The 70,932-nt window shown below is 36.5% G+C and overlaps 6 protein-coding genes and 1 long non-coding RNA gene across 7 annotated transcripts; 5 read left to right on the top strand and 2 right to left on the bottom strand.

Moving 5' to 3' along the window:
- Nucleotides 1-21,724: 21,724 nt before the first annotated feature.
- On the top strand, nt 21,725-37,756 carry LOC132599085 (kinesin-like protein KIN-12D). Its single transcript, XM_060312310.1, has 38 exons — nt 21,725-21,957; nt 22,341-23,022; nt 23,124-23,279; nt 23,372-23,455; nt 23,972-24,091; nt 24,179-24,292; nt 24,381-24,473; nt 24,600-24,760; nt 24,867-24,941; nt 25,030-25,117; nt 25,199-25,257; nt 25,346-25,409; nt 25,502-25,567; nt 25,661-25,846; nt 27,700-27,804; nt 27,924-28,159; nt 28,250-28,319; nt 28,402-28,467; nt 28,573-28,617; nt 28,692-28,771; nt 28,924-29,005; nt 29,458-31,098; nt 31,226-31,621; nt 31,877-34,381; nt 34,490-34,597; nt 34,672-34,793; nt 34,880-34,967; nt 35,082-35,156; nt 35,238-35,480; nt 35,559-35,657; nt 35,791-35,865; nt 35,946-36,004; nt 36,079-36,190; nt 36,273-36,383; nt 36,508-36,678; nt 36,822-36,887; nt 37,005-37,124; nt 37,225-37,756. The coding sequence occupies exons 2-38, from the start codon at nt 22,342-22,344 to the stop codon at nt 37,348-37,350; spliced, it is 8,748 nt and encodes a 2,915-aa protein (XP_060168293.1). The 5' UTR covers nt 21,725-21,957; nt 22,341; the 3' UTR covers nt 37,351-37,756.
- A 2,214-nt stretch (nt 37,757-39,970) lies between these two features.
- On the top strand, nt 39,971-40,357 carry LOC132644698 (protein MAIN-LIKE 2-like). The gene has a single exon (XM_060361301.1). It carries the CDS (start codon nt 39,971-39,973, stop codon nt 40,355-40,357), a length of 387 nt encoding a protein of 128 aa, XP_060217284.1.
- Nucleotides 40,358-41,213: 856 nt separating this feature from the next.
- On the bottom strand, nt 41,214-43,999 carry LOC132600239 (uncharacterized). Its single transcript, XR_009567164.1, has 3 exons — nt 43,276-43,999; nt 42,280-42,330; nt 41,214-41,501 (listed from the first exon to the last, which is right to left on the bottom strand). It is a non-coding gene; the product is annotated as an uncharacterized LOC132600239 (long non-coding RNA).
- A 328-nt stretch (nt 44,000-44,327) lies between these two features.
- Nucleotides 44,328-45,144, top strand: LOC132644697 (uncharacterized). Its single transcript, XM_060361300.1, has 3 exons — nt 44,328-44,537; nt 44,643-44,765; nt 44,884-45,144. Exons 1-3 carry the CDS (start codon nt 44,328-44,330, stop codon nt 45,142-45,144), a joined length of 594 nt encoding a protein of 197 aa, XP_060217283.1.
- A 3,706-nt stretch (nt 45,145-48,850) lies between these two features.
- On the top strand, nt 48,851-57,976 carry LOC132599084 (probable N-acetyl-gamma-glutamyl-phosphate reductase, chloroplastic). The gene is made up of 14 exons (XM_060312309.1): nt 48,851-49,051; nt 49,193-49,354; nt 50,562-50,669; nt 51,013-51,099; nt 51,259-51,309; nt 51,409-51,480; nt 51,742-51,861; nt 52,085-52,145; nt 52,237-52,317; nt 52,970-53,049; nt 53,155-53,244; nt 54,160-54,288; nt 54,384-54,527; nt 57,692-57,976. The coding sequence occupies exons 1-13, from the start codon at nt 48,989-48,991 to the stop codon at nt 54,489-54,491; spliced, it is 1,212 nt and encodes a 403-aa protein (XP_060168292.1). The 5' UTR covers nt 48,851-48,988; the 3' UTR covers nt 54,492-54,527; nt 57,692-57,976.
- Nucleotides 57,977-59,160: 1,184 nt separating this feature from the next.
- LOC132599083 (uncharacterized) lies at nt 59,161-63,373 on the top strand. Its single transcript, XM_060312308.1, has 4 exons — nt 59,161-59,320; nt 60,225-60,656; nt 61,376-61,633; nt 63,045-63,373. The coding sequence occupies exons 1-3, from the start codon at nt 59,276-59,278 to the stop codon at nt 61,604-61,606; spliced, it is 708 nt and encodes a 235-aa protein (XP_060168291.1). The 5' UTR covers nt 59,161-59,275; the 3' UTR covers nt 61,607-61,633; nt 63,045-63,373.
- A 5,071-nt stretch (nt 63,374-68,444) lies between these two features.
- Nucleotides 68,445-69,569, bottom strand: LOC132644694 (GDSL esterase/lipase At1g28650-like). Its single transcript, XM_060361299.1, has one exon. The coding sequence runs from the start codon at nt 69,567-69,569 to the stop codon at nt 68,445-68,447; it is 1,125 nt and encodes a 374-aa protein (XP_060217282.1).
- Between the last annotated feature and the right edge of the window lie 1,363 nt (nt 69,570-70,932).

Raw genomic sequence — 70,932 nt, 5'->3', positions numbered from 1 at the left:
AGGCAGTGTTGTCCGTATTTCAAAATCGGCCCGTATTTTGAAATACGGCCAGTATTTAACTAGGCCGAAAAATTAATTTTTCCAGAACAGTATATATTCGTCAATATCAGTTCAAATCATTATTTTTCATTCCTTCAAGCCCTATAACGACTTCCTACCCTCTTCCATCATCAAGAACACCAAGGTAAGCCTACTCTAATTATGCCAACTCAATTCTAACACCTATCCTTGTAATCTAAACAAGAAATTATCATTCTAAAACTAGGGTTTTCAAGAAAACCCATCTCAAGGTTCAAGAATTCAAGATTTTGGAAATCTTCTTCAAAGCTCGAGTCTTTAATTCAAGTTTTGGAGCGACTAAGGTATGTAGAGTTACTATCTACGTGTGGGAACATCATTGTTCTTCCCCACGCCTTCTAATCCATAAAGTATGAAACTTTACAAAACTAGGGTTTCTATTATATACTATGCTCATGATAACCCTAGGTCCATGTCCATGATTATATTATGTATGAATTGCTATGATTCTATCATTGTGTTCTTAATAACTCCATATGATTATTGAGAATCAGTCCGTAATCCATGAAAACCCATATCTCGTATTTCATGGGTTCTTGCATGCATGTTTTTAAATAAAAATGATTATTTTATGAATATCCTACATGTCTAAAAGTTTTCATGCAACTATATTATATAATTACTTTCATGCTATGATACAAAATACATACATACTAAATACAAGTTATTTCATGAAACCATATTTACAAGTTATTCATGAAACCATGTTTACAAGTTATTTCGTGAAATCATGATTATAAGACAAGTACAAGTTAATTCACGAAAATCATGGGCTTCTTAGCCAACTATATTATGTTCATGTTTTTGGGATTTGCACGAATTACCGAGAAGGCTCAGATAGCCTGAAACTATGTAGCCACCATAGGACAAGGATCGCTCTGCCCAGTTAGGACGATACCTTAATTTTACACTGAATGGATCCATCAGGCACGTTACCACCTTATACCCTGGCAAGGTATGAGGGCTCTGCTGGTCCGGCGAGGTACCAGACTCCACGTACCCACGTGGTGATATCACATGTCGGTTTATGAAATGCTCTCCCTACTTATTGTTGACACCCAATTTTGTCCCGCCTTCCTTAAATATTTATTTACGTTTCTAGTATTTTTGGCAATTTAAGAAATAATTATTTATAATTTACTATAATTATTAGCTTTATTAAAATCGGCGTTTCATTATTCCATTGCATTCACCAGCTATTTTAATTTCTATTATTATCATTATTATTATTATTATTATTATTATTATTATTTATCATCATCATTATTATTATTATTATTATTATTATTATTATTATTATTATTATTATTATTATTACCGGTATCATTGCAATTCACATTATAATCATTTTACCATCTTACGCACATGCATAGCATTTATTTTCGCAATTAAATAGTAGCGTTTATTTATTGTTGAATTTTCAAGATGTTATTGCACGACTATCATATGATCTTATTTTATCCGAGCACTAACAAATACGTACTAAATTAGATTTAGTATACATTAATTGAAAAAGGGGATTTTATTTAATTTAGAATCCAAATCTGAGCCCAATTAGCCAACATTTCGGACCAGCCCATTTTTTTTAATTTGCCCAGCCCATTACCCATTAAACCCGACCCGGCCTAACTTATTAAACAAATGAAACCCTTAGGTTTCTTTTCTCCTTCAGCCGCATACCCCTTCATCTCTCTCTCCTCTCTCTTTCCCTTTCCCTCTCTTCCTCGCCATTTTATTTAGCAAAACCTATCTTCTCTTTAGCCATGGACAGTTTGTCCACTCCCTTTCCGCGCAAAACTTGTTCGTTTCGAACCTTATCAGACGCTCCCCCTTTTTTTCTTTTCTCTCTCTGCTTGGACGATTTGAGCAAATTCCCAGAGTTCTTTTGTGATAATAGGCCATGCATGGCCATTTGAGGGAAGAAATTAATACCCTCGTCAGTGTTTCAACCGTTGACGAGTTCAATTTTTTTTGTCTGCTTCCTTCCCTTCTGCTTCGATCTGAAACTCTTTTAATGGGTTTCGTCCCTTTGTGAAGGTAAAGCTTGTTCTTTTGATTTTTTCAGGTACGGGTTTTAAATGGATTTTTGTCCATTCCTCTTTTCTGATTTTGTGTATGAAATGCCCATAAAGATCCGAATATTCGATTTACAATCCGGCCAAGAATTTGAACCTAGCAAACCCTAGATTTTCCCCCTATAAATAATCATTTTCTGGATCCGTTTGAGGGGAGTTTTTCATCCGCCTCAACCCCCCCCCCCCCCCTCTTGAAAACTCTTCTTTAGCCGCCTGAAAAATTCCATAGAAATTGGAAGTCTTTTTTTTAGCCGCAGAAATCCCCTAGAAATTAAAGTTTGAAACCCCTTAAAACCAGAGTTCTCTAGCTGCTCAAATTTCCCTTTAAAAATTCGTTGTTAATTTTCTGGATATCGTCTTAAAACACTAAATCCCTTTCTGTTTTTTGTTCTTGGTATTTGTTCGAATCCGAGCACACGCGAACTCGAATTTGGTGGTGTTCGAGTGTAGATCAAAGACTTAAAATCCAGTTCGCTGCACTCGAAAAAAGTGAACAGCTCTTCTTTATTTAGTTGATTTCAGTTTTAGCAGTTTAAGAGGTGTTTATGTGTTTATATGCTAGATTCGGCTTATGTTTAGTTAGATATGCTTCTGTGTTAGTTTAATATGAGTTTCGTGTTTATTTGCAGTTGTTTGTCCGGTATTTGTTAGTTGAATTTGATGTTTTGTCCTTGCTGTGTTAGTTAGTTTAGGATTGATAGTTTGTTTTTTTCATGTATCTGTTAGTTTAGGTGATTATTTAGTTAGTATTAATCAATATATGTTGTTCTAGGATTAATGATAGTTAACATGCGCCTAGCTAGATGTGGTTTAGCTATAATTACTAATGTTGGTCCTGCCCTGGCTTGAATTACGAATTAAGTGTTTAAAATTTGAATGTTCATTCTCAAAAAGGGATTGGAAATGGACATATGGTTGAAGTGGCAATCTAAAACTACCTAATTAAATGAACTGTTACAATAGGCATGCCCAACATTCATTGTGAAACTCCCTCCCTAAAACTAAACTTATTTGGCATGCGTTTTTTTTTCTTTGTTTGTAATTCGGAGTCTCATCACCTTATGTTTGACTTAGCATAACAATGAATAGATTATTAGCCATCTTGTTAAGTAATTCTCCCTTCCCTTTCTTATTTCTGTTTTATCTATATTTCGTAATCGATGTGTAGGCTGTAAAACATGCCGATTGTAATCAGACAAACAAAGCTCTCCTACTTTATTTAATAGATTAAATCTGTTTGGTGTGCCTAGATTAGTTTAATCCAGTAGGTCATATATGATTATTTCATTCGGTTAAGCATGACCATGCGTTAGTTAGTCCATTCTTCCTCGTTTAGCAGGTTTACGTGTGGGTTTGTTTAGCGCGATTACCTGATAACTTGGATGAATTATGCTCCAATCAAACATGCTCATATTGGTTTTAGTTGCTTTATACAATAGAGATGATGTGGCTATTCTGAAATGTTTTTTTCTGGATCTGGTGAAAATCTAATTTTCCTTTAATGATTGAGAGTGTATCCTGTTAAAGGAACTGTATATCCTACAATTGGATGTTGATATGTTGCAGATTTTGTTTGTTGGAGGATAGTATAAGCTGTCCAAAACCAGTTTTCATATTCCAACATGCTTAAAAGAGTCAAACTCAGTTTGGTCTTATCTTGTATTAAGTCATTGTTAAGCAGTTTGTTTCAGCTATAACAATAAGTTGACTTTTACATTAGGCAAGAGCAAGTTCACATCTCTATTCTAGTTATCAGCAGTTTATGTAGTATAGTAATTGGAATTTAGTTACTGGGATGCTATGTTTTGGTGCAATTATCTGGGTAATCTCTTTATCATGCAATATGTCTGGCCTCGTGGTTTGGCTGTTAAATATTGTCAAATTAATGTTAATTCTGTTCTAGCAATCAGTAGTTACATGATATAATAATCGGATTTTTAGCTACTGTTCATATAGAGTCTTTCCCCTTTGCTGTAACATGTTGGGGCAGAGAGATAAGGTCGGGAGAAGGGAGGTTATTCGTTAGATTTGGGTTGCTAGTTGTTGAATTGAATTAATTGGAGAAAAGGATCAATTTGGGTTTTTCTTTCTGATTCCTAATATGTTGTCCTTTACGCATTTATGACCCTAGCTCGGTAATTAATCTTTGAAAATGCTTCTTCGTGTAAAGTGGTAAGTCACTGGCAGTGAGGACATTTTGCTACAAATATTAGTGTTTTGCTTTGTTAATGTAAAGAGTATGAGCTGGAAAATGTGCCCGAATACCATAAAATCCCTCCTGAATTCAGTATATATTTGTATATCATGTTTGGGCTTGGCATGTATCATGAATTGGCAGCACACCCTTTTAACTATGCACGTGCATATATGCAAAAATGCTTGATTTAAATTCTTGAAATGGTTGAATATTGTGTATATGCTTAGTCTATATCATGTGCAGTTTCGTGTGAGTAAATATATATTAGCAAGTCCCGGGGATAGTTTGTTATCAGTTTGGCTTTCTTTTTATCTTGTGCGTTGTTGCAAGCATATTTCAGTCAAGATATACATTGAATATACACAATCTGCTGATTTGTTTTTGAGTTTATATTTCGTATGTTTAGCATTATTCATTGATCGTATACTAATCCTCTTCTTTCGTTTTATGCATGACTATCGCACACGAGTCCGAGGGACTCGTTGATACGCTCAAATTACACCTATTAATGGCATAATGCGGACGTTGTCAAATATAGTAACCCAACAAGGTTGGGGTCGAATCCCACAGAGAACAATATGTAGGCGATTTAAGCAGATTAGGAATTATCACTGACAATAGCTAGACCGAACGCATCAATGGTGGTTTTTTGATAGGGTTTTGATAAAATACGGAAATATAAATTCTAATCTAGAAAGCAAGTAAATTGATCAATGGCAACAAGAATGGAATAAAGGAAACTACTTCTCAAGTAACGATCCAATATATTTCACGAATTATAAATAATAGCAAGTTTATGTTATTTAGCCTCGGATAATGACTCTAAATTAACTTCTCCCGAAGATTAACTAGACTACCCAATTGAAGATCCCTCAAGCAATTAGGAGCATTAAGAACACCTGAATATGGCTACAAGTGGTATCGGCTATTCCTAGGTCAATTTCCATTAGATGAGGGTTAACGCCCCAAATTCATGTTAATTATTCTATCCCAATCCCGTTTTTCCTCTTCTGAGTTTCAAACAAAATAAATGGGTGAGTCCTAGGGTTAGCTACTCCCTTGAGAAACGTTAAAGAAAAAGAATAATTAAAATAACAAGAATAATTAAAATAACAAGAACTTACTTGAATATAAATAATGTCGATGAATAAATAAGCACAACAAGAGTATCAATCTTAATTGTCACCAAGAAATTCCCATAAACAAGGATTAAATCAAAGAAAGAATATTTACGTAGGAACCCTAGCCTCCAAACTTGTGTTTTATGCCAAAGATAATTTTACAATGCTCGCAGTTGGCTTTTTAAAAGAACTGGAATAGCAAAAATCGTCAAAATCCAAGTTCTGTTCGGACTGGTCCTGAAAACCTTCAATGCGAACGCGCCACGTGTCTGCGCGAACGCGTTGATGACGTCAGCACCACTTCTCTTTACTTCAGCGCGAACGTGTGGGATACCTGCGCGAACGCGTAGAGTCACTTCCGCGCGTAGGTGCGAACGCGTGTACTACCTGCGCGAACGCGCAGAGTTATTTTCCACCAAAATTTTCAGAATCTCCATTCGTTTCCAGTGATCAACTTTTTTTCATCTTTTTTGCTTGTTTTCCACACTTAGGCTCTAGGGACCTCGTATTACCTGAAACATAACAAAAATCACGTAAAATCACATAGACTTGCTTAAAAACAAGTAAAACTTATAGCCAAAAAGCATCGATTGTGGCGTAAAATCACGCCACATCACTCGTTTTCTTCCACATTCGGCGTTGGGCTAAAAGCCCAACATAATCTCGCTCCAGTCGTCTCTGTCCAGTCCAGTCTGCAGTACCCCAAAAAAATAAAAATAAAATTGTTGGGCCGAAGCCCAACAGCAGCAGCCAATCCGCAGCGGTTCTAGAAAATGGGTTGAACCCATTTGATTATGCTTCCACTTTTATTTTTGCGTAGTTAATTTGTATTATACGACTAACCCTTTGTTTTATTTTTGTTTTTGATAATCTAGATGAACCTTAGTGAAACTAAGAGGTTTAGTTTTAGTAATGGGTAGTTAATTTGAGGAAAACCAACAATTAATTCCATAAGTTTCGTTTTCTTCTTTTTACATTAAAGTTATTTATAGCATCCATAATATTTACTTCTAGAATAATTGATAGTATAAATTCAAATTTTCGAATTAAAGGAGTCATATTCTTATTATCTTAATTTCAAAACATCACTAATACACAAGTATAAACTCAAGTACATTCTATAAATAATTTTTTTTAAGGTTAGTCCAGTAGTACACATCTTTTAGCCAAAGAAAGAAAACTCATAATCTTTCCATCACATCTTAAAGAAAATAAGTCTATGTATTTTTTACATCACCATATTAATATAAATTTTACATAAAATCCACATTTGCTAAAAAACCTATTATTTATAAGCAAGTTATTATATTTTGCAAGCCTTGTTTTCAATAGCATTATTATACTCTTTTCAAAATCCTAGCAACATTTATAAGATTTATCTAAAACCTTCTTTCATACAAATTATTATATTTTCTATAAGTCTTTATCTTAGATAGCGTTATTATATTTAAAAGCCTTAACGATATTTGCAAATCTTATTTTAAAATATCATCTAAAGTATTCTTTTATGCAAATTATTATATTTTCTATAAGTCTTATTTTAGAATAATATTACTATTTTCATTCAAAGTTTTAACAGCATTTATAAATCTCATTTTTAAAAGCATTTCCTTTATGCAAATTACTATATTTTCTCTACAAGTTAGTTTAAATGGCATCATTATATTTCCTTTAAAACCTTAGTAATATGTACAAGATATTTTCTTAAAATTTAAGCACTATATCTAGCCTTAATTAATTAACCTAAGTTTGGACGGTAATCATATTTAATGGATTCTAAAGGATGCCTAACCCCTTCCCTTTAGGATAATCTAGAAACCTTACCTAGAATCACACCGATTAGGCAGACTATTAACGGAGGTTAGTTAGCTTTACCTTAGTTAATAATTAGGTGCCCTAATTCACCTTAAAATCAATTAGGTGGCGACTCCTTAAAATAAAACAAATAGGAATCACCAATATGTTGTACTCAATTTGGACCCGGTTTAAATAAGGTATAACACTTATCATGTTTTACTTATGTTATATATATATATATATATATATATATATATATATATATATATATATATATATATATATGCTCATGCTCATGCTCATGTTCATGTCCAGGTTTTCAGTTTCAGTTCTTATCATGTTATTCCATGTCCCATGTTATTTCTTTCAGTTGCTTTACATACCAGTACATTCAATGTGCTGACGTCCCCTTTTATTGCACGGGGGCCTGCATTTCACGATGCAGGTACTGATATACAGGACGACACATCTGCTCAGTAGGACAGCATTCGTATCAGCTTATTGGTGAGCCCCATCTCATTCGGGGTTTAGTCAACTTTTATTTTATGATTAGTTATGCATCTAAGGTATGCTGGGGGCCTTGTCCCAGTAAGTATGTTTTCCAGTCAGACTCGTGATAGAGGTTTCATAGACTAGACAAGTCAGTTATGTTATGTCAGACATTAGGAGTAGTATATCCATTTTGGCTCATTCATGTTATTTCCGCACTCATGTTTAAACAAGTATTTTTATTAAGTATTATGACTTACTGTGTTTTATAAAGGCTCATCATGCATTCACGTTATATTCCGCTCATGTTATGCCTCATGATGATTCAGAAAGCCACGTGGTTTGCTCGGTCACATGCAGTAAGGCACCGAGTGCCGTGTTTCGCCCAGGCCATGGTTCGGGGCGTAACACTAAGCTTTGACCATGATCCTAGACTTAGAAAACCAGATAAAGAATGTGGGAATTTGAAATTTCCTCTTCAGTTGTAAGATGGTGGTTTACGCCCATGAACAGTGACCGTATTTCAGTATACGGCCCATATTTCAAGTAGTAAACTGGTACCAAAGATCTGAGCATTCTGGAATTTGACACTTAGAGGCTACATCGTTAAATACGGACTGTATTTCAAAATACGGCCCGTATTTAAAAACGTATTTGGAATTTAGGAAAACTTTCTTGATGAAAGTTGTAGAGCTTTGAAATACCTTTCCAACGGTATATTATGGGGGTCAAACGGACATCTGTGCAAAGAGTTATGACCATTTTACTGAAGAGACGCAGTGCAATCCGTATTTCAAAATACGGCCAATATTTAACTGGGCGGAAATTTTAATTTTCCAGAACAGTATATATTCGTCTGTATCAGTTCACATCATTATTTTTCATTCCTTCAAGCCCTAGAACGACCTCCTACCCTCTTCCATCATCAAGAACACCAAGGTAAGCCTACTCTAATTATTTCAACTCAATTTTAACATATACTCTAATAATCTAAGCAAGAAATTATCATTCCTAATCTAGGGTTTTCAAGAAAACCCATCTCAAGATTCAAGAATTCAAGATTTTGGAAATCTTCTTCAAAGCTCAAGTCTTTAATTCAAGTTTTGGAGCGACTAAGGTATGTAGAGTTGCTATATACGTGTGGGAACATCATTGTTCTTCCCCCACGCCTCTTAATCCATAAAGTATGAATCCTTATGAAAACTAGGGTTTCTATACCATGCTCATGATAACCCTAGGTCCATGTCCATGATTATATTATGTATGAATTGCTATTATTCTATCATTGTGTTCTTAATAACTCCATATGATTATTGAGAATCAGTCCGTAATCCATGAAAACCCATATCTCGTATTCCATGGGTTTTTGCATGCATGTTTTTAAATAAAAATGATTATTTCATGAATATCCTACATGTCTACAAGTTTTCATGCAACTATATTACATAATTACTTTCTTGCTATGATACAAGATACATACGTACTAAATACAAGTTATTTCATGAAACCATATTTACAAGTTATTTCATGAAACCATGTTTACAAGTTATTTCATGAAACCATGTTTACAAGTTATTTCGTGAAATCATGATTACAAGACAAGTACAAAATAATTCACGAAAATCATGGCTTCTTAGCCAACTATATTATGTTCATGTTTTTGGGAGTTGCACGAATTACCGAGAAGACTCAAATAGCCTGAAACTACGTATCCACCGTAGGACAAGGATTGCTCCGCCCAGATAGGACGATACCTTAATTTTACACTGAATGGATCCATCAGGCACGTTACCACCTTATACCCTGGCAAGGTATGAGGCCTCTGCTGGTCTGGCGAGGTACCAGACTCCACGTACCCACGTGGTGATATCACATGTCGGTTTATGAAATGCTCTCCCTACTTATCATGTTTTACTTATGTTATATATATATATATATATATATACTTATGCTCATGCTCATGTTCAGGTCCAGGTTTCCAGTTTCAGTTCTTATCATGTTATTCCATGTCTCATGTTATTTCTTTCAATTGCTTTACATACCAGTACATTCAATGTGCTGACGTCCCCTGTTATTGCCCGGGGTCCTGCATTTCACGATGCAGGTACTGATATACAGGACGACACATTTGCTCAGTAGGACAGCATTCGTATCAGCTTATTGGTGAGCCCCATCTCATTCGGGGTTTAGTCAACTTTTGTTTTATGATTAGTTATGCATCTAAGGTATGCTGGGGGGCCTTGTCCCAGTAAGTATGTTTTCCAGTCAGACTCGTGATAGAGGTTTCATAGACTAGACAAGTCAGTTATGTTATGTCAGACATTCGGAGTCGTATAGCCATTTTGGCTCATTCATGTTATTTCCGCACTCATGTTTAAACAAGTATTTTTATTAAGTATTATGACTTACTACGTTTTATAAAGGTTCATCATGCATTCACGTTATATTCCGCTCATGTTATGCCTCATGATGATTCAGCAAGCCATGTGGTTCGCTCGGTCACATGCAGTAAGGCACCGAGTGCCGTGTTTCGCCCAGGCCATGGTTCGGGGCGTGACAATCCTGAGCCATTCTTGCAAGTACCAGATAATTAGCCTTGTATTTCTTCCACCATACTAAGATGTCCACTTCGTCGTTCATTTCCACCACCAGCTGCGTCAAATAAAAGTGAAGTTCATCAAAGTTTGCACTACTACTAGAAGGAGAAGTAGAAATGTTTCTCCAAGTTCCAAAACTAGACATGCCACGTATTTTAGTTTGAGAAGTAGAAGTAGTAAGGCGCGGAGCAACGGATGTAGCATTTTCTTCCAACTTAGAATAATGTGCAAAAAAAAAAAAAAGTTTAAGCTCAACATCTACCGCTTTCTTGGCCTCAAATAAAGATGGTTCCTGGGTAGTAATATCTAAATAACGATAAATTTGTCTAACCAACACAACGGTATAACAAGTTTTAAGACAAGGATTTAGAATAGAACCTAATATAAATAAAGTTGGGATGGGAAAAATGATACTTCTTAAATTTTTTCCTCATACTATGAATAGCCGTTTGATAACCCGATTTTTCACTATACTCATATAAAACTCTAGTTATTTCAGCTAAGTATGCTAAAATTCCGATAACCGCGGGATAGAATTGTCTAGAAAAAACAAGAGTAGCATTATAAATTTTTTCTAAAAGTTTAGTACATTCCACAACATCTTCCCAATCAGAATTACTTAACCACTCATCAATCTCCTCATTGTGATTGTTGTGAGAATTTTACATGGGAACCTTATATTCATATGCTTGTTGCAACATAATGTAAGTGTAGTTCCACCTAGTATCAACTTCAACTTGAATTTTCTTAGGTATAAGACCAACACTGACACATTGACTCTTAAAATCTCTAATTTTAACCCTATTGGCATTACAAAAAAAGAAAAGCAACCGCATTTCTAACCTTGTGAATAGGATCATCAAATAACTTAAGATCATCTTTAACAATCAAGTTTAAAATGTGACAACTACATCTCGCATAGAAAATATTTTCTAGCGGAAGGTTTAATACATTTTTTATAAGGCCAACCGCCTTTGTGTTTTTAGAAGTATTATCTAAAGTAATACAAAGTGTTTTTTTTGTAAATGTTAAAAAAGTTCATATTAGTTGTTATTCCATTCGCTAAAAATTTACCATCGTGACGACCCTTCCCTTCATCATATATAAAAGCTATAATTCTTTTTTGCATTACCCAATTATCATCTATCCAATGACATGTAATAGCAAAAAAATCTAACTTATTAACACTACGACCAAGATCAGAGGTAAGGGAAACATAACAATTTAAAGAATTAAGTACATGGCACAAATAAAATCTATACTTTCTATATAAATCAATAATATCTGCTCTACAAGTACTTCTAGGAATACCCTCAAACGTCGGATTATAACTACGTTGAATATAAGTCACAAAATCAGACCCCGAAGGAAAGGAAAATGATAAAGCATCATAAGCTACCATTTTAGCTATCTCTACGCGGTCTTTCTTCTTGTTGTAACTAAAAGTTTTTCCGTGGGTCTATTATTTTTTGAATACCCCCGGAACCCATTTGTGATCCCCAAACATCCCTATGTTTTGCTGCTAAAATGACTCGATAGTGAACCCTTTCCCCCATCCTTATTGTTCCTACACCTGAACACAAATGTTTTATTACATATATTACATGTGGCTATTTCTTTCTCCCTATCTTTAGTCATGTAATTCCAAACTTTAGAGGTTGGCTTTCGAGCGGGTTTTGACTGTGTTTATGATTGTTGTGCTTGTGTATTTCCTATCGGATGTTCCGGTGATTGTGTTTCATCATCATCAACTTGATGAAAGGTTGGGCCAAATCAGTGTTCCATTACTTCGCTATATAAAATTGGATTATTTTCATTAATGTCATAACCTATATTAGGTGTTTCACCCACAAATGTTTCATCCATATTTCCCCTCCCCCTACCACTACTGCTACTACCAAAGAAGCCCCGTCTCTTCATAATTAAATAGCAATATTGCAAGAAAACAAATTGCAAGAACTTAAATTGCGAAAATTAAATTGCAAGAATTAAATTGGGAAAATTAAATTGCGGAAATTAAAGATAGAGCTGGAACGAAGGTACCAAATTGCCGAAATAAATTCCAACAATACAAGCGTTGAGTTGAAGGCGGCTAGAATTGCAAATCCACCAACACTTTGTTTGTATAATTGCAAAATATAAATTAAAACTTGAAGGAAACTTTATATTGTATAATTGAGAGAAATTGTAATTTTAAAGTGGCTAGTTGTTGCAAAATAGCTAATAATTGAGAGAAATTGAGAAGAGAAAATTAGTATGGATGAAAATAAAATGGAGAGTGATTTATATAGGAGTAGGGGAGGGGTTAAAGTGTTAAAAATAAAAATTTAGGGGGTTGGGGGTGGTGGGGGGCCAAATACCTCAATTTTGGTTGTTGCCAATGGCCAAAAATGCAAATTGGACCGTTGGCCAACGGCCCTTCAACGGCTATTTTTCTTTTTTTAAATGATTTCACCAGTTAACCGCGAACTAGTGGTCCGGGTCCGGGACCGGTTGAGCCGGTTCCGGTCACCGGTTTCAACCGGTTCAACCGGCCCGGTTGACAGGTTTAACTAAATTGAGACATTTCGGCCAAAAGTGTAAATCGTTTGTTCAAGAGAAAAAAATAGGATAAGATCGATCAGTTCACTTGAATTTCTTTTAGATACTTTAAGAATATTTTGTATAATTTATCCAAATTTAAAATTAAAAAATTTCTAGAAGTATGGTAGGAGCTTGAGAAAACTCGAAGTTTGAAGTGCTCCCCGATTTCAATTGTTTTTGACAGTATGCTATTTATTTCATTAAGACTTTTGTGGCATCGACTCATATTATTAAGTAATTGATCATCTCTTCCGATATTTTCACAAAAAAAAAAAAAAAAAAAAAAAAAAAGTAGGTCGAGGTGTGTTTGATATGAAGAAAATGTTCTTCGCATAAAATATTTTTCAGAAAAATGGGTGATTTTGATTATTTGAATTTTATATTTACTAATTTTCAAATAAAGTAAATTAAATGTATTAAGATGTCGCCAAAACAAATAACCCTACTTATCCAGTCTTTATATTTAAAAACAATATCTTAATAACCTCTTATTAGAAAATCTTCATCTAGAAAAACCAACAGGAAAGCTTCTTGTGGCGTTGACCATAGTAGTTGCTTGATAATCTCCAAATGTTTCTAATCCAGCAAATAGAGAATATTTATCACAGAGCTTAAACACTGAAGGGGTCGTTTGGTACGAAGGATAAACATAAATAGTCCTGGGATAAGAATTTAGCAATTCTTTATTCCTTGTTTGGTTAGTAATCATGGGATAAGTTATCCCACGAGTAAAAATAGTGTTGGATAACTTATACCTACCATAGGGTGGACTAAGTTGTCCCCGGATAAGTTATCCCGGTATAAGGAAGAAACCTCTTCTTTTTAGAAATTATCCACTGGAAAATACTTTTAGTCCAACATATCAAACAGTCAATCAAAAATAACTCCAGAATAACTAATACCAGCATAACTTATCCCAACGTAATTAATCCCAGTATAACTTATCCCAACATAATTTGTTTTTTAACAAAACGACCCCCGAGAATATAATATATGTTTGCAGTAATGATCAGACCACAAAGCTTCCAACATTAATAAGCTCACGACAAATTACATTATATAAATTAACCAAAAATCACAATACAAAAAAGGGAAAAGAAAAGAAACTAAACTCTTCTGATGCTGATTTTACATTTTACAAAGCCTCATTAAGGAGAAAAAAGCTAAACTGCAGTTGTCATGAAGTCCGATATAGTAAAAAGTTTATGAAATTCGAATAAGTTGGACTAGTAAGGTTAAAAAAACAAAAAAATTATGGAAGAAGGCCGATGTAGGGAACATAGTTCTTGTCGTCCGAAGATGAATTGTCTTGTGACCTAACACTACCAACTGCTTCTACAAACACAACAACGAGCCCAAACACCGATTTCGCGATTCCGATGCACATTTCCAACCTTTGGATCACCATAATTGTTGTAAGTATATATCAAATGTATTAATTGTCAATTTGCTTCTTCTCCACTTTCTATTTTTCGCGTCTTTACTTTCTCTTTGGTCCAATTTAGTACCTGTTCTATTTATAGTTTTTAAGATATAGCCATGAACACAGAAAGATATATTTTAAATATGGCTATTGAAAACCCCAAAGAGACGGGGATTATTTAAAAGCATTATTGCATGCAATAACGGCATGGAACAACGTTGTTTTATATGTTTTTACTTGTTTGTGAGTGGTTTTGGGGGTGAATGAGACCCTTTACTACAAGTCTACAACTATAATGTTGGCAATAATAATTTATTGACAACCTTATCCATCTATCGTATAGGCATGGCAATAAAATAACGATCGATAATAAATCAACGTATAGTATTACAAGGACGAAAAACAAAAGTATTTTTTTATTATAAAAAATTAACCGTACACAAATCAACGTTAGTCCATGTTAAAACAATGAAATTCCTAAAAGCATTTGTATATAAACTAGACAAATACTATGGAAGGTGGTGGGTGAGGTTAGGGGTGTGGGGTGGGGAGTGAAAATAAGGTGTGTTGGAGAGTGGGAGGACACAATCGATCAATATTGTGAAATGTTAATTAGCTTGTGAAACTTATTTTCCGTACTTCCTAATAGGGAAGTCATTTTTCTTATTTTTAAGAAACTTATTCCTAGAAAAACAATTTTTCAAAAATTTTAATTAACTAAACATGAAAATTTTGGAAAACATATTCTATCTAAACATTTAGAACTATGTGAAAGAGGCACTTCGTTCTGGATGTACCATGCATGTCTCTTCAGAGGTTGCAATTAGTGCTTTAACGGAATTTTCTAGACACTTAATTTGATCTTTAGAATCATTTCAGATTAATATTTCTCACTAACTAATATGAAGGGGAAAAGGGAGATTAATATAATGCTTCATCGCTTGCAGGCTTGCACCTAGCTAGGATTGTTCAAGGGATTTTTTTTTTTTTTTTAAAGTCAAGAAATAGACTACTGCAAACTTAATTCTTTTGGCTGAACCACCCGGGCTTCCGTATTTATTAACTTAATTAATTTGAATTTGCATTGTATAGAGGTATTGACGGGCTTCACTATTCACTGACTTGATTAGTTTGAATTCGAATTGCGTAGAGGTACCGGACCCCGGATTGTTATCAGTTAACACCTGAGAACCAATGGTCCCCTTGTATAAACTTGTATGGTGCACAAATTGTTAGGAAATATGTTTTTGTTATAGAATTAATCATCACCACCCTATAGTCTCAAAATGATATGATAAAATTTAGTGCACAATATGGCTGGAAAATGATTCCATCTATGAAAAATAAAAACCGTCAAATACACAGACAAGCCCCGGTCCATTTATCTCTTTTTTATGTTTCTTTTTGGAGTTTCATGACATTGCGATAGCTATAAATTAAAGGAATATAGTAATAGTTATATTGAAAAGTGTATATATTTGCAAGTAGTAAGTGAGAAAAGTGTCATGGCGACAATGAAATACTGAGTTTTATAGGACTTGATTGTGACGGACTAGACTGAGACATTTTTAAAAGTTAAAAATGTTTGTTCAAAAGCAAAAATAGGATAAGATCGATTGATCAACTCGCTTGAATTTTTTATGTATGCTTTATTTGGTATCTTTTGTCCAAATATAACACTAGAGATAGAAAATTTCTAGAAGGCATTGGTTAGAACTTAGAAGTATGATGGGAACTGGGGAAAACTGGAAGATTGAAGTGTTCCTAATTTCAGCTCTTTTTGGCAATATCCTGTTTATTTCATTAAAATTAATAGTAATTGATCATCTGCGGATATTTTAAAAAATATAATACTCCTAGTCAAGGGCGTGTTTGGTATGAAGGAAAATGTTTTCGAGAAAAATAAGTGATTTTCTTACTTATATTTTTGTGGTTGTAAGTAAATATTATTTTTTCAAAAGCATTCTATTCAAACACTATGAAGTGGGGCAGGAGTAAGGGTGGGTAGTAGGGATTAGTTATGGAGGGTGGGTTGGAGTTGGATGGTGGGAAGAGAAAATAGTGTGGAATTGACTTGTTTCTCTATGTTCATACAACCAAAAGTTATTTTCTTCATTTTTAAAGAATTTATTTTCTTTAAAAATATATTTTTCAAAAAAATTGATAAATCAAAAACATGAAAAGATTGAAAATATGTACCTTAAAGCTTTGTAAATCTAACATACTCCTCTTTCACTACATATGAAACGAAAAGGACATGGAGATACATACAGAGAAAAAGGAAAATAAATGCAAAGGGCAGGAGAAGATCAAGAGAGGCAGAGGCATGGGGCGGGGGAGAGTTGGGGTGGGGGGAGTGGGGTTTGCTAGTTTTCTTTTTGGAAAGTTAGTTCAATTTGATCTAAGTAAACTCAAAATTGTTACAGGATAATAATTTCGGGTAGATGGGTTATTTTGTCCTTAAAGGGCCGCGTGCTGGATGGGCTAGTCCTTCATTTTTTTCAATCTATTTTTATAAGAAAATTTATTCTCAATCTAAATTCAAACCTAAAAGTATCACAATCCGTTAACATTTTTAACATATGATTATACGAAAGGGCATAAAAAGTTTAAGAGCATAAAGTTCAAACCGAAAAGTATGCCAATCTATTGACATTGCCAATAATAATTGCTAATAGGGGATGGATACGCGCTAGGTGATGACGAATTGGTGGTTTGTCTGGCTGCTGATGGTGTTGTTGGGAACTTGGAATTGTACAACAAAAGAATATCTAGGGTTGGCAATATTAGTCAACACACAACACTTATGACTTAAGCTTATTAGAATTTTTTACCAAAGTAAGCCATTATTTCAGCCAATTGACCAAAATAATATATTCTTTTGAAAATTTACAGAAGTAGAATAAACGTATTCCGCAGTAACGTATTATGCATTATTTTATTCAAAAAATTCAACGGGCAAAAAAGTTAAAGGTTAATGGTGTTAAAGGGTAATTCGTTACTGTGAGTAACATTTTATAGTTAATACGTTACTGTGAGTAACGTTTTATGGTTAATTAATGGTTTTAATGTTCCACTGATTTGAGTTCTTTATTTTATCCTAGCTGATTTGAGTGCTTTATTTTATGGAGTATGTATGATTCACTAAGGCCTCTTAGTCTACAACTTGATGGAAACCATTCTTAGCTGCCGTTTTGCTTTATACAAATTTAGTTCCAGAGAAGTGAATTAAGAGACCAAATTTAGCTGTTGTTTTGCTTCTAGAAGATGGAGTATTTTTCGTTAAGCGGTAGATATGAAAGATGGTTGCTTCTTAATTTTCATATATGAAAAGACTGTGATATATAAGCATTAATTACTAGTAGTTATTGTTGTAAACTTAAGACATTGTATCTTTAATTTCTTTTGGGTCTTAACCATCCTGCACTTTAAAATGTATAAGAAAATGTTGAAAGGGAGAATTAACCAACTTCTGCTCATATAATTTCCCACTGCTGGTGTTGTTTTGAAATTGAAAAACTGCTACTTTATTTAGCTAATCAATACTTTTTTTTATAAGGCTAATCAATATTTTTTTAATCCTAATTAATTTTTTCAAGGCTAATCAGTATCTTTTTGTAAGGCTAATCGATACTTTCTTTTTTAAGGGTAATCCCTATTGTCGGTAAAGTTTTATAATTACATCAATCAGAAGGGTTCCTAATTTGATGAATTCTTTGCAAGATTTAACTGCTCGTGCCTGGATTCTGTAGAAACGTTACTGTCAATTACGTTTTAGCCTGAAGTTGTAACTCTGAGTTACGACTTTAAGATCAATCAATGTCAGATTTTGTATTCTTTAGAGTCGTTACTCACAGTAACGTATTAACCATAAAACGTTACTCACAGTAACGAATTACCCTTTAACACCGTTAACCTTTAACTTTTTTGCCCGTTGAGTTTTTTGAATAAAATAATGTCTAATACGTTACTGTGAAATACGTTTATTCTAGTTTTGTAAATTTTCAAAAAAATGTATTATTTTGGTGAATTGGCTGAAATAATAACTTATTTTGGTCAAAGAATCAGCTTATTACGCTCTTTTTAGTATTTCCTTTTCTTTTTCACTTTTTCTTTGAATAATAAATTGGATTTAAATTACTTTGGCCCACGAGCCCGCCCAAGCTGAGCCTCGGTCAAGCCATCGGGTCAACGGGCTAACTTGGGCCGAGCCTACCAAATCCTACCCAAGTAGCAGACTGAGTTTGGCTGGCCCCACGAGCCAAGCCCATTTTGACGGCTCTAATCCTGAGATTATTAACTTTGGGATAAAATAACGAAAAGACACTTTTCCTGTTCTCAAAATCTCTTCTTCCTAAGTTCTTTTAAAATTGGAGTTAAACGTTTATCCAACTTTATTTAAGTGTACACCAAATATGAATTTTATATCAAACTCGTATATTCCTTTTTTAACGAACCAAATATTTATCAATAAAAGTGTATCCATTAAATTTCGGTTATTATTTAATCCCCTGCATTATAATTCTAGCATAACTTGTTCACAAACTAAACGATTTTGCAAATCTATCATTATATTTAATTCACCTATTCCATTATTTACAGAAAATAAAAATGAAAAGTAAAAACTAATGTGTCTTGGAGTTCAAAAGAAGTCCCATTTGTGAAAAAATCTCTTTCAAGATAATTTCATATTATGGTATATCTTTTGAACTCAAGGACAATATCTTAGAATTTCAACTTCTACCATAATTGTATCATGGAGTTCGAACGTCGAGCCTCACTATAAATATTGTATTCTCTCAGTTTCAATTTGTTTGTCTGGTTTTGACTTGGTACGAAGTTTAAAAAAATAAAGAAGATTTTTGAATCTTGCGGTCTTAAACTCAATGTATGTTTAATGTAAAAAAATATTTTTTAATTTTGTTGTCTTAAACATGTCACGTAAAAAGTTGAATTAAAGAGTTGCTAAAGAAAAAAAGGATATTAGCAAAAGAAAAGATAGATAAACAAATTGAAACGAATGGAGTAGCAAAAAATATTTTTAAAAGATTGGGTGGGACCTAAGCATACTGCGCTGGAGTTTCACTGTAGAGAAAAGTTCGAAATCCAGCATAATGTGATAGAGTTCACTTGTAAAAAATTTGAATTCTAGTGTACTAGGCCGAGGTTCTCCGTATTTAAGATAAGAGTACTATTTAAATATTTTTTTCTGCATTAAAGAGTGGTTAGTCACTGAGAACCTATTTGGAAGCCACTAGAAATTAGATTTGTGTGTAATTATACAGTTTGATATGTTTGTTTGGCCAAGTAATTACTTGAGACAATTTGCACTTATTCGAGGGTGGTCTTTAATTTTTTCCCCTCAAATTGCTGATATTTAATTTTTGCCCTTCGCCTAAAACTCTTGTGTTCCGGGTTCGAATCCCGCTCAGTTAAAAAAATTTTAAAAAAAAATCTGAAGGGAGTTTGCCTACAAAACTCTACCTTTAGACAGAGTTTCGAACTCTCCCTTAAGGCAGAGTTTGTCTGCAAGCTCTACTTAAAGCAGAGTTTTGCCTTCAATTTTTTATTTTTTTTTACTTAGTTATAATTTTGCAAACCTCTACCTTAAGGCCTAACTTTTACCTGAATAGACTTAATTTTGCTACAAAACTCTGTCTTGCGAATTTTTTTGACTGACTCGGAATTCGAACGCCGAAGCCCGGGGTATTAGGCGGAGGGTAAAAATTAAAGACCAGCAATTTGAGGGGCAAAAATTAAAGACCATTGCCTTTGAAGGGCAATCCGCGTAAAAAAAAGAAAAGAATTACTTGGTCAGCATGGAATTGGGTGTAATTGAAGGGGTGTAGTTACACTCTTCAATTCTCAAAAGGGAGGGGAGTTGAGTATTGATGGTAATTACACTGTGTAATCACAAGGTTACTTTTTAATTCCTTTCATTTTGTGTTTTATTTTAATTTATTTCTTTATAATATTTTTATTTCTGTAATTTTTTTTAATTTTTAAAATACCTTTTTTATATTATTCATCTTTCATTTCCTAACCTTTTAATTCTTTTGATTCTATGTAATTACTCTTATTTATTTATTTATTTATTCTTATTTGTTTTATTTTCTTCATTTAGCGTAACTATGTTATTATTCTAATTTTTGAAATTACACCTCATAATATTAGAAATAATGAGTCACTAACAAACTTGACATATATAATGATTGATGTCCTTAAAGTAGAATTTTGTAGTTGAATAAGTCATAAATTTAATATGTTTTTTTTTTTAATTTCTTTTGAATTATATTTACTTAAATTATGTTGAAACTTATTTTATAGGAATAAGTACTTGACATAGCTACTTCTAAGAGGTAATTATTGATAATAGCGCATAGCTACTTCTAAGAGGTAATTATTGATAATAACTATCTTTTAATTTATTTATATTTAGTAGCTACAGTGATTTTGTAAATTACCATTTGTAGCTATACCAAAATATATCAAGCTTCTGTGGCTGGAGTGGTTATTAGGTGTGGCTCTACCCTTGCACGCGCAGGTTCAAACCCAGCCAACCACAGTACTTTTGGCCTGAGTGTCAAATACATGTGACATCAGATACAATTGAATATGTACAGTCAAATAAAGCGAAAACGTAGCTACGAATGGGGATAATAAGGTAGTTATTTATGTAAGTTTATCTATTTTATATTATGTGGGAATTTGACATAGGAGTATTATGTTAATTTTTTTTTTGACGTTTTTGGTTTTATGTCCTTTTTACGAGAGATTTTCATTTTTACACATAGGAGATCTGGAAAAAAGTAATTTTCTTTTATTCAATTTGTAAGTGGTCTAAGAGATCTTTTCACTATACTGCGCAATTACTAGGCTGTGTAAGGGTATTCCAATTACCAGATGACTTTCCAAACAGACCCTAAATAGTTTTTTAATCGGGACTAAAACTTGATTGCAATAGGAAAAGTACCCATTTGCCAATTTCATCCCTTTTATTCAAAGCACCATTCAAATTAGCAGTAGAACCATGGTTAATCTTGGCACCCCAATCATTCTTGGTAGAGTAAAAGCCCAAAAAAAGTGTGGAACAAAGGTAATAAAGGAAACAACAAGGGCAAAAGAAAGAATAAATTTGAAAAAAAGGAGGCCCACCGCTCTATAACAATTTTTAAATTGTAGCCGTTAGGAATCATTAGTAGGAGTATGATTTTTCAAAATCTCCCCCTCCTATTCCTTCAATATTCCGTAATAAACCCTTTCCTATTTCAAACCCCAAAGCGCCATTTCAAAAACCCGATTAAATCATAACCGTCCATCTCTGTCCCCAACAGATTCATATTTGAAAATCTTGAATTCAAGAACTCAACAGTCTTTACTTTCAGACAACTAGAGAGAGAGAGAGAGAGAGAGAGAGAGAGAGAGAGAGAGAGAGAGGAGAGAGTTCTCTACTCGAGAATGAATTGCCACTTCAAGATTTGAATTATTTAAAATCAAGATTCTTGATTTCCAAATTTAGCTGAAATAAACCAAGAAAGGGACTAACAATTTCAACATATCGAGGACTTGGTATTCTATTCTTCAACAGTTCTTTCAGGTACTAACTCCACATTCTTTCACAAATTACGGTTTTCGTGATATTCAGGATTCACAAAGAAGATCCAACTAGTTTGGGATCCAAGTGTAGTAGTTATTGTTATAATCGCGTAGTTTCTTTTCTTCAATATGTATTATGTTTCATTTGCCTTGTATCTTGCTATTATGCTATCATATTTTACTTGATACCTTTGCTTCAAATTCTTTTCTTTCCTTTCGAGTCGAGGGTCTATGGGAAACAACCTCTCTACCCAAAAAAGGTAGTGGTAAGGTTTGCGTATATCTTACCCTGGGGTTACATTGGGTAATGTTGTTGTTGTGGTTTTTGTTGTCATTGTTGTTTTTGAGTAATACAATTTATTGTAAATATTTTTGTTGCTACAGAATGTTGAGGGACTTCAAATTCTTGCGCCGGAACAGTGGTAAGAATACCCAACCAGAGGAAATTGAGAATGTACCAGTGAATCCGAGGGATTCGATGGGTCCTCCAACTAGTACAGACTCAACAAGGCCTCCTTTAAACACAATTCAAGAAACCACCACCAGGAGTTTGAAAGGTGGAGTAGATCAACAAGGGAGTGTTAGGGTTACTAAAGTTGATAAGACCCCTTCTAAACGTAGATATTCCGATATCACTAAAACTCCAGAAAAACCCGTAGGTCATCAAAAAAGTCGATATGGGTGGGGGCCGAAAGCTGATTCCAGCTCGAATTCTGTTGAAGTAGGGGATGAAGGAAAGATGGATGCAGGTCAACCGAGGACAGTATCGGCCAACACTACTCCTCGGTCCACTAGGACGATAGGGAGGGCGAATTCTAACTATTCGGAGAGCCATTCTAATCAAAACACACCATGTAAAAGTGTAACTAAGCCTCCAAATCCTGCATTTTCTTTAGCTAGTGGTTCAAGGAATTTAGCGAGTGGAGCTGCCCGGGTGGCCAATTATGCATCATTGTATAGGGGAATTCCAAGCAGTGCTAATTCATCGACTGTTGTTGATACAGCTGAAGTTCCACATTTTGAACTCAAGGAAAATCCATCTTTCTGGATGGAGCACAATGTACAGGTACGCGGACTTTCATTTCGTGATTAAGTACTAAACTGCATGAATTCTCTGTTAACATATCATTTGGTGATCAAGTACCTAACTGCATTGAATTACTACAGGTTTTGATACGAGTGCGTCCTCTCAACAGCATGGAGAGAAGTACTCAAGGATACAATAGGTGCTTGAAGCAGGAAAGTGCACAATGCATCACTTGGATTGGGCAGCCTGAAACTCGGTTCACATTTGATCACGTGGCATGTGAAACAATCAACCAGGTCCGTGTAGTTAAAGATAACTTGGAAGGATATGGTCTTTTCTGGTTGGACTATGGGTGGTGCTACAAGATACTGAATATACTATTGTGCAGGAAACACTTTTTAGAATGGTTGGTTTACCAATGGTGGAGAACTCTTTATCTGGATATAATAGCTCCATCTTTGCATATGGACAGGTGAGACACGACTAACGTTAAAAGTTGTTACTCCACATGCTTAAACAAAGTTTATGGATGGGAAAAGCCTTATTGTTTAGTGGTGGAAAGGGTCCATTAAGTTTTCATTGTCTATTTAAAACTCGGTGAGGATTTTTCTCTGCAAACTGATGTAGATATTTTTGTAGTTCTAGGGAATCAGGATGTGATTTGTATTCATCAAGTTACTTGATCAATTGAATGTTGAGATATCCACCAACCCCTATAACCCATTAAAAAAAAAAAAAAAAAAGCATTCCCTGAGGTGTCTAAAGTCTAGATCATCATCCTTACTCTAAATGCAACTCTTTTTGAAATAATCTGCAAATGTTAGGACGCTAAGGCAACTGAACACTGTGTATTTATGATTCTTGTCCATATATCTCTCTATTTCTCAAAGCAGTGACACCTATTCTTGATTCTTTTTCTAATTAAAGTTTTTAATCACAAGTTTAACTCAAAATTAGTAGCGCATTCAGATATCACATCTTCTTGCAGACTGGTAGTGGGAAGACACATACAATGCTTGGTGAGATTGAAGAATTGGAAATCAGGCCGAGTCCCAACCGAGGAATGACACCACGTATATTTGAATTCTTGTTTGCAAGGATCAGAGCAGTAAGTAGAATATTTTGGTACTTTTACCTAATACAACTTCTAATTTAGGAATTGTAGGTGACACCACTTTTGATCTTTATTTTTCAGGAAGAGGAAAGTCGAAGGGATGAGAGACTACAATACAGCTGCAAATGTTCTTTTCTGGAGATTTACAATGAACAAATCACCGATCTCCTTGATCCTTCATCCACAAATTTAATGGTAGTTTGTTTATCCCGTATCTGACTTGACCTAAAGATAAGATACAACTTACTGCTGTTGCTCACATTCGTATTTTTTTCTCTTATAGTTGCGAGAGGATATCACGAAAGGCGTGTATGTTGAAAATCTGTCCGAATATGAAGTCCAAACTGTGGGTGACATTCTTAAGCTCTTGACTCAGGTGACAATATCTGTAGATATTGAGTTTCTTCAATAATATCTTACTCTTTCGTAGAACACACATGATGCAAGTTTTGCAAGTGGCATAAAAAATATTCTCATGAATTTGATTTAACTTCTGGTTCAGGGCTCTTTAAACAGGAGAGTTGCAGCAACACACATGAACAGAGAGAGCAGTCGCTCCCACAGTGTCTTTACCTGTATAATTGAGAGTAGGTGGGAAAAGAACTCTACTGATAACTTCCGTTTTTCAAGGCTTAATCTTGTTGACCTTGCCGGTTCAGAAAGGTAATTCTCAGATGGATAGAAGTAAATACACTATGTTTTACTAAGGAAAGAAAAAGGTACAAAAATTTCAGACACATCATGTACGTGGCCACATTACCTATTACAGGCAAAAATCTTCTGGTGCTGAGGGCGAACGTTTGAAGGAAGCTGCAAGCATCAACAGATCTTTATCAACTCTAGGGTATTTTTCCCTTGATGATTTTCCCTGATAGCTCTTGCTCCATCTCCTGGTCTTTTTCATTCACTTGACAGAGCATTTCCTTCTGCAGTCATGTAATAATGGTTCTGGTGGATGTGGCCAATGGGAGGCCAAGGCATGTTCCTTATAGGGATTCGAAATTGACATTTCTACTTCAGGTGAACTTTATATCACATTTTCTACACCTTAGTTTTAAACTTCGAGTATATCAACGTCCTTCTTACGGTATTAAAATGCAGGATTCACTGGGTGGAAACTCAAAAACAATGATTATATCCAACGTTAGCCCTTCAATCTGGTTGGTGTTATTTTAGCCTTTCCTAATCTTATGCTGACTAGTTTTGGAGAAAAATTACTGGACCATATGCTGATTTTTCTCTCCGCAGCTGTGCAGCTGAAACACTGAATACGTTAAAGTTTGCTCAGAGGGCAAAACTTATTCAGAACAATGTAAGCATATAACTTAGCTGATGACAAAATGGTGAACCCACATTCAGCCTCAATATTTTAACTTTGTTCCTTTTCTCCTTTTCAATATGAAGGCTGTGGTCAATGAAGATTCTTCAGCAGATGTCACTGCTCTTAAACATGAGATAAGACTTCTAAAGGTGGAAAACCTCTTCTTAAATATTTACTATGCAATGCAGAAGTTCGCGTGAACTTAAACCTGATGGAAAAGATTGGTGGAATTTTTGAAACAGGAGGAGCTTTCATCTCTGAAACGTCAGAATGTATCTAGAGCTTTGTCATTTGGTCAAACAATTATTTCAGGAGACTCTAGACTGGAAGATGACAGCAGTTATGATGAAAAGGCACTTGAGACAGATCAGCATGGTAGTTTGATCACAAAGGATGCCAAGGGCATCGTAAGGTTATCCTCTAAACAGGTACATCATGTTGTTTTTAGGCTGCTTTTTTCAATGCTTGTCATCTCACATAATTTCTTTTTCTTTCACGAAGAAAGTTTGCAAGTCAACAGTATGACTCAACACTTTCAATAAGCTTTCAAGTTATCATTCCAGATGGCGCTACGCCACCTTCAGATGTACAAAGACTGAAGAGTACAACTATGTTTAATTCAATTTCATTTTACATTTTGATTTACCATGGTCTAAAGTTGCTTGATTGTGTTACCACAACATACACACTCAAGGGAGGTCAATGAAGTAGGTTGAAAACCACACGGTTTTAGGTTCATCAGCAGGCAAAGACACTAGATGATTTCTTCCCATTTGTCCAAGCCTTGGTGGACAGAGTCACCCGGTACCTGTGCTGGTGCGAGCTAGCAGGTAAACCGTGGAATTAGTCGAGATGTGTACAAGATGTTACGGACACCATGGTTATCAGAAAAGAAAACACAAAGTGTTACCACAACATAAACAGGTTATTCAATTAACGACAGATTTAAATTAGACAATAGTGAGACTAGAGGTGCGAATGTGAATTAAGATAATGAGATTTAGTGCCTAAATACATACAACTCAGAAGTATTCTAGGAGAATAGCAATGACACATGAAGATGTAACATATATAAATAGAACAGATGACTGAATAGAAGAATGTTACTATGTGTTACGTGGTAGAAGGATATCTAACAAGATAAATAAGTTACATAGCGTTGAACGAGCGATATTATATTGTAGTAAAGATGACTGTCGTAAAACGCATATTTTTATATAAATATGCTGTCATACAAAATTAGATAAGAGTAGAAATGATCGTATCTGAAAAGGGTGCAACTACCACACATGGAGGAGAAAATGGGAGGTAGCTTGGGATGATTTTTTCATGTCCATCATAGACATCTTAGATATATCAGTTCATGGGTGTGACTGTATAATGATTGAAGGTGATAAAACAGGATGAGCTGTACCTAAAAAGCATCGAGGAAAGTTGCTCACAATTGGAGTAAAGATTCCATCTAAGCGATACCAACTAGTTAGGATTAAACTAGTTAACCTGTGGTGTGTAGGATAAGTGTTGTCAGAGAACTCCTAATTCTATGTGAAAAGGCAAGTTTACTCAATGAGTCAATGTCAGTATGAAGTGTACATATCACTATATCAGTATGCAGTGTACTTGACTAAAGCGGAATGGACTAGAGAATTCATATAACCAACACCCACTGATTTGGACTAATTCGATTGAGATCAATTGATAAGCACGAGAGCAGGAAAAAAGGAACTCTATCTGTGTGCTGAATATATGACTTCATGTTCTCAGTCAATGTCAGTATGAAGTGTACATATCAGTATGCAGTGTACTTGACTAAAGCGGAATGGACTAGAGAATTCATATAACGAACACCCACTGATTTGGACTAGTTCGATTGAGATCAATTGATAAGTACGAGAGCAGGAAGAAAGGAACTCTATCTGTGTGCTGAATATATGACTTCATGTTCTCAGCCTACCTCTTAAAACAATGTTTTTTTCTTTTCTGATTTTTATTCAAAAGTTCATTACAATAGTTACTTCTCATAGTATCTTAACAGCAGCAGACTCTGCTTCATTGCTTGTCCCAGCTTGGTTCCCTCTGATTATTGCATCTCTATCTGGTGTTCTTACATTCTTGCATATTCATGGTTAAATCAGACCTCACGTTTCTTCATCCAAGAGATCTGGTGTTCTTACTTTCTTGCATCTTCATGGCTAATGAATCAGATCTCAGTTTCTTCATCCAAGGGCTTATCTACTCTGTTGTGCAATGATTCTTCTCGCTTTTATTTTGTTATTTTCAGTTCAAATCACTAGAGACCACACTAGCTGGTTCTTTAAGGAGAGAGCAGATGGCTGAAACTTCTATGAAACAACTTGAAGCTGAAATTGAGCAGCTTAACCGTCTGGTGACCCACTTCACACTTTCTTGTTTTCCTTCCCATTTCTTTGTTTTAGTTTGACATTTGCAATAGGTATTGCAATAAGATACTAATTTTCATACACGGTTATCATGCTTGTCTCTTAGGTTCGTCAGAGGGAGGAAGATAATAGGTGCACCAAGATGAGGCTCAAGTTCAGAGAAGAGAGAATTCAAAGGATGGAGTCCCTTGTCAATGGAAAAATACCAGCAGATAGTTATTTATTGGAGGAAAACAAAGCACTTACTGAAGAAATTCAGTTGCTTCATGCTAAGGTTGATAGAAATCCAGAAGTAACTCGATTCGCATGTGAAAACATTAGGCTTTTAGAAGAACTGCGGAGGTAGAGTGTTCATACATTTGCAATAGCCTAAATATTGAAGATCGTTGCTTTTTTATTTTTCAACAATTTTTCTTTCTGTTGGGCTTGTAGATATCAAGATTTTTACGAAGAAGGAGAGAGAGATATTCTGTTAGCTGAGGTTTCTAACTTGCGGGATCAGGTATATTCTGTGCCTTTTGTCTTTTGTAGTTCTTTGACTTGTTTGAGGCTACAATGGTAAAAGACGATGTATGTATTTACAGCTACTTACCAATGTTGATGGGAACTTGAAGCAGCACAACCATTTGAACATGAATATTCCATCTCAGGTAATGTACAACAACAGCTTGTACGGTGTGTTCTCTCCTCTTTCAACTGCTTTAAAGATTCAAATTCAAACTTGCTTATGTTCAAGCATCTTTTGCATGCTGCAGGAGTCTATTCATGTCTGCGGCGAGCAAACTACACTACATTTAGAGGTTGGTCTCTGATGACCCCACAACTTGAAGAAATTGAACAAATTTGGTCTCTTATATGTATTTTCATGTTTCAGTTAAAAAAGACTTTACATGAGTTGGAGGAATGCCGGACTAACCTAAACTGTTGCTTGGACAAAAATGAAAAACTCAGCAGGTTAGCGACCCTTTTTAGCACCTTAGTTTTGGTAACGCATCTGTGTTGTCTTGTTCCAACTGAGCTTCTACAGCTTTCCTGACGTTTAACATGTTGAAACTCAAACTGCTCCGGTTGTTAGTTTCCTCTAACTTGCTATCAATCCTCCTCAGGGAAATAGATGAACTACGACGTTCATTAAAGAGCATCAGTTCTGCTGACAATGATAATAATGGTCGGGTTGAAGTCATAAAGGTAATTCTCCTTCTGAACAAGCATGTTTCTGTCTTTATATAACTGAAAATAAGAGAAGAGGGAGAATGATAAGGGAGAACACGACACCTTTATCATGATTCAGAAAGTTGATCCAGACATTTGTATTAACTAACGCTTTGCCTGACTTGGTAATGAATCCGAGATGATTATATTCTAGTACAAAGTAATGCCACGAAATAACAGAACAAACTTGAGTCGTGAAGTAGCTCAAGACTCAAAAAAATTTGGGTAACGTAATGTTCAGCTATTAAAGCCATTGACATAAGTTGCCAAATCAAATGCAAGATATTAGAGCATAATCAGCCCGAGTTCCTACTGTTTTCTGATGATTCTGGACTATGCATATTGCTTGTTTGTATAAGATCCCACTGCATAATTTTGTACACTTTAATCATGTTCTTGATGTGATGACTATACCCATAACTTTTCAGGAGTCAATATCAGAAGCTCTGGCTCTTAATAGCAAATCAAAAACTTCTGATGAGAAAGAGAAGGAAGATCCGAGGAAAGAAGAAACGATGAAGCACATAGAGGAAATTATGAATTTGCAACTTGAGTTGGACATTCTGAAAGTTATAGTTCAAGAAGAAAGGTTGCATCGCAATGAATTGGAGCAAAGTGCTCAATCCATGATGCAAGACCTAGAGTCATCAAAAGAACAGCTTCTGTTGGTGAACAAGAAATGTGAAGATGTTCAAGCAGAACTTGGGGAGGCCAAATCCATTATTGAAGCTCTTGAATCCCAACATCTCTTAGCAATCGCTGAGGTAGATGATCTAAGAAACAGTAACAGCCATTATGCTGAAGTAGTGCAAAAACAGCAGCTTGAAATCACTTCCTTGAAGGAGCAAATGTTTCGTCAAGAATCGCGAGATCTCTCATTTTCAAAGCTTTTGGAAAGTGATGATTCTCCTTTGCAAGCTAAGCTTAAAAAGATGCATGATTCCCTTGAGAAGGCCAAAATGTTGAATCAGCGTTACCAAAGTGACTGTGACTTTCAAGGGTCAAATGAGGAAGCGATGGATGAAATAAGTAGGCAGGCTGAGGCAGAAACTGCTGAAGTGATTGTATGCTTGCAGGAAGAACTCCTTCTTCTTCAGCAGGAAGTCAGCAATAGCAGCTTGAAAGAGGGGGAGAGCAGGAACAGGTTAACTGAGCTGGAAACTGAGGTTAAAAACTTGGAGGAAAAATTGTCTTTAATGACAGAAGAAAATCGAAAACTTGTTGAAGATGTAGATGACAAAGAAAAAGAGTTAATAAATATGTCTGAAGAATGGGAGCTGGTAAACAACGAGATTGAAGCTATTGTAAGTGGGGGGCATGAGGCTCTCAAAGATGCCTGTGAGCAACTGGATTTAATTTCCAGTACATTTCCAGATAAGAGAAGTAGGATATCTGAACAATTTGGCAGAATGACAAAATACATCTTTGAAAAGGAGTTACTTATTGAAGAACTCAACCAGAGTCTGGAGAATGCTCTCAATAGAAGAAATGATATGGAGTCCATGTTGAGATCTCTTAGAGGGGCAGCTTTAGTTATGACGGAGGCTCACCAGCTAGATTGCCGTGAAAAGGATGCTGAAATATTTTCTCTGACATCCCAGTTGAGCTCAAAGGAACATGTCATCTCAAAACTTGAGAACAAGATTAAGCATGGGGAGGATCAACTCAGAAAGGCATCGGTCAATGCAACAGTCGCGTTCTTGGTGGTTAACTGGTTGTCGGAACAGAATTCCAACTATAATGATGCTTTAAACCAGAAGGAAATGCAGCTTATGGAATCTCTAGAAACAAGCAGACAAAAGGATGCTATTCTCTGTGGTCAGGCTTCAGTAGTTGCCACTGCAGAGAGTCAAAATGAGTCTCTTAGAATGGAGCTACATACTCTTAGACAAAAGCTTGAAGAAAATGATATGTTGAAAACGATTGAGAAACTTACAGAGCTGCAAGCAGGTGTTTCAACAGTACGTTCGCACCTCAGTGAGTGTGTGGAAAGAAGTGGAAGTCATGGAAAAGTCATTAGCAATGAAACTCATGCTTCTGTTTCTACTGATGACAAGTTTGAAACATGGGTAAGTTATGTGCCTTTATGTTTGAAAGTAACTTATATCTTATAGTCTATCTGCTACTTAAGTGGCATGGTAGGCTCTTCGTGATGTATGCATTATTATGTAATACAACTTTAACATATTGTTGCAGACAGGTACTGTGACACGACAACACAGCCAGCACCTAGAGTCATGCATTTTTGGATCAGTCAGCAAGCATAAAACTTTTCAAACGAATTGGCAGGATAAGGACAGAGATGCTACAATTATTCTACTAAGGAAAGAAATGGAATCTTCTCTAGAATGCTTAAAAGGAGTGCAAGCTGAGATGGCCGGATTACGCGTTGAGAAAGAAGTACTGTGGTCATCTGAGCAAAAGAGTAAAGAGACCATTGGAGATTTTCTGGCCGCAGCAACTTCTCTACAGACCTACATGGACAAGTTTGAACAGGAACTTGAACTTAAAGTGGAGTTAGTAGACAATAAGTTGCAGAAAATAGAAGGTGCTGTGAAGGAGTCCTCCAGCTCCTGGTATGAGCAAAAAATGGTAAGCCCATATCACTAGAAAGCACATCATATATTACCGCTCATGACTTGCAATGTTGAAATACTTCTTTTTGACTGTTTATTACAATTTCATCACTGTATAATCCTTGATAACAATGATCATGATGGATTAAGTGAGGCATCGTAAAATATAAGCATAGAATTTAATGTAAAGGAAAAGTTCCTAACCACTAAATTAAGTATGATAGAATCAACAACCCAGTCTGATCTGCTCTCTCGGTATCCTTGTCTGCAGCTACTTGAAGCTGAACTTTGTGATGCTAAGGCAGTGGCGGCACAGAAAGCTACGGAAGCTTCCTGCATTCTAGCCAAATTTGAAGAGGTTCAAGACACCATGAAAGAAGCAGACATCATGATAAATGAGCTGATGATAGCAAATGAATCCTTAAAGCTTGACAAAAAAAAGCTTAAGAAGAAGAAGACCAGCTTAACCGAACAGAGAGACATCCTAGTTAATGAAAATCAAAGCTTGCAGTCGGTTAATGATCTAAAGGATGTGCATTACAAAAGACTGGAGAGTGAGTTTGAGTCAGATCTAGCAATGATGCAGAGGCTGGTGTTGGAGCTAGAGGATATAGTTTCACAGGCAGCGACTACATCCATGGATGAGCTCAAGTCTGTAATGTCTGATCTCCTTATCATAAAGTCTCAACTTCATGAATCAACTAAGTGCATGAGGTCATGGCTTGAGGAGATCTGGTCTGATATTATTGTCAAGGACTGTGCTCTGTCTGTCTTGCATCTTTGTCACATGGGCATTTTCTTAGAAGCTGCAGCTGGATTGAATGTAGAAAATGGGCTACTCAATCATGGGCTAAGTGAATCAAGTTCATTAATATCTAAGCTGAAGGAGCAGAACTTCAAAGCACAGAGAGAGCTTGAAATGTGCAGAACTCTGAAGGGGAAATTATTGGCCGACATTAAAAACAACTTTGATCGTGTACTACGGAAAGAGTCTGATGCAGGGGATTTCACCTCCAAACTTGGCTCTTTTGAGAATAAAATATTGGACCTGCAGTTCCAGGAAGAGACAATGTTAGCAAGGTCAGAGCAAATGGGATCTGAGTTTGTTGAGTTAATAAAAGAGATAGATCTCAGCAACAAGGCTGTCTTGGCATCTCTTATAGATCAAGAAAGGGTGCTGAAGGACAAAGAGGAAGCCTTGAAATCTCATGAAGATAGTTTGACAATGGAATTTTCTGCAAAAGATTTTGAGTCATTAATTTTGTTATCTGCGTTAGAAGAGAGGACCATATTAATATCTGAGCTGGAGAGAAAAAATAAGCATTTTTATGAAGTTGCTGAAAGTTTGAAGAGAGAAATCATTTTTGACAATCTGGATGTTGCATTAACTGCATCCATCTTACTTGACAAGGAGGTTGAAGTTTCTATCCTACATGAGGAAGTTGCAGAAGCAGGAAGGAAGCAGCAGAATTTGTTGGCTGAACTTAATGTAATGAATTCAAAGATTGCCGAAGTACAGTCTAGAAAAAGTGCCCTTGAACAAGATGCTTGCTCACTGAAGGAAGTTTCTTGTTTGAACGAGTCGTTGGAGCGTGAACTTGGAGAATTGATGGAAGCAAAGACTGTTCTGAAAACCCAGGTCCAGGAACTTAGCTCTAAAAATGAGAAGTTGTTTGAAGAATTACAAAAGAAGGACTCAGCCCTTGAAAGTTCTTCAAGTCGCATTGTTGTCCTTGACCAACAAAACCAGATGTTGCAGAACAAAACTTGCTTGCTGGAAGCAGCATCATGTAGACTCCAGAATGATATGGAAATGAAAGAAGCAGAAATTAAGAAAGAGAATTGTCTTGGAAAGGAGATTGAAGAACTGCAGCATGAAATAACAGAGTTAAAAGGAGAACGTTGCCAACTTATCCAAGAGTTGGAGGTCAAGAAAGTAGAGATTGAGAGAATCAATGCTTTGGCAGCAGAGAATACTTCCTTGAGAATCCAACTCAGATCTCGCGAGAAGGGTAACAATGACGCTTTTGATATGGTGCTCAAAGTAAACAGCACTGCAAGTAAAGCACTTTATGGGTTTCAAAATAAAAGTGCTGAGTTAGATGCCATTTTACAGAACATATATGGAGAAGTTGGGAGGGCATCCAAGTTTTTTGAAGAGTTTGAGTCATTGGAGAATTTAGCAGAAGAGATTTTATCACAGAGTGCTTCCCTGCAAACTGAGTTAGTTCGGAAGGATGACATCATCAAAGGAATGCTGTTTGACCTTAGAATGTTACAAGAATCGGCATCCAACCACAAGGATCAAAAAGATGAAATTGATGATTTGATGGCTTCTATAAATTCTTTGGAAAATGAGCTTGATGAAGCTGTTTGTAAAGGTCAAGCGCTTGAAGTTCAGTTGCAGGAAAAGATAATTAAGATAGCTGTTTTGGAGTCAGATATCGCGGAAAAGTGCAAGGACATAGAATTGCTTTCAAGCGAAAACTCGGAGCTGGCTGCCACTGCCAAGGACATCATGGAAGAAAAATGTACCATCGAGGAGGAATTGTTGGAGAAAAGGCAAATCTGTGAGAACTTAGAGATAGAAATCACCAACTTTGGTGATATTGTTAGCGAAATGAGCAATTCAATTGAATGCTTGAAGAGAAATCTGAATGATGTTACTAGTGAGAGGGAAGACCTCCACGGAGAAATTCTCACATTGAAAAGGGAGCTGAAGATGGCACAAACTCTTGCGAAGGAAAGTGAAGCAATTGCCATTGAAGCAAAAGAGGTGAAGTCGTGTTTTAAAGCACTTTCTTTAGTTATTGATCTACAATGTTTCCTTTTTCTTTCTTTTCCACACTCCCCCTTTCTTACAACAGTTATCTATTCATGTCAGGTGGCCGAGATCGCAAAACTCCAGGCTGAAGAGAAAGAAGAGGAGGTTATATTGTTAGAGAGGTCTGTTGAGGAACTAGAGTGCACAGTGAATGTACTAGAAAACGAGGTACTCATTCTTGCAAAGTTAATGTATTTATCTATTTATTTATCATTTAATAACATGATTTCCCACTTTTGTAGGTTAAATTTGTCAGAGGAGAGGCTGAGCGGCAGCGTTTACAAAGAGAGGAGCTTGAACTGGAACTTCAGGCTATCAAGCAACAAATGAACAATGTAGAAGGCAGTGATGCTGATATGAAAAGGTTTCTAACAACTATATCATGCAACAAGAATTCTCAAAAATAGGACCCGTTTAGGTTTCTAAATGTTTTGACATCTGTGTATACAGGCATCAAGAGGAAAAAGAAAAGAGTCTTCAAGAAGCCTGTCAGCGCATACAACTTCTTGAGGAAGAAATCATCTCTAGAGACGCTGAAGTGAGTTGGTCCTCTATATCCTTACTACAACTTTTTGTTCTTTAAGCTTCAGAAAGCTAGTTGGCATTCAATTTCAGTATTGTTACATTATCTTTATTTCATTTTCTTTAACAGATAGCCCACTTCAAGGCTCATATATCAGAACTAAATTTGCATGCTGAGGCACAGGCTTGCGAGTATAAGGAAAAGGTAATTCCTCATTCCTTCTGATGATAGTGATAGAGTTGGGGTTGGTTGCTAACCTGTGATTTTAACCTAATATTAAAACAGTTTAAGGCATTGGAAGCATTGGCAGAGAAATTCAAGATGGATCCCCATGCCTCCCAAGCTCCAACTTTATCATCAAGCAAATTGGAGAAAAATTCTTCAAAGCCTAGGGGTTCTGGTTCCCCTTTCAAATGCATGGGCATAGGCCTGGTTCAGCAGTTGATGTCTGAGAAGGATGAGGAGCATAGTGCAGAAAGATATCGTATCCAAGAACTTGAGGCTCTAGCTACTAGTAGACAAAAAGAGGTATTTTACATCCTAAAACAATGTGACTTATTTTTGTAAAACATCCTTTACTCAATTGTGATTATACACTCATTACAGATATTCATGCTGAACTCAAAATTAGCTGCTGCTGAAAGCATGACCCATGATGTAATACGTGATCTATTGGGTTTGAAATTGGACATGAATAACTATGCGGTAATTTTTAATAAACCTATAATCTTTCGCTAGAGAATGTTAAAAACAAAGGTCATTTCCTTTTTCCAGTTCTCTAGTATGCCCTGACTATTTCACCTTTGTTTTTTTTTTGCTTATGTGGGTTACCCACCAGACTCTACTGGATAATCAGCAATTCCAAATGTTGATGGAGAAGGCTCGACACCTTAATGTTGATGGTCAGTTCAAGGTAAACTTAGTAAGGATAATGACACCATCAACATGTAGTCTGGACTTATCTAATATTATTAACTGATTGCTTGCTTGCAGGAGCAAGAGATTCTTAAGCTGAGGCAACAGCTAAATGAGTTTATAGAGGAGCGGAAAGGGTACTAATTGTCACTTAGATTTTGAGAGTCATCTTACTGTTGTTGCATTTCTCATTTGCCTTATTGATAATTAGATGGATTGAGGAAATCGAGAGAAAACAAGCAGAGATGGTGGCTGCACAGATTGGACTAGAAAAACTGCGCCAGCGGGATCACTTGCTTACAACTGAAAATGAAATGATAAAGGTTAGAAATTTTATTAACTTTTTTCTATCACACATCAGGAGGTTTATATAAAAAATCACTTATCCTCTGGACATTTTCTCAGATGGAGAATGTAAATCATAAGAAGAAGGTCATCGAACTTGAAGCAGATATAAAGAAGTTGTCTGGTCAGCAAAACCTTCAACAGCGCATCCATCATCATGCTAAAATTAAGGTAGGTACCATCTTTTATTATGCTTCAGCCTTTCCAGACTCTGAAGATCAACATCATAAAAATGTTAGTTGTATTTTTTGCTATAGCACTAATCCCCACCATGGCTTCTATGTCTTTGTCACAGGAAGAGAACAATGTACTGAAAAATCAGAATGATGACCTTATTGTTAAGCTGCGGAAAACTGAATCAATTCTTTCGAGAGTCAGGGAAGAACTGACTCACTTCCGTCAAAGTAATGGAAGAAGCCCCTACATTAATTTTGATAAGGAGCAAACACTGGAGAACAAGTTGAAGGTTAGTATTTCTTTAGTTGTTAATCATTTAATGTTTCTAGGAGGAATTTCGCAGTGTGACTTGGGACGTGATTATGTTAGGACAGAGAGAAGATTATTTCTTTGTGTCTCTAGGACTTAAACACTTGGGAATTTATCCAACAGGAAAAGGAAGAGGAAAGGCTGCAATTGGCGCAGAAGTTACTTGGTTTGTGCGCTACTGTGCTAAAGGTAAGGAAACTTCATGTTTTATTTACTTCAAAATATCATAGAAAATGTTGTAGTCTCCAGTTCTTTGGCATTGGTTTTTTTTTATATTTCTTTAATCATTTGGAATATATTCTGTAGGCTGCTGGAATAACAAAACCAACATCCGAGATTGGGATCTCAGCAGCTGAAGAAGCACTTGAGCAGCTCAAAAATAGATTGACTTCACTGGAAAGAGAACTACAGGATGCCAAATTTAAGGTAACAAATATTTTAATCATTCTTCATCAAAAACCTCAAAATACTGATTGTATTAAACTGACGACACCAAGTCACTAACAAGTAATCTCCCTTTTACCAGAACAAAATGACTAATGAACGAATCCGATTGTCTGAGCTCATGCCACAATCTTCCCCTCTAAGAACAGATGAAAATGGACATCCTCCAAACAGAGGATGCTCCCCTCTAACGATCTTTGATCGGTGAAGTTCTTTTACTAACTTAAAGAGGAGTGAATTATCTGTACATGGTGATGGTGACTCCAAACAGAGGATGTTCCCCTCTAACGGTCTTTGATAGGTGAAGTTCCTTTTACCAACTTAAAGAGGAAGAGTTATCTGTACATTGTGTTAGTTTTTTGCTAGCAGTTTGTTCATATATGCTTTTGTACTTTATATACATATAGTGTACACAAATCATGGACATCTGTAAATAGTGAATCCATGATTTTGTATTATTATCTTTCTTTGAAAGTATTCGTGTAATTCATTTATTCTGTAAATTTCCATGTGTAACTTCTACAAAAGGCATATGTTGTACAATCACAATTATGTTTACAGCTGTAACAACTTTTCCTTCTGCGGTAAGAACTGCGGTAAGAACTCTTTTTTCAGGATACTTAGATACTATCTCCATATGCAAAACCAAATTCATTTCTTATTTCGTTTGTTAAAAAAGGTTTGACATTTTTTCTTAAATAAAAATATTCCAAAAATCAAACAAATATTCTGCCCTACCCTTGTTGTAAGGAGATTACACAACACCGAGTGGTGCAAGATGAATAACAAACATTACTAAAGAAACAATAACTTGGAAACATAAACTTACACTTCCATACAAAATGAATTTGAGACTTCTTGGTCAACAACCCAACACCCTCTACCTTGGATTTGGTAATCACCAAACCAAGGATTCGTTGGCTAACTTTGATTTTTTTTCTCCACCAAACAATACTTTTGTATGTTGACAAAAAAAAAAAAAATCAATTTTCTCCCTATACAAACCAAATAAATTAGTAAATGTACATGACTAATGCTTTTTTCCAATTAAATTAGTATCACACGTATAAATGCTTTTCTTCTATTGTGCTCTAGTTTTCGCTAAATTTGCAAAGACCTTTTGAGATAATTTCATGATTTTGTGGTCCAACTCATCTCTTTTTAATAATCTATTTCAGATTTGCTTTACATTATCCATCAACTATTCCACATTTTTCGTATTTAAAATTTAAACCGTTATATTAATCAATCAATTAATAGTATAGTCCTATGAGTCCGCAATTTTTTTAACCCAAAAATTGTCAAAAATAACCAAACTACCTTTTGCGCACTAAATTAGTGCGCAATAGGGGTTTACTAAAAAAAAACCCTCGTCTTCTTCCCCACCCGACAGCCCCACCATTTTAATTAAAAAAAATGACTTTCCACGTCGTTTTCAATGGTCCCACCTTCTAAAAACATTGAGTTCGTGTTATTTTTTAACCCAAAAGTCAATATTCTTGGTATATTCAAGGCAAGGAATAAGTTTCAAAGCTTTGATCTCGGAATAAAGCGGCATAAAACTCGATTTCAAAAACTAAAAACCACCTTCATTCTAGGTATTTCACTACGAATTTTGTATTACATTGTTAAATATATTACTATCCTAAGCATGATTGTTGTGTAATAGTTGCGGATCACTAAATTAATGCGCAAATGAGCAGTCCATTGCCCCTTTTTTTCTTTTTAATTTTTTTTATTAATTAATTGTTAATTGTTTGTTAGGTAATTATTTATTTGTTGATTATTTATTTCGTATTTCTTAATTGTCGGATTAACTAATTGTTTATTTGTTAATTATTTATTATTTATTTGTTAATAGTTTCATTAATTAATTGTTTATTTGTTAATTATTTGCTAGCTAATTGTTAATTGTATTTAATCCTTAGGTTAGGTTTGAACATCCCTAGTTTAAGAGTTAAAATAGCATTAATATAATATTAGTTAGTTAATTGTAGTTAGTATAATAATTAATTAACAATTATTAATTCGCAAATTTAGATAGTTAATATAATTTCCCGTTAAAGTCTTAGTTAGTATGTATAATTGAACATCATTAGTTTATTTTTTAGTTAATTGTATTTAATCCTTAGGTTAGGTTTGAACATCCCTGGTTTAAGAGTTAAAATAGCATTAATATAATAATAGTTAGTTAATTGTAGTTAGTATAATAATTATTAACAATTATTAATTCGCAAATTTAGATAGTTAATATAATTTCCCGTTAAAGTCTTAGTTAGTTAGTATAATTGAACATCCTTAGTTTAGGTCTGAACAACTTTAGTTTAGGATTGAACATCCTTAGTATAATTTTTTGATAAAAGATTACATAATTAATATTACATGTTAATGATTAATTAAAAATGCGTAAAACATATACGACACCTCCATAGATCCCGCCCCCCTTCATTCAGGGCCCTTCGAGCTAGAGGTGCTTCACCTACAGTAGCAGCAGCATAGGTCCCAACTAGTATGGGATTCGGATGTAGATCCCACCCGCTTGGTCCGTCCCAAGGTTGTGGAGCAAGCATGGGATATTTTAGCAGCTCGACCCCCACATCCTCGTGTCTTAGAGATACTATATTGGGGCGGTATCTACCGTTGCATCGCTGTTGGTCGCGTACAGCATGACAGGGCTCTTGTGACGGCCATGATTGAGCGATGGCGACCGGAGACCCTATACATTTCATCTCCGCACTAGTGAGGCCACCATCACCTTTCAGGACGTGGAGGTCCTTTACGGTCTCCAGGTCGATGGACGTGCTTTGGTTATTCAGGAGCCCCAGCAGATGTCGTCGTATCGGCAGGAGTTGACCAAGCTCACTGGTTTCGCGCCTGAGGAGGGTCATATATGGGGACAGAGTCGGTTGTTGATGTCTTCCATCTTCGAGCACTTGCGCCTCATAGATATGCAACATCTGATTACAGAGGACACACCTCAGGCTGATGTTGACCATCGTGCTCATCTGTACCTTCTTGTTATATTCGGGGGCATCATGTTCCCGAACACATCGGGTTCGCATGTGAGCTTGAGGTATTTGCCCTTTCTGGAGCATCTGGACGAGTTGGGATGTTACGGTTGGGGCACTGCTATTCTGTCTTTCATGTATCGCGGATTCTATCGAGCGTCTGTTGGCGTGAAGACCGATATCGCTGCATTGTGCCTGCTCCTCTAGGTACTATATTTAAGTGTGTGTATTTTTATTCTAAATATAGTTTTTTGAAACGACGACTAATGTTTTTTTTAATGACCCTTTCAAATATGGGTGTGGACTAGGATGAGACCTTTTAGCCCACAGCTCCTGACCCTCCGCTCGACTATATTGATGAGGCGATGTCATACGAGCGAAGATGGACAAGGGAAGGCGTTATCCAAGATGTGGATATGTACCACAGTATTCTCCCGTTCAGGGATCAACTAGATTGTATGACGTCAGACACGGTAAGTTGTTTTGATTTAACATTAGTATGTTATTTTTTTTTTTACTATTTTAATCTTTTATTGTTAACTAATTCAATTATTTTTACAGGCTTTTATATGAACGCTGTATGATCAGATTTTGGATCAGCTGCTGATGTTTTGTAGGGCTGGAGAGCCCTCGTAGAGGTCGCGGTGTCCGTTGATACATATGGACATCGTTGAGGAGCACGCGCCCGACCGCGTCTTACGACAGTTGGCCATGTACAAAATTTACCTGAGCAGGCGACTTAAGAGCACGACCATTAATTAATTGTTTTATGTATTGAGTTACAAGTTTATTTAACCATTAATATTTGCAAACAAATGCAGCTACGGACCGTACAGAGGATGCGCTGGGAGAGCTTGGACCATATGGACGCCCCCGAGACAGCGAGATATGCAGCACGAATGGTTCAGCTAGCCGAGGGTGGTGGTATGCAGCAGGCGCATTGTCACGACCCAACTAGGGGCCGCGACGGGTACCCGATACTTGTACCGAGCACCCCTTATCTCGTATCGTACTTTTACTACTAGGTGGGCCGTATAGACTATACCGTATATTTTTTTTTTTCTGTTGCTTAACGCTAACATTAATGGCATAATTGTAGACATGGACTTATAAACTTTGCTAGCACATTATACAACGACGAGGACCACAAAAGTACAAAACATCTGACTGTACATATCTGTCTACGAGCCTCTAAACAAAGTACATCTACATATACAAGAAGGACCGGTTCTACCGTGCCCGAATATGTACACAAAAGTAGTACCAAGAAACTGAGGCTCCGGAACAACTGGAGCGCTGCCACAGTACTGCTGATGGAGCTTCTAAGAGTCAAATCTGTCTACCTGTTGACCTGCGCGGTATGAAACGCAGCGTCCACAAGAAGGGACGTCAGTACGAGTAATGTACCGAGTATGTAAGGCATGAATAATAACATAAAAGAGATATAGCGCATGTCATGAAGTAGAAACACAACCTGTACATATAAGTGCACGTTGGCGGATACCATGCATGCTTAGCGCTGCGGAACGTGCAGCCCGATCCATATGTGCATATACTATAACGTATTGCTGCGGCACGTGCAGCCCGATCCATATACATATAATACTTTGCTTTCTTGGAAAACATTTCTTTTCATATATATATAACATAGAACATATCATATTGCCGAGGCGTCGGCTCCGATCCATTTAACCATATATCCCGCGTCCGGGACGATATCATGTACCATACTCCAACTGATCAGGTGGCTATGGGTCTATAGCGCCTTCTCTTTCCCAATCTTCCCCATATACATGTACATATACTTATCGTTCGATAAACGAAACAATTAAGAAAATCCGGGAATAACGGGCCCACCTCGGGTCAAATGAGGTGGCGTACACGATTTACATACGTTACATTTCATGACGTCACTTGTGAGAGTTTTAAGGTAGTCGGGTCCTATTTGTGCAAGTTCTAGATGTTTAGGCAATTTTTCAACATTTCATACAATATTTAATTCAATTCTACTGAATGAAAAAGGGGAAACTTTGGGTGCGGATTTCGGAGAATAGAGTTGTCCCCGAGGCTCGTATCCAACTTATTACGTTTAAGACATGCCATAGAAGGAAGGGTGAATCCTTACATACCTTTTCCGATTCATACACGTCTCCAAAATCAAGTTTCAAGTTCGCCAAAATCTACAATTTGGTCACAATTACCAAATGTTAATTGTAAGGCTTTAAGATTTCAATCTTAACCAATACTTGTCTACAAAAATTTGGGCAGCATCTCCCCTATAAATACACCATCCCCAAAATTCAACTTAGCCAATTTTTTAATCAACAACAATCCGGGAATTCAACCCGGCCAAACTATCAACACAATGACAACAACCATGACTACAAAACACAATATAACACAACTAGTCTTCTTTCCAACATAATGCAATAGCTTTCGTTCCAACTTCACATTTCCAAACCAATCTCAATGTTTTTACATTCATTACTAATCAAGATCATTACAATCTAATTCGGAAGCATTTCATATCATTTCTACCAAATATTCACAAGATACACAAAATATACAAACTTTCCACCAAAACCATAATCCATCCAAAACTTCAAATCTTCGATCTACATATTCATAACATATTTCCATCTTCCAATTTCATCAACCATAATCATAATTTGCACCTTAATAATTTCATTTTCATAATTACATAAATCTACCATAAAATCACAAAACTTCTCATAACCACTTAACAACCAATCTTTCATGCCAATATGGACTATTATCCTTCCAAATTCACCAACTAACATAATAATTCACATTTAAAACTCCACTTCTATAATTACATAAAAACTTCATTAAAATCATATAATTTCCTATAACTATTCCCAATAATTTTCCATGCCAACTTGAACCATTTTCTTCCATTTCCAATATAAATTTCACCATAACCACAACTAGAATACAACATAAAATTCAACTCATATTATTTATACAACAATATACATATATGTCCACTTACATATATGCACACCCACTTTGTAAACTTCCATATTTCCATAAATTCTACTCATTTCTACATACTACAACATAAACCAACCTTCATAACATAATAAAAAGGGATTAATTCTTACCTTTTTCTACAATCTTCTTCACTTGACCAAGTTGTCAACTTGAAGAAACAAGTGTTCTTTCTTCCAAAATAATTACACCAAGTTGCAAAGGACCCTTTAATTGGTAGAAAATGATTTTTGAAAAAAAAAAATTTTTTTTTTTTTTTGGTCTATAGCTTGGCCGAAAATGGCCTTCTTATTCTTGCTCTTCTTTCTCTTGTTTCTCTCTTTCTCAATTGTCTTGAAACTTCTAAATGTTTCAAGACAATTTAATGATCCTTTATATTAATTATCACATGGGAAATTTATTAATTTTGTGGGCTTGGGCCATAAGATGGCCGGCCACCCCTCTCCTTTGGGCCTTAATTCGTTTTTTATTTTTTTGGGCCAACTCGGTTGATCCCGAGTTGGGCCTAGCCCACTGACCTTTCGACCTTAAAACGTCCATATCTCCTTGTACCGATGTCACCTGGGAACCCACGACCTATGGTTGGAAATCTAATTCAATTATCTACAACTTCTATTTCTTGGTATTTTCCAAATTCCAAACTTATAATACCGTTTTTGCCCCTAGAAGTCAGATCACCCGAAAACGTTTTCTTAAAAATATTCGTTTGGAGGACTTCCACTTTGATTTGGCCCAAGGGTCCTTCTTGAGTTGTGTTTAACTTCACATATGTGATTCATATGACTTTTCAGATGTCCCAAAAAAATCTCGATGTGTGGGCCCCACCTCAGCAAATAATCTGACGTTCAAAAATACGGGATATAACACGAATGAGCTCGGACGTGTCGACGAGCCTGTTCCAGAGGTCCCACATCAAGCAGCGGGTGGTCGTGGTCGTGCGAGAGGGGCTGGTGGCCGAGGTGATAGGGCCAGAGAGGCTGGTCACAGAGGAGGTGGGGCCAGAGAGGGTCGTGGTCTAGTGGATGAGCATGACGACCATATACCAGGCCCAGCTCCAGCCAAGCAGCCTCTGTCGACTTTAGAGATCCCGTCGACTTCTTGCCGGCCGTCGGCATCAGAGATCCCGTCGACACTTGTATATACGCCGGATTTATTTTCAGATCACATGTTCTGGCCATCGCCTGCACAGCCGCCAATTCGTCATCCACAAGGTGAGCGGCCAACTCATGATCTACAGGAGGGCACAGTGCTGGACTTCAATTTCTTATTCGAGGAGTTCGAAATGTCTCCGGCTCCGGGGCCTGCTCAGGCGACCGTTGAGGAGCCATCTCAGGATCCCTCTGGCCAGCCATCTCAGGAGCCCGTCGACACACAGGTTTGAATTTTTACAATTAAATAATGTATTAAATTAATTGTTTATATGTTATTTTATGTTTAGTTTAGTATAAAACTAAACTATATTGTTTATATGTTATTTCAGGTTCATTCTTCGGCGCCTGTGAACTCGTCTCCTGCTCCAGCACCATCTACATCTCCGGCTCCGAGGCCCACTCAGGAGACAGTTGAGGAGCTAGCTCATGAGCCCTCTCACCAGCCATCTCAGGTGCCCGTCGACACATAGGTTTGATTTTTTACAATAAAATAATGTATTAAATTAATTTTTTATATTTTATGTTTAGTTTAGCATAAAACTAAACTAAATTGATTATATGTTATTTCAGGTACATTCTTCTGCGCCTGTGAATCCCTCTCCTACTCTGACAGAGTCATCTCCTGAAGATCACAGTTTGGCCACCGTCGTCTCCCATAGGAAGCATGTTTTGAACAAGCCCCCTAAGAAGGGAACGCAGGATGATCACGCCATAGAGCGTGCACAGATTAAAAGGAAGAGGGGGGATGGAGATGATGGTGAGAGTGGTGGGGGTGGTGGGGTTTGCCTTAGGCCTAAGGTTATTCTAAAGCCTCCCACATGTGGGACCTAGGGTGTCACGCCCCGAACCATGGCCTGGGCGTAACACGACACTCGGTGTCTTGCTGCATGTGACCGAGCGAATCACATGACTTGCTGAGTCTACATGGGACATGAACTGATGCGGAATATAAAGTAAACATGCATGAATTGTGAAAACATGGAGTTCAATAATCATAAGTCTGGAAATATTATTATTATTATTATTATTATTATTATTATTATTATTATTATTATATCATGAATGCAGAATGTAGCCATTAAGGCCAACTCAACTGAACATGACAACTGACTAGTCTATGAAACCTCTGACACGAATCTGTCTGCTAAACTGTTCACCGGGACAAGGCCCTCGGCATACCTTAAATGCATAGCTGACATAAATAGAAGTAAAGACACAACCCCGAATAAGATGGGGCTCACCAAAAGCTGATACGAGCAATGTCCTAACGAGCAAATCTGTTGTCCTTTCAATCAATACCTGCATCGTGAAATGCAAGCCCCCGGGCAATAGAAAGAGGACGTCAGCACATTGAATGTACTGGTGTATAAAGTAATTGAAAGAAATAACATAAGACATAGAATAACATGATAAGAAGTGAAACTGAAAACCTGGACATGAACATGAGCATGAATACATATAAATAAAGTCAGAAAACGGTAAATCAATGGAAATACATGTATATATAATTGCTTGTAACATGGGGAGTGCTATAGTATAACCGACAACATGATCTGGTACTTGCGTCCTACCAGCAGAACACTCATATCTTGCCAGGAATATGAGATTTAAGTAATAATAAGCATGTAAAGATCCAAACTGCATAATGAAGGTGTTGCCTCCTTGCTGACAACCCTTATCCTATGGTGGCTACGTAGTTTCAGGCTATCTGAGCCTTCTCGGTTAACTAAGCAAATTCCAAAAACATGAACATGTAAAATAAGTGGCACTTGCTGCCCAACTTGAAGAAAAGTCTGAATCTTTGAAGAAGAATTTCAAAAGCTTTGAATTTGGAAACCTTGAGAGGATTTTCACTGATTTTCGTAGCTACTGTTCGTGGCTCAAAGGGTACTGTTCCGGACCTCCAAAGCCAATCTCCACCGTTCATATTTTAGACTTATGTGTTATGAACACTCAGTTAAAATTTGGGCTTGATCCAACGGTTAGATTTTTGCACGGATTGCCCTTCGTTTGGGGTGGTCTTTAAATTTTGCCCCTCAAATTTGTGATCTTTAAATTTTGCCCTTCATATTTGTGGTCTTTAAATTTTGCCCTTTGCTTGGAAAGATGAGCGAATACATGAAGTTCTGGGTTCGAACCCCCGCTCAGGCATAAAATAAAAAAATAATTTTGCAAGGCAGGACTGGGGGATTGTATGCCGGATCCAGCATACAATCTTTAAGAAAAAGTTAAAGTTATGCCGGATCCGGCATAACTAAAAGTCTGCCCCTCAAGGCAAAGTCTGCCCCCTCCGGCAGACTTTTAGTTAAACATAACTAAAAATCTGCCGGAGGGGGCATACAAAATTTAAACTTTACCTTGTAAGGCAAACTTTTAGTTATGCCTTAAGGAAAACTTACGCCTTATGGGGCATACTTTTAGTTATGTTTTATGGGCACACTTTTATTTAAGGCATTACTAAAGGTTTACCTTGAAAAGTTTAAAAAAAATGCATATATATGCTTCAAGGCAAAGTTTGCCCATAAGGCATAAGTATGCCCCCATCGGCATAGGTTTGGTAATTCCTGAACAAGTTTATGCCGATGGGGGCATACTTTTAATGGGCAAACTTCAAAATTTAAACTTTGTCTTATAAGACAAACTTTTAGTTATGCCTTAAGGAAAACTTACGCCTTATGGGGCATACTTTTAGTTATGTTTTATGGACACACTTTTAGTTAAGGCATTACTAAAGGTTTATCTTGAAAAGTTAAAAAAAAATACATATATATGCTTCAAGGAAAAGTTTGCCCATAAGGCATAAGTATGCCCCCATCGGCATAAGTTTGGTAATTCTTGAACAAGTTTATGCCGATGGGGGCATACTTTTAATGGGCAAACTTTTATGCCGGATCCGGCATAAACTTGTGAAGGAATTATCAAAGTTATGCCGGAACCGGCATACTTATGCCAAGTCTGCCCATAAGGCATAAGTAGGTCAGGTCCGGCATAACTTTGCTAATTCCTTCACAAGTGTATGCCGATGGGGGCATAGCGAAATTTAAACTCTGTCTTGCGATTTTTTTTTTTAAATTTTGACTGTGTGGGGGTTCGAACCTGAAACCCATGGGATTTAGCGAAGGGAAAAATTTAAAGATTTCAAATATAAGGGACAAAATTTAAAGACCACCCCAAAAGAAGGGCAATTCTGCGAATTGCCCCCAGGAAATACCAATTAAATATGGCTGGTCGGAGTGAAAGTCAACAGAAAAATACTAGGGGTTTCTCTAACTCTTTACAACTCTTGATTTTATAGGTACCGGGGTGGATGGATTTATTCTAGTGTTTAGAAACTATGTAACCTTGTATAATTCAGAGGTTCTTGATTGAATGATTTACCTTAGAGGAAACCTCAACAAACAAGATTGTCAAACCAACTCTTGAAGGTTTCTTGATAGCAAGAATGATTTTCTTGCGGTTCTTGAAGGATTGGAGTGCATAGGTTCTTTAGATATGGAGGTAGAGAGAGAACAAATAGTCTCTTAGGGTTTAGAATAGTGTTAGGGACGTTTTTAGTTCAGAAAATAACAAAATAAGGAGTCCCAATTAGAGTAGGAAAAGGCTCAAAACGTAACCCAAAATCTGAAAATTCTGCTCCAACCAGCGTTAGTAAAACAGGTATAACTCTTAGCAAAGAGCTTCATTTGAGCTTCACAAGATACCGTTGGAAATATATTTCAAAGTGCTACAACTTTTATGATTTAAGTTTTCTCAAATTCTCAATAAATCAAGGGGTTATGGGTACTCGAAGTAGGCCTGTTGACCATTTTCGCAAAACGCACAAACTTTCAAATTCTCTGCTAAACTCTAATGATATAAGTCTAACCTTTGTTCTAAGATACGGAGTGTTACATAGGGAGATGGAGATTGTATATTTTATATTTGTAAATAAAATATACATTTTATGTTAATATTATATATTTTTTTGGTATTATTTTCTTAATGATAATTAGTTATCTTAGTTTTTATTATCATTTAATAGTAACTCGTGCGACGTCCTAAATTAATCAAAATCCTATAAAATAAAACACTTAAACTTAAAGATAACAAGTTTTCAAACAAACAAAACTTACTTCGGGAGGCTTTACAACCCCTAAAACGACGATCCAAATGTATAGGTATACTTGATGCGTTGAGCCTATATTATTGTTCGCAGAAAATGATATCATGTTCTATATATAATATTGATATTCCGACATTTTTAAACATGACTAATCTTTGGTCAAAGTACGGAAAAAATATGAATTTCACAACTATTCAAAAGAATAAAGGGTTGGGATGCTTAGTAAACCCCTATTACACACTTTTATCCTATTGCGCACTAATTTAGCGTGCAAAAGGTAATTTGGTTTTTTTTTTTTTTTTTGTATGATATTTTGGTGCCATTTGATCATTTTTGGGTTAAAAAAATTACGGACTCATACTATACCCATAGTACCCACCTTCTCTCACGAATCACGTGTAAAATGGGAGTAGGTGGAGTCGGGTACAACCCGTTGATTCTATATATTCATCATCGGGCCATATAGACATTATGTAGGTGGAAGTGTGTGAATTTTGTGCTTTGCTCTTCACATTGAACTAATACTTACAATTTTGCAAAATTAATACTTACAACTCAGTTCTAGCCACTTCAATGTCTTCTTTTGCTGCTCTCAGTTCTAGCCACTTCAGTGGAGGTCAACTTTGGAAATATCAGGTTTGCAATTTTACCCAGAAATAGTTAGGCTCGGCTTTATGAATTCTCTCTCTCTCTAATATATAATCTATGTTTAGATAATTTAAATGAAATGTACCTTGTTATTTTCCTTATTTCTGATTTATGAAGTGATTTTTGTAGGATGAACTGAAGGTTTCCAAGGTTGGGAAGCTCAGAATTAGAGCTACTTCGATGGCGTCATCATCACCACCACAAAGCTTGCAATTTGGGGATGGAAAAGCTAACAAATTGGATAAATTGCGTATTGGTGTGCTAGGTGCTAGTGGCTACACTGGTTCTGAGGTGTGTGCAACCCCCTTTTTCGGGCCCCGCTTCAATTTCTCATCTTTTATTGCATTATGTTTGAAAAATGATGTCGGATAAGTATCTATTACTTTGCACGAATAATTTGTTTTTGGAGAGATTCATTTTTTTTTAAAAGTTAGCTTTTTGAGTGATTCTGTCGGAAACAACCTCTCTACCTCCCAAGGTAGGGGTAAGGTCTGCGTACACAATACCCTCCCCAGACCCCACTTGTGGGATTGCACTAGGGGTAATGTTGTTGTTGTAGTAGTTAGTTTGAGTGATTCATGGTTTCTTCTGAGAACGAAACAAAGGTGCAAAGGCACTTGGTAGAGACTGTTTCTTGCCCGTGTTTAATATTTTTATTTAATTTATCGCAGATGCATTCTAAAAGTTGCTATTGTCTACGCAGAAAGAGCTACATGTTGCCCTGATATTTTTAAGACTAAGCTCAATAAACATGCTTAGATGTAAACCTAAAAAGTAAAAATAAAAAATCAATAAAAGAAGAATTTTGATTTTGGTCAAGGAGTGAACCTGGATCGTTGTTTGAGACTCTGCGGATGCAGTTGTTCTGAACTTGGCTCGTGGGAGGTTTGTGCTTTACGGTACAACTGGAAAGTAACCTTTGGCACTACATTGCTGATTGTTGTGTGCTTTTGAAACAACCAAGATAGTTTGAATACTTCCTAATATTTGGGAAGACAAGTAGGTTGTCCTTGCTATACTGTTTCAAAGAGATTGAAGATGGTGAAAATAATCAGGGAATAATGTGGAAAATGAATCTTCCATTTATTCTAAAATATTGTCTGGATAGTCAAGTCGTTTTTGGAGATTTTACTCAGTGTAAGAATATACTTATTGTTCTAATTCATGATATACTGGAGAAGGAGATTTTGAGCATTGGAAGTTATGCGTTGTAAATGAGAGAAAAAATCCTGGAAGATGAATAAGAGAACATTATTTCCTCCAATTGTAATTTTGATACTGGCTAGAAAGTCAAATGTGGCTAGAACATTTATGGCCCTTTTTCTGTACTCATTTGATCCGATTAAGTTAAGCTTCTGTTTCTGCAGTGTAATATCATGTCATTTCGGGTAATTCTGCTTGGTTTCGATCATACTCTTGGTTTCATATATTGTTAGACTTATCATGTGTATCCCTTGGTTCTATGATTTTCACTTGACAAGTATAAAATTTGTTGCAGATTATTAGACTCCTGCGAAATCATCCACATTTTCAGATTACTTTGATGACGGCTGACAGGAAAGCTGGCCAAACAATCGAATCTGTTTTTCCTCACCTGGTCACACAAGTATGTATCTTTATATTTGCATGATTGTATTCTTTCTTGTGCTTTCTTGTTCGACTTTACTTTTGAATTGATTTCATATGGGACTGAAAAGTAGGAAATTATTTGATAAATACTTATGGATATGCTTTGTTATCTTTACTTTTTACTTGACTTTATGACTATATGAAAGAATCATGAGAGAGATTGAGTCTCTTCTAATACCCGACTCTCTTTTATTAGAATTTTGTCATTCCGTTCCTGCTCTTTTCGTTCTGAGAGAAAGGATTGTGCATTTTCAATTTAGATCATGAAGTATTAATTTTATTATCTCTATAACTGTTCCTTATCAACTATTCCCATACAGGATCTACCAAATCTAGTCGCTGTTAAGGATGCAGATTTCTCTGCTGTGGATGCCGTTTTTTGTTGTTTACCACATGGTACAACTCAGGTTTGTAGCTATTTCACGTCTTGGATTTTCAAAAATCAAATTAGCGTCATACACTCATACCGAAGGAAGATGGTCTCACTTTGCTTATCATAATTTCTAATGGAGATTTTGAGCCTTGCATTTAAGTTTTTATTTTTGTTAATTACTTACATTCTGCAGGAAATTATCAAAAGTCTCCCAACAAATCTAAAAATTGTTGATCTTTCTGCGGTAGGCATTCAGTTTATACTTCTGCTATACTTAAGACTGTTTCTTGACCCTGCATCTCAAACATCTTCTATACTTACTGTCATCATGATGGTCTTGTAGGACTTCAGACTGCAAGATATTGCTGAGTATGAGGAATGGTATGGCCTGCCTCACAAAGCAACGGCTTTACAGGTAGTAGATGAAATCTTCTCTCCGTCCTCCCAGAAAACTGAAATTAGAAAGAACTTCATGTTATCTAATATATAATGTTATATCACCCATAAACAAACAAATATATGATGTTGTGTGAAGGTGTACAACCAAGAGTCATAATTAGAAAATTTGGAGTCTCATATGTGGAAATGAGAGAATTCTTCCATTAGTTTTCCTCTTATTATTTCTCTTTGCGACCAATATAAGCTCACCATATTGAATGACTTCCGATTGATGCAGAAAGAAGCAGTCTATGGCTTGACTGAGATTTCAAGGAAAGAAATTCAAAGTGCACGTCTAGTTGCAAATCCTGGCTGTTATCCAACATCTGTTCAACTTCCTCTTATTCCCTTGATAAAGGTTTGGGGCTAAATTGAAAACAAGCATATCTTTTATTGCATGCATTGTGAGTTTGTCAAGATTTCTTGAAATTGGAAGGATCTATATATAGCAATTTGTGTTTTAAGACGTTCCCTTTTGGTTGAGAACCCGATCATCTGTATCATTCTAATGTATTTAGTTTTTCCTTTCCTGTGTTTTATCAATGGCTCACACTTGGTTGATTCTGCCTTTATTTCTGCAGTTCAGCCTCATTGAAGTAAGAAACATAATTATTGACGCCAAATCTGGTGTTAGTGGAGCAGGTTTTGTACTTTTCTGTATCCTTTCCTAGTCATGACTGCCACTTGTAGTACTTTAGCAGAAGTAATCAGCTTCTCAAAATTTATCTTGCAGGTCGTGGTGCAAAGGAAGCAAATTTATACACTGAAATAGCCGAAGGAATACATTCTTATGGTATAACCAGACATCGGCATGGTCAGTGATCCATTTTAGCTATACGAATAATGAAGCTTTATTTGTTAAACCAAATTATCTTAGTTATTGTTTCTTAAATTTTTTTAATGGAAAAATTTACAAATTTAAGAGCTATATTAGAATTTCTAAAAATTAACAATTCATCTTACTCTAACATGATACTCTATCCGACCAAGCTGAAGGTTGAATCAATTTAGAAATGGATAAAAAATATTTTAAGAAGTTATAAAAGAAGCAAGATTCATCTGACTTTTCAAATAGCAAACATGACTCTTTCCTTAGAAGAGTAGAAGTAGTATTTTGCTGTAAAATGGAAGACTATTATTAAGCGAATACACTAGGATCGTATCACACTACTCAATGTTTGATGAATATGTCAATATTATTTTGTAATTGACGTTAGTTTAGAAGTAATGTCAGAAACACAGAGGCTTTTAACTTAGTGGTACTAGTTGAGTGACTTTGATTCTGCATGAAGTTCAATTGTTTATCTCGTCCATTTGCCTGATTTTATCATGTAATGTACCTCAAGGATTCAGAAGTTCGCAAAAAGGGTAGTTCGTGCTGACAAAATCTCCATTCACCTGAGTTTTGCTTAGGAAATTCTTATCAAGTGTAATTTTACTAGTGAGAGTTCTGATTTTCTTTACAGTGCCAGAGATTGAACAAGGATTATCAGAAGCTGCAAATTCAAAAGTTACTGTTAGCTTCACTCCACATCTTATGCCAATGGTAAAAAGAGCTGAACCCAGTTCAAGTTTGTCTACCTGCCCTGCTCAGCAGGTCATTCTCTTAGGTTGTGTTTTTTTTTTATCTGCATTACTTTTTGTGCCACAGAGCCGTGGTATGCAATCGACTATTTATGTGGAAATGGCTCCAGGAGTGACAACTCAGGATTTGAAAGATCACCTTGGTAACTACTATGAGGTATGTACTTTCCGCCGCATGACCTGAGCAGCATTTAATTCATGGATTTCATTACCATTTTTATTTCTACACTTCACCCAATAGAACTCCATTTGTCCTGTTAGTATATTCCTCAATCCAATTCTGTTTTCAATGTATTCTGAGGTTGCTTACGATATTTTTTCCTTTTCAAATTTGAAAGAGTTCTCATTTTGTTAAAAGGCTTCATGCTATTCATTTGTGACTCTTAGATACGGTTTGTAGTTGTAACTTTTGACAAGAGGTCTCCTTGTAATGTGAGAAACTTGAAGCAGTCCACCTAATCTATCTTTCGTGTGAAGGCTACAGTTATGTTAAATTGTTTATTATACTATCTGAAGGTAGAATTTAAGAAGTTTTTTGCTGAATCGGATAAGAAATGGTTGTTGTCTAAGAAGGTCGATAAAGAGAGCTAAACTTGAATTTTTAAAATTACCAAGCATTTAGCTGTGAGGGGATTAGACCTGCATTTTCTTAGATCGTAGGGTCAATAAATGCTTGACACTTAATTTCAAAGAGTAGTATTAATTTCAAAGAGTAGTATGACTAGTCTGGTTCTTTATTAGGTCATACAAATTTAACCAAGGCTTAGTCTGGATCAAGCCAGTTGTTTCAACTTTCAACTAGCATGGCTAGAATTAATAGCAATACATATTACACTTCATATAGCTGACCCAACGAGTATTGGGATTAGGACGTTGTTGTCTATAACATTTCATCCCACCCGCAAATGATTTTGAGATACATATTTTTGTGCCAGTGGAGGGATGTTACCCCGTCATCTTCAGAGTCCAGGATAAGTAGTTATGATATACCATTCATCTGCATATACCCAAGTAAAAAGGCTATGTTTTCTCTTAGGATGATTGATATATGTATGTATTTCACCTTCTCCAGCATGAAGAATTTGTGGTGTTGCTGAATAACAAAGAAGTTCCCCATACTCGACACGTTAGAGGATCAAATTACTGCCTCATGAATGTATTTCCAGACCGGATTCCTGGGAGAGCAATAATAATCTCTGTTGTAAGTTTAGCAGCTTTTTTCTGTAGACTGAACGTGATAGTTTGGTTAAAGATTAGGTCTTGCTTACTAAATTGACTCCCAATTACCTTGTGTAGATCGATAATCTTGTTAAGGGAGCTTCTGGTCAAGCCTTACAGAATCTGAACTTAATGATGGGAATTCCAGAGAACTTGGGACTCAGTTGCCTGCCTTTGTTTCCGTAGAATATTTTTCTGGTTTGATGCTCCTGATGGTTTAAGGTTAAGCTCTTTTATCTTGCAATTGCTTTCCGGACGTATGGTAATGAGCCATTGTTGTCAACATACCATGTTTTTCACCTTTGACTTCTCTTTTTCTCTTCTCTCTCTCTCTTTCTCTTGTTTCTTGCATTGTACCTGAAAAAGGGAAAACAAAATAAAAGAATCTGTAATGTAGCTTGTAGCATGAAGTGTTTCTGATTTGTCCTCTGTGAAGCAATATTTGTATATGTATGTACTGGCAGAAGTTAAATCCTGCCCGTTGTTCTGCATCAGTTGTTTTCTATAGGTTAATACATCGATAGCCCCTTAAACAACAACAACAGCAACATACCCAGTTAATCCCACAACGTGGGGTCTGGGGAGGGTAGAGTGTACGCAGACCTTACTCCCACCTTAGGTAGGGAGGCTGTTTCCGGAAGACCCTCGGCTCAAGAGAAAGCATAAGAAAGGTCAGATACGGGCAAACACATCAAAGCAGTTATGACAATGAAAGCAGTGAAAGTAAATAAGCCATTATAAACCAACAGATACTCGCAGAAATCAAGAGACAAGAAACTATAGAACAACATAGCTACTCGTAAGAAAGGATAAACACAACTACTTACTAGCCTTCTACCCTAATATGAGTCCTCCATACCCTCCTATCTAAGGTCATGTCCTCGGTAAGCAGGAAATGCGCCATGTCCTGTCTAATCACTTCCCCCCAATACTTCTTCGGCCTGCCTCTACCTCTTCTGAAACCGTCACTGGCCAACCTCTCGCACCTCCGCACTGGGGCATTTGCATCTCTCCGCATCACATGCCCAAACCATCTCAGCCTCGCTTCCCGCATCTTGTCTTCCACTGAGGCTACCCCAACCTTGTCTCGGATGACTTCATTCCTAATCCTATCGCTCCTAGTGTGCCCACACATTCATCGCAGCATTCTCATTTCTGCCACTTTCATCTTCTGAACATGAGATTTCTTGACTGGCCAACACTCCGCCCCATACAACATAGTCGGTCTAACCACCACTTTGTAGAACTTGCCTTTAAGTTTCGGTGGCACCTTCTTGTCACACAACACTCCAGAGGCAAGCCTCCATTTCATCCATCCTGCACCAATACGGTGTGTGACGTCATCATCAATCTCCCCATTTCCTTGTATAATAGACCCAAGATACTTGAAACTATCTTTCTTCTGTGTGACCTGGGTGCCAAGCTTCACTTCCACATTAGCCTCATGCACTATCTCACCGAACTTGCACTCCAAGTACTCTGTCTTGATCCTACTCAACTTGAACCCTTTAGACTCCAGAGTTTGTCTCCAAACCTCCAGCTTAGCATTAACCCCGCTACGAGACTCGTCAATCAGGACTATGTCATCCGCAAATAACATACACCATGGCACCTCACCTTGAATTTGCCACGTCAGCCCATCCATCACCAAGGAGAATAGAAATGGGCTAAGCGCTGATCCCTGGTGTAACCCCATCATCACTGGGAAGTGCTCTGAGTCTCCTCCCATAGTCCTTGCCCTGGTCTTGGCCCCATCATACATGTCCTTGATCGCCCTAATGTACGCCACAGGTACACCTCTAGCCTCCAAGCATCTCCATAGAACCTCTCTTGGCACTTTGTCGTATGCCTTTTCTAGGTCGATGAATACCATGTGTAGGTCCCTCTTCCTCTCCCTATACTGCTCCACCAGTCTCCGTACAAGATGAATAGCTTCTGTAGTTGAGCGCCTCGGCATGAATCCGAACTGGTTCTCTGAGATAGACACGCCTCTCCTCACCCCCATCTCCACCACCCTTTCCCACACTTTCATAGTGTGGCTTAGCAGCTTGATCCCTCTGTAGTTGTTGCAACTTTGAATGTCGCCCTTGTTCTTGTATAATGGAATCATTGTACTGCATCGCCATTCTTCGGGCATCTTAGCCGTCTTAAAGATGACATTAAAGAGTCGGGTCAACCACTCTAAACCTGCCCTGCCTGCAGTCTTCCAAAATTTCCCAGGAATCTCATCGGGCCCGGTCGCTCGACCCCTACTCATCCTACGGATAGCACCCTTAACTTCCTCAACCTTTATACTCCTACAATATCCAAAATCACGACACCTCTCAGAGTACTCCAAATCTCCCAACATAATATCTCTGTCCCCACCATCGTTCAAGAGTTTGTGGAAGTATGACTGCCATCTCCGTCTAATGAGAGCGTCCTCCACTAGTACCCTGCCATCCTCGTCCTTAACATATAATAAAGTGTTTCTATTAGACACTCTTGATTCAAATTTTGGAAATCTTGTGTGTGTTTGCAAGTGCTCATTACATAGATGATATGTCAACCACTTAAAATATCTCATCTCCCTTAATTATACACATTGGCCTCAATAAGCCATAAAACCTCAAACATGTTCCAATTGAAGCTGATGTGTATAATTAAAGATGACACCATATCTTAAGTGGTTAACATATGTATGTAAAGGGCAAGCTTTTTTCCTAGCATTGAACCTTACTTCAAAGACCGGAAAGCTTACAACACAGGTAATAGAGTGAAGCCTTAGGCTGATAAACTGATTGAAGGCAGACCAAGAGCATTACCTACGAGGATTTATTAGGATGACTCAAAGACTGATTCGGTCTTTTCCTCAAAGGCACTTGAGAACACGTGCGGCTAAAAAATTCAATTTTTTTTAACCGCAAGTGTAATAGATACGCCTTATCATGTGTTCAGGTGCTTAATAGGAACAAGCCGTAGTTCGAGCATGTAAATGATATTTACTGGCAAGTTTAAGGGGCTTAGTCCGATGTATTAAGCCTTTTCTATAATTAAGGAAATCGTCATTTTTCTCGTTCAGATATATTTTTCTTCTGTGCTTATAATTTGAATTAGGTTTTACGTAGAATATTGCTGGGTCAAATGATGTATTCTCAAATTCAAGTATCAACTTCAGATATTTACAATTTGTCCATACCCTGCTGAACCTGATCAAGCAGCCGCAAGAACTGAGTGTTCCCTAGCTAATCTAGTCTCTGAGAGCAAATAACAAGGATTGGTTTAGTTACAATCCTTTGCTTTTCTTTCCAAGGGCGAGCGATACGTTGGAATGTGTATATGATCGTATCCTCAGCCCTGATCATCTTTTGACATGTGTTTTCTTTTGTTTCCTGTCTTCCTTGCAGGTATTTGTGAAGTCTAATTATTTTCCACTAGGAGAGACTGCCTCAAGATTTGCTCAGGAAGAGTTTTGTTTGCTGTAGAAGTTCCGGCTTAGCTTTCAGATGTATCCTATATTTAATTGCTAGTTGTACGCCCAGAAGGAAATTATGTGCCATAGATAAAGTTGAATGGGGTGGATGTGGGTGCCGTACTGTATCCTCTTTTTCTGTCCTTTTGTTTACTCTTTGTTCATGCAAAGTTAACCCCATGGGGCTGATATTAAATTTGAATAAAACCAATTGAGCTAATGGGCTGATATTAAATTTGTTTACTCTCTTAGTCGGGGCTCTAAGAGACCCGGACACCCGGTGCTTAATCAAAAAAAATTTGAATAAAACCAAATAATTCATGCGTAAACCTTTGGGCAAAAGTAGCTTTATGTTTTGGTGAAGGACTCAATTGGCTCTTCTCACCCAGAAGTGAAGAAAAACACATCATGTATTTATTTGAAACACAGAGGGCTTATACAGAAATAAGTAGTTATATTTCAAGCTTTGAAAATTTATCCCACTTAAAAGTCTCAATTATTTAGCGTTTTAACATTTTCGTAATTTGCTTTTCATATTACAATATTTTTCTTGGACTTGCCGTACTGAAACTGTCATTTTATCATCCTTTAATGCAAGGTGATACTTATTTCTTATAAGTTGATACATTAATAAATTAGATTTTGCAAGAATTTACCGGTTTGGTTTGGACAATATTGCGCATTTTAATAAGATTTTGGAGTTTTATATTCCAAATCACTTTGGTTAGTGTATAAAACATTCTTTTGGCAAATAATGAGCTTTTCTAATGAAACCATTCAAATTTAAATTAATTGCCTAATTATCATAAATAAAATTAAAATCCAAACCCGAGGGTCTATCGAAAACAATCTTTCTACTTGCTAAGTTAAAGGTAAGGTCTGTGTACACTCTACTCTCTCCAGATCCCACTTGTGGGAATACACTGGGTATGTTGTTGTTGTAAGATAAAAATTCAAACCATAAAATATTTATTTGACAATGTGACACCTCGGGAAAAGTTAGAGAGAATAGGAAGAAGAAATTGGGTAAAACGATTTGGATATTCAACATTCACAATTTCTTTTTCTAACTTCAACTCAAATATTGCTCACATGCCTACTTAAATCTTGCGAAGAACGAACTAGAAATTGTTCGCGACATGAAGAAATTGCCCGGTTTGTCCAATTTTTATCCTTCAAAATCAAACTTATGCTTAGCGAAAAATAAGTTCTTTAAGGACACGGGGCATTAACTCGTGAGATATTATGATGTGAAAATATAAATTTATGCCCCACGAAAAAATTGTTCTACTTGAGGGCCAAAAATTAAAGACCAGCACAGAACAGGGACAAAAGTGCATTCAAAGTAATATATTTACGCGGCCCATTTAAGATCATCCAAATTTGATGCCGTGGGGTGTAACCGGATCCGGATCCGGATCCGGCTCCACTCTTGCAAGTTTCAAGAACCTTAAACCCCTCAAAAGACCTTATCATCTTTCATGGCAGTTAAGAGTGTTTGTGCACAAGCCAAGTTCCCATGATGGCTCTCAAATTCAATTCTCCAGCCCCCAATGCTTTTCAGGTGACCAAGATTTCTATTTTTCATTATTCGTTTTCTGCCATGTACATAAGTTTATAATTGCTTAGCGCGTATTCATGCGTTTCTTGAAATATTTAAGTAAGGATATGACTCTAGATTTGGAGTATTGGATTAATGGAACATGTCATATGGCATGGTGAAATTTGTATTGTTAGCTGGAGTTACTGTGTGCTAGTACTGCTGTTGTAGTAGGTGTGACTAATCTAAAAGTGTTTCTATATGCCACCACGTTGACATTATAGCACTGAATATGGCAGATATACATACAATGGAAAGCTGATGTTTTGAATGTGTCGACAGCAGCATCCAAAGATGACATGTTTAATTTGAAAGGGATCTTTTTTCCTCGAGAAATAAAAAGGGAAATGTAATTTAACTGCTCTTTGGTGGGTTGGAGGTTGATGATCTGAAATTTGGTATATTGGCTTTTCTTTGTATAGAATTTTACTTGCAATATTCACATATCCATGTAGAGCTGATTGTTGAAACTTGATAGGCTCTTTTGTTTGTTCTTATTCTAGTCATCTGTCCTTGTTCTTATCGTATTAAAACCACTACTATCCAATTTCATATTTTACATCCAAATGGGAATATACGCGTATTTCATTCCTTTTTGGTTTGACAAAGTTTGTAGTCCTCCATTAGATTACTAGGTTAGTTGAGATCCGTTGTCCAGTGCCTACCGCCACCACCACTACTACTACTATTGTTGTTTCTTTTTCTGTTGTCGACATCATCCACAGCGTCATCTTCCTTTAGTTTAGGAAGTAGATCGAAGGGACCCACCCGGTCATCATGGAGAAAACTACCAATTGCTCTTAGTTTATTGTTATTGTCATTCTTGTTATTCGGTTATTCACTCAATCGTTGCCTTTTATCTTGGCAGATCTTACCATCATTGACTAAGTCTAGTATGTGTATTTTGAGCATCAGACCAAATGGGACATGCCCAATTGCAAGACGTAAAATAATCTGCAATATGAACATAGCAGCAGCTGGACAATCAGATGAACCTCACAAATTTAACTTGGTGAGCATAATAGACCGGGCAAGGAAATTGTGGGACAGCACTCCTGAACCTGTCAAGAGTTTCCCTTGGAATAGAGCGCTGGACAATTTTGTTCAACTTATTCTTGACATTGTTTTGTCAGTTACCAAATACTTATATGTACCAGTACTTGTAGTCACCTCAATCAGTGAGTTGTCTTACTGTGCACATGAAAGGAAGCTTTATATCACCCTGCTTCCTATTCTAGTTGGTGTTACTATTGCTGGCATCTTAAAGTCAGCAGCTCTGGAGTCATCTCCATATCTGAAGGTGATCTTTTTTGCTCTACATAGTTCATGAAATTCTAGCAGAAGATTGTTGATACTTAAATTCCGTTTTGCAGATTTTATTTTGTTTCATGTAAATAATATACAACATGACCAATTAAATGCATCTGCTAGATCATTTCCAACAAAAAAAAAATGCATCTATTAGATTGGCTCTAGAGTTTCACTGCCTCCTAGTTGGTAAAACTTGGAAACTAGATAGAGGAAGAGTTTGCAATTATATTTTTACAACAAGGGACTCTTCCATCTCTATATTATTCTGTTTTTTTCTATCCTTGTTTCTTTTTTTCCCCCAAATTCAACTTATTCCTGTTTGGCTTTTGCAATGGTGGACAAATGTTTGCGCTATATGTCTAAAATTGATCTGCTTCTTTGTCCAAGAAGAAAATAACATGAAACCCACAAGGGTGGCTCAGTTGGTTGAGCATGGGGCTTTCATAATGGAGGTCTCAGGTTCGAAACCCCCTGCTTACGAAAGTAGGGGATTTGCCTTCTGGGTCGAGCTCGTCGCACATGGCTTGCCTAGTGCGGGTTATCTCTCCTGTGTGGTTTGCGGGCTATTGCATAGGAGTGGGGTTTACCCTTTGCGCACCCAAAGGGTAGCAGCTAGGGGTTCCCTTGTCATAAAAAAAAAAAAAAAAATTAACATGAAACAAATTCTGGTTGTATTCTGATGTGCTTCTGCTTTGTTTACCATGTTAGAATGCAGAAGTTCCTTGGCATTTGATTGGCATTGGCATTTTCTTCACATTGCTGAAGTTGCCCGGACCATATTATCCATATTGGGGTCGAATTTTTATTCCACACATCGCAAATGGGGCACTGTTCAGAACTTTGTGGTTTGCTTTCCTCTGGTACAGAAGGCCCAGGAAGTCAGTAGAAACGACCCTGCCTGATTCAGTAGTTGCTGATCCTGAACAGAGGGGGCTATAAATTTTTGGCGACGAAGTATATGAACCGGTAATAATATTTGTTCTCCTAAAATTAGTTTCTTTATATGAACTGGTAATTAATTATATTTGTTCTCCTAAAATTAGTTTCTCTTGCTTATTGAAAATTGCTGCTACTTACGCCTTTAAAAATGATACAGCCAATATTCGGCCATAGGTGTTCTCTATGAAAAAGGGATAAAATTTTGCTGTACATTGTATTGGTTAATGGCATATTTTTGCCTATGTAAGTGCACATGTACTCTTTCATGTTAAGGGGCAAAGGGAATCTAGAGTGCAATCTGTTTGTAGTAAGTCTGCCTAGTAAATCTTGCGCATTTGCAAAATGTTGTTTTGACCAGTGTCATCTACCCTGCTTAATTAAAGTTCATCTACCCTGCTTAATTAAAGTTAACTCCAATTAATAGCATAGATCAACTCTATGATAATAGTTCTGAGAGACAAAACCCGTATTCATTCTGCAGTTGCATTAAGCTGATTTTCTGCCCTCTTGTGTGTCCTTTATACTACAGTATTGACTGTATTTTAATGCTTACTCAGAGAAGTGGTTTGTCTTGACAGCTCTTGAATACTTTCATCAACAATTTGAACTTTCAACTTGAGAGACTGTTTGAAGTTCTAAGTTGCGCGGACTCTTCGTTTTTGATGGCGCACCCGTCTCGACACGGGACGGGTGCGGGATACGTCTCGAATACGGTCAACCAACTTCGGATACCTTGACCGGAGTCCATGGACTAATTTGGGGGGAAATTGAGATTTTGATTTCTCAAAATAAAAGATAAAACAGATTTAAGACATGGGAAATGGCATGCCTTCAATATTATAGTCCTTTTGTCTCATATCCATGGCTTAATGTTTCAGGCCAAATTAAGAGAAACCAAGAATTCAAGGGGTCGTGTTCTTTATAGCTCTATTTTTATAATTTTGAATTATCTTTGCCGAATCCCCGCACTCGTATCCATACCTTGATCCGCACCCCCGAATCTTAAAATTTAGATTCTGCCGAATCCGACACTCGAATGCGTACCCGTATCGGAAACCCGCACCCGAGTCCGAGAAACTTAGTTCAAAGTTTGAATACATTTGGACTTGATGTAAATGATATGATGACAAAGTTATGTGTATAGTTTCTTAAGCAATCCCTTTGTAATAGTCAGTATGGTTAATGTTTCTCTTTAATATTTGATCATTTGAGTAATTGACTTCAACCTTTTGACGTGGAGTTCTTCAATTATGAATTTCTAAAGTCCGAGCAAATCTCTTTAATTTTGATATTTAAGCTGTTAAATGTAGTCATGAAAGCAATGCAAGTGATTCTTTGATTTGGGTATCAATGTGTTGCCATTAGAAGTTTCTTTAATAGTTTAGAAAATTAGATTTTTTAAGGCACTGTTATCGACTGATGAAAATATTTTATTTAGGGGCAAATCACTACTTTTGGCAAATTGTACCACAGCAATCAATTGTCTGGATCTTGGATCGACCAAGTTTGAAGATATTTGATTTTCACTTTAAGAGGGGCTTTGAATTTTAGTTCCAGTGAAGAAAGCCAAGGCTTCTTTGCAATCAGACAATAGGTATAGCATTAGTAGTTTCCATTGTAAACATTTTCAGATTTATCTTCAATGTACTCATCCTTTTGAATAAGTGTCACTCTTCTGTATTGCTTGTATTTTGGTCTCACTATAATTGAATCTCTATGAGTTTTGTGGTTCTCCCCTTGGAAAAAAAGACCATGCCTTGCTCTTGACTTGATGACCCTGCACGACCTAGAATTGTGAATTTCGGGTAAAAATTATGCTCATAAGTAAGATTAATCCCCTCCGCCCCCCTCGTGCATTTTCTCTTAATTGGGAGGTGACATTTATCGTGCGCCTCGAGCATGGTAGGGCAGTAAAAGTACTCCTAATGAGAGGGAGATGTTATCTGATTGTAGAGCATATCTGAACTAATAACCAAAATATGTGCAAGTTTGCAGGTGACATTGTGTTTATCTTTGACATCATCTTAGATATTATTGGAAACTTGATTGCATTAAGCATTGAATATGATATTGTAGGGGAGCATGTGATAGAGAATGCGTAAAGGTAACTAAGGCAAACACCAAATCAAAGAGCGTGTTCTTTTAGTTTCAATTTTTTATAGGCACTTGTTATTGTATTTCTCATCTTTAAATAGTGCCCTAAGGGGTATAGTAGGAAGATTCAATAGATTATTTGAGCGCCCAATTTTAAATTTATTGTACTACTGAAATCACCTGATGCGTTCAACGCAATGAATAATCGAGAGTTTAAGTTGGTAAAAAAGTTACTTTAGTTCTCTATCATATCATGGATGATAAGTCACATTACTACAGCGTGAAACATACTTACTGTAAATCTGGAGTAACTCTATCAAGGTGCTTGAATGTTAACCAGTTCAAACTGGGAGAAGCATGATCTTATTTCTGATGCTAAGCTTCCTACAAACAGTTAAACCCTTTGTTGCTAATCTCAGGCTTAAAAATAGGGCTGAAAGATAAAAACAAGATTAACAGATAGTACATCAGGATACTTTTATTTGGTACTAGTCAAAAGAATAGTAAGTTGTTACAGAAGCTAAAAGGGGCATTCCCCGGTACATGAGAAGCAATGAGGGTCTATCCTTCGAATGTAACAGATTAGTGAAAACCCCATTGACAGAATTGACTATAGAGGCTTAGACGAAGAGTAAATGACTGATAATATATGACATGCGTCTACTGCTGCTGTTGTTTTTTTTACAAACTTGAATTCTGGGAGTACAAATCCTTTTTTGCTGAACAGCGTATCCATCAGGTTCTCCACAGCCCCAGGTGTCAATCGAAATCCATCCCAATGTAAATACGAAGCCTTATCAGAACATACATCAACTCCTTCCTCTCCGCATTTCTTATGTCCATCAACGTTGAACAGACATCGCCATTGTCACAACACGCCTTCATCAAAGTCTTTGTCTTGAATCCCAGGAACGTGTGGTTCTCAAGAAGAGCCATGAATGCTTCGTAATAGTCTGCATATATAATGTGAACTTCAGGGTGTTTCAAAAGCATCTCCAGAATTGCTTGCCAGAGGTGATCATTGTGAAGCTTCGCGAACATATTGAGCCCTTGTGGCATCTGCTTTTGCCAATTGAATCACCCTCGGGAAACTAAGCCCGGAAATCTGGAAAGCAACCGATGGGAAGAATTCCAGAAATCATAATAGTTCTGGATCCATCTAGGTTGATGAGTCTTTCCACTAAATTTTTTACTGTGTCCACTACTTAAGGCACAAGATGGGAAGCCTCTGAAACAGATTTTCCATGTAAGAAGGCATGCTTGTAGTCGTTGATGCCAGGTTGATCCGGAAAGATAAGTGCTTTCTGAAGAATCTTGTTTTTGCCGCAGTAATGAAAAATGCAGTCGTCTTTATAGAAGAACTTCATGAAAGATAGGTCATGCGACTGAGGAGTTAGTGGGATACCATTCTTGAGGAAGAAAGAGGGACACATGATGGTATCTCCAGGGGTCTCATAACTGAGACCAGACTCGAAGAAGTCGGTGGCTTTTTCCGCGTAATCAGCGAAAGAAGGAACTACTAGAAGACAAGAGAAGACAAATAGCAGACGCAACAAACAACGGCAATTGCAAAACGAAGCCATTGAAGCAGAGAAAATAACAAAGAACTCAAACAATATGAGAAATTGATGGCTGCGTGTTAATAACTATTTTAAGGTCGAGATTATATTTACAGAGGTTGTGATGTTTGGTGTTTAACAAAAGTAATTTGTTTCCTATATTGATTAGAAGATTGACTTATAGCTTTTCATATAGGAGATTACCGAATTAGTTATGGAATGCTCCCGAAAGAAAGTTACAAGTATGTAGTTTAGGAAAAGGCTGGACTATTTTGCTTGATGATACGCTCAAATTAGACCTAAATTATGGCGTAAGGCGGTTGGTGTCAAATTTAGTAACCCAACTAGGTTGGGGTCGAATCCCACGGGGAATAAAGTGTGAAATGAATACTAATCATATATTTTACTAATCTCTAAAGACTTTAGTTCTATTCCGACTAGTATAGAAAAAGGGTTTTGGTTTGTACTCCCTATTTTGAGGTATTGGAATTTGTTTGGATTAAAAGAATCAAAGTTGTGTCCCTGCTGTGATTAGATGTTATGCTATGGGTATCAATATGATATATTTCTAATGGGTTGAGATTTCATATGCACTTAATCTCTAATGCACTTCCTAATATTTTCTAATAGTTAGAAAGTATTTTGTTTCATGATTTTCCCAAATATAGAAAAGTTGTAAGTAAAAACGATTAAATATGCCAAGTAGAACTCATCTTATCCCTAAGTGAGTTCATTAAACGAGGGTTAGCGCTCCAAGTCCTTGTTATATTATTTCAACTCAAACCCTAGTTCATCTTTCCAAACAAAATTAGGATTTGTGCATAAGTAAGTGTTTGCAACCACTAGCTAACAATGAATAATATGAGAAATAATTAAACACATCACAACCCATTATATATATATATATATATACAATGTTAGACATCCATTACATAATACTCATCATTTGGGTCCACAACTTTGATTAAAGAAACTACTCACACATATTAGTCACAAAAGTAGTAAACAATAATGGAGACATAAAACTTACAAAGTGTAATAAAGATGGTGGGAATGAAATCTTTTTGTCTTCACTAAGCTCCAAAAGTGATGTATTCAATGCTCACCCACCAATGCAAAAAGTGTTAAGTGTTGAAGAAAAATCTGATGTGTACAAAAACCTAAAATGTTCTTTAAATAGGCTCAAAAAACACACATCAGCAATTGACAAAACTACCCCTGGTATTATGATCGACGGAACGTCGATCAGTTTGACGATCTGTCGATGCCTTCATCTTTTGCTTCTTCAGTTTTATGGTCCATTCGACGGTATCGTCTACCGGTTCGATCATCCGTTGATTCTTCCGTCTTTCTCTCTTCTAGTGGACAGATCTGTTTGGCGATACAAACGACGAAATGTCGATCAGGTTGACGCTTCGTCGATGGCTCCGTCCTTTGTCCTCTTCAACTTAAGGCCATCACTGGAAAATTGAACTTATCGACGCTTCAAAGGACGGTCCGTCGAATCTTCATTTCTGGGCAATTTTTTCTTTTTTTTGTTTTTGCTTTTGGGCTATCGTCTTCCTAAAACACAACAAAACACATTAAAATGACCCATAGTTACTTGAAAACAACCAAAATTAATAGTAAAAAAGGGTCGAATGTGCCACAAATCCGCGGCACATCACTTGACAACTCTAGTTGCTTTGTTAAGGGATGGCCTATGGCTTTACTGACATGCACAAATGTTATGAAAACCGGAGTAAATGATTTCTGTTTCACACTCACTTCAACACGTTCAATAAATTCAGAGTAGTAATTTTAGAGAATCAATTGTTGTAAGCAAATATCGTTTACATATATCTGGTTTATTACGTTGATTTGCAGTAACAAAGAACTTTGAACTGATAATTTCACCCAAAACCAGAGAAGCATGACATCCCAGAAGACATTGCAGTTATAAGCAACAACGTAGTTTATTAATATCCAATAGAAGATTACATATGCAATTTGCTTCAATCAGATTTTCCAAAAGAATAAAGCATGTAATGGTTCTCACGTAGGTGGAATTGTTATGTTTTGTGTTATCATACATTACATATTATGAACACAGCATATTTCTGAATATTCGGCCAGCTTTCAACAGTATGGCCACTGGATGTGGTCTTCACTCTTCAAGATAAGTACAAGCACCTCCATATTCTCTAGATGTAATTGCACATTTCATCAATCTCCATCCCTGCTGGCTGCTGCATAGAGAATATTTGCCACTAATGCTAAGTGATTAAGATACTATTTACCATAGAGTAAAATGAACATAGAGGGTTCATATAGACGAGTTCGACTAGTTTGAGATTGATGTGTAGTGATAGTTGATTGATTAATGTCGAAGGGAAGTCTTTTTTTGACGTTATCAAAAGAGTTATCACTTGAAGGTGGCTCATCTTGCTAAGCCTTGCACCCATGAAATTCTCAGACTGATATTTGTATCACTCCACGGATTACCTTCACAAGGAGAAGATACACCCAATTTTTTTGGAAAACAGAAACTTTGGAGTACCACAATAAACAGGGAGCAAAGTGTTTTTTGCTAGATTGTAATATAAATTACTTCTGTAACCTAACTAACAATTCCATGATATTCAGAAAAGATAAAATAAGATATTGTAATAAGAAACATCATCTTCACACAAATATTTGATTTAAATCAGGCTAGTTGTATAGGTATGAGTAGAGAATATTTAGATGTTACAGAAACTAACAGAGGTACATATGAAAGCAATGAGGGCCTACCCTTCGAATCAAACAGATCATAAGTAAATCCAATTGAATAAAGAAAATTGGCTTATAGCCGTGCCTAAACAACACGAGACATGTCTGTAACACGTGCATGAAAGTTTCAGGTCAACTGGGAAGAGCTTTATTTCTGATGCTAAGCTTCTTACAAGCAGTTACACCCTCTTTCTTAATTTCAGACTTAGAAATAAAGGTTGAAGGCAACAGCAAAATAAATTAGATAACAAACATATAGTAAATGAACTTCAGAAAAATATATGAATCAAATCGCTCTACTTTGATTGAGTATGAGTAAAAAGTATTGCTGCTACAGACACATATGAAGCAATGAGAACCTACCCTTTGAATTAAACAGACTAGGAAAAAAAAAATCAGTGCTATTGAATTGAATACATAAGAAAAAGGCTGGCTTAGACAAAGAGTAGATGCCTAATAACATAAGACATGTCTCTAACTCGTCCATGAATCTTGGAATAATGCCTTGTTACTGCTGCTGTTGTTTCTTCTCCAAACTTTAATTCTGGAAATACGAATCCTTTTTTGCTGAAGAGCGTATCGATCAGGTTCTCCAAAGCCTCAGGGGTCAATCGAAATCCATCCCAATGTAAATAAGAAGCCCTATCAGAACACGTAGCAGCTCCTTCCTCTCCGCACTTCTTCTTCACATCAAAGTTGAGCGGACCATCGCCACTGCCACAACATGCCTTCATCAAAGTCTTTGTCTTGAATCCCAGAAAGGCGTGGTTCTTAAGAACAGCCATGAATGCTTTGTAGAAATCTGCGTATATGATGTGAACTTCAGGGTATTTCAAACGCAGCTCCATAATTGCTTGCGAAAGGTGATCATTGTGAAGCTTCGAGAACAAATTCAATCCCTTGTGACATCTGTTTTTGCCAATTGCGTCGCCCTCAAGAAACATACTCCTAAAACCTGGAAAACAGCCCATGGGTAGAATTCCAGAAACCATAACAGTTTTGGCTTCAGCTTCCTTGATGAGTCTTTCAACTGAATTCTTAATGGTCTCCACCACTTCAGGCACAAGATGAGACGCCTCGGAAATAGATTTTCCATGTAAGAAGGCCTGTTTATAGTCATTGATTCCAGGTTGATCCATAAAGATGAGAGCTTTCCGAAGAACCTTGTTTTTGCCACAGTCGTGAAAAGAGAAGCAGTCTTTATAGAAGAACTTCATGAATGTGACAATCGGGGATAGCTCATGAGACTGCGGAGGTGGTTTGATGCCATTTTTGACGAAGAAAAAAGGGCTCATGATGGTAGCTCCGGGGGTGGCAAAATTAAGACCGGACTCGAAGAATTCAGTGCCTTGTTGGTTGTGGGGTTGTGGAGAAGGCAGATTGAGGGTTGCAGCAATATGATCAGCAGCTGATGAAGATGAATAGTCGCCAATGTTATATAGAGAATTAAAGGGGCCAACAGTTTCTTTAGCCTGATCAGCGAAAGACAGAACAACTAGAAGACAAGAGAAGCCTAATGGCAAGAGCAACAAACAGCGGCCGTTGCAAAACGAAGCCATTGGGAACAGAGAAACTAATTAACCTAAGAGCTCAAACAATATGAGAAATTGATGGTTGTGTGTTGATAAATCTTTTAGGGTCGACATTATATTTATAGAGGTTGTGACGCTTGGGGTTTAAGCAAAGTAATTGTTTCCAAAGTTGATTAGGATTAGAGTTATAGTTTTCCGTTGAAGTTTAGGAAAATAATTTGCTTTCTTAGTTGATTAAGCTTAGAATTATAGTTTTCAATTTAGGAAAAGGAATGCTCTGGAAAGAAAAATTTTAGTTACCCGATGCGGTTGTATTGTCTTTTTCTTTCTTCTATTGCAAGTTTCTCCCAAGCTTTAATATGGTTCTTTTAAAAACATTACTAGTAAATTTTCATTATTCAAACAACCTAACAATTTTCTAGCTTTTTAATATATTTATCTTTTTTAAGAAAAAGAATGTCAAGAAAAGAAATTATACGATCAAATAGGCATTAAAAGGACACAATATATAATTTTTGGTACCTTTCAGTTTGGGCTTTTATTATATTGGTATAATACCGAACTTGAAAACATTTATAATGAGGGTTGATATATAATAACGCCTGGATTATATTTCCCATGAAAACTCTAGTTGCTTTTTGAAGGGATACGGCAGATAAGATCTAGTATACAATAATATAAACAACATTACTGGACATCAAAGATGAATACTGAAAGTAGTACATCTTGTTTAGCTATAGGCCTGCTAATATCTTCAAAAAAAGAGAGCACTGTTTCTCTTATGTAATATTTTGTCCTGATTTTTCCATTGCTCCAGTATACTGTAGATGCCTTCATCCTTGTTACAATCTCTACATAACAATAAATGCGTGCTGAAACTTCAGTACGTACCCTTGGAGAATCAAGACTAACTTATGTTTAAATTTTAATTTGCTTTTTCTGATGGATGAGCGGTCTGATATTTGAAGATTTGATAAGAGTATGAAGTCAGAGAAGCCTTGAATTGTGCAATCATTAGATAAACAAGTTAAAGCTGAAGTGTGAAAATAAACCAGATAGCAATTATATTGGCATGCTTATTTTTTCCTTAATCAAAGTATCATTTACTACTGGTGCAGGGAGGAGGCAGCAGAACGAATCGCTCTCCTGCAGTCCCTTGGCTTCCTTGTCATGCACAATACTATGAAAGATCTGTACATGATTTCGGTTTCGTTCTCACTTCAACATGTTTTGCAACTTCTAAGAGTGACACAAAGGTGACTGCCAAATAATAAAGAAGAAAAGCAGCGTACTGATTTCAGAGAAGCAGCTATTGCAAGCTGATTTCTTTTACATATAGATGCTTTATTACGTCAATTTGATGTAACCAAGAACGTCGAACTGATGATTC

This window comes from Lycium barbarum, chromosome 6 (genome assembly GCF_019175385.1).
Source record: "Lycium barbarum isolate Lr01 chromosome 6, ASM1917538v2, whole genome shotgun sequence".
NCBI classification, from domain to species: domain Eukaryota; kingdom Viridiplantae; phylum Streptophyta; class Magnoliopsida; order Solanales; family Solanaceae; genus Lycium; species Lycium barbarum.
Note: the sequence above shows the minus strand (reverse complement) of the source record. Positions and strands in the feature narration are given on the sequence as shown.

Bases quoted from the DNA above. Each gene is read 5' to 3' on its own strand.
- LOC132599085 (XM_060312310.1), top strand. From the start codon at position 22,342: ATGTTGAGGGACTTCAAATTCTTGCGCCGGAACAGTGGTAAGAATACC. The intron at 31,622-31,876 runs GTAAGCCCATAT...CCTTGTCTGCAG, and splicing joins CCTGGTATGAGCAAAAAATG to CTACTTGAAGCTGAACTTTG. The intron at 37,125-37,224 runs GTAACAAATATT...CCCTTTTACCAG, and splicing joins TACAGGATGCCAAATTTAAG to AACAAAATGACTAATGAACG.
- LOC132644698 (XM_060361301.1), top strand. From the start codon at position 39,971: ATGTCGTCGTATCGGCAGGAGTTGACCAAGCTCACTGGTTTCGCGCCT.
- LOC132644697 (XM_060361300.1), top strand. From the start codon at position 44,328: ATGTTCTGGCCATCGCCTGCACAGCCGCCAATTCGTCATCCACAAGGT. The intron at 44,538-44,642 runs GTTTGAATTTTT...ATGTTATTTCAG, and splicing joins AGGAGCCCGTCGACACACAG to GTTCATTCTTCGGCGCCTGT. The intron at 44,766-44,883 runs GTGCCCGTCGAC...ATGTTATTTCAG, and splicing joins CCTCTCACCAGCCATCTCAG to GTACATTCTTCTGCGCCTGT.
- LOC132599084 (XM_060312309.1), top strand. From the start codon at position 48,989: ATGTCTTCTTTTGCTGCTCTCAGTTCTAGCCACTTCAGTGGAGGTCAA. The intron at 51,862-52,084 runs GTTTGGGGCTAA...TTATTTCTGCAG, and splicing joins CTCTTATTCCCTTGATAAAG to TTCAGCCTCATTGAAGTAAG. The intron at 53,245-54,159 runs GTATGTACTTTC...CACCTTCTCCAG, and splicing joins ACCTTGGTAACTACTATGAG to CATGAAGAATTTGTGGTGTT.
- LOC132599083 (XM_060312308.1), top strand. From the start codon at position 59,276: ATGATGGCTCTCAAATTCAATTCTCCAGCCCCCAATGCTTTTCAG. The intron at 59,321-60,224 runs GTGACCAAGATT...TTATCTTGGCAG, and splicing joins CAGCCCCCAATGCTTTTCAG to ATCTTACCATCATTGACTAA. The intron at 60,657-61,375 runs GTGATCTTTTTT...TTACCATGTTAG, and splicing joins AGTCATCTCCATATCTGAAG to AATGCAGAAGTTCCTTGGCA.
- LOC132644694 (XM_060361299.1), bottom strand. From the start codon at position 69,569: ATGGCTTCGTTTTGCAACGGCCGCTGTTTGTTGCTCTTGCCATTAGGC.